Genomic DNA, 71,829 nt, shown 5'->3' on the forward strand with positions numbered 1-71,829 from the left:
GTGTGATGAAGATGCCCATCCATTTAAGGCTGAACACTTCACAGTCCATTATCCCCCACATGTTGATGGACTTCTGTAAAACAGTATCTACTGCTAATAGGAGCTTCTCAGATTAGAGTTGAGTTACATCAGTATGACTTGGTTTAATACGATGCTAGATAGAGAATAACAATAGGGGATTTTCTCCTAGAGCCTATGACCTGTCTAGCCATAAGTTCTTGGTGCCAGGTATGGGTTTCATATTTTGGAACAGGACTTAAAATACCATCATAAAGTGGTTGGTTATTCACATGATATTTGTGTCAACATTGTACCAGTGTGGGCGTGTCTTGCCAGACCAGTCAATATTGCAGCTTGCAAGGTAAGCTTGATGTTTATTTTTCTCCTCCGGTAGCGTGCACAGCATTTCTAGCACCATGAAATCCAGTAGTAGGGATGAAGGATTCATTCGACAACCAGTTTGGGTCCTCTGTGTTCTATGACTCAAGCATGTGGTGTCTTCAGCAAGAAGGTCTGACCATCAAGTTCTGGAGGGTAACCAAGAGCAATCACAGTAGCCTGTGATGTTTGTAGGTCTACGGTTTCTCACTGGACAACAACTTCAAAAGAAGTTAAGTTATTCCTGTCACTGGACTTATCTGTTAGCCTCTGGGCCTACTGGGGGTATTGTTAACCTATACTATACCATACTATAATGTGGTTCTCAACCTGTGTGTCACAACCTCTTTTGGGGTTAAATGAACCTTTCACAAGGGGTCACCTAAGGCCATTGGAAGACACAGATATTTGTATTATGATTCATGATAGTAGTAAAATTACAGTTATGAAGTAGGAATGAAAATAATTTTATGGTTGGGGGTCACCATCACATGAGGAACTGTATATTAAAGCGTCAACAGCATTAGAAAGATTGAGAACTACTCCACTATAGGGAAATTCTTCCATAGCCTGTATTTTAAATCATATTGTATATAAATTTATTTCAGGAAACTTCTACTGTAGTTGGTTTCCAAATGCCTTTTTTAAAAAGGCCTTTAGTGTTATTTGTCTCTCTCCACACAACCCCTGTACCCTACCCTCCACCCCTCCACTCGAATTTAACCCTTGTTGTTCCACCACTCTCTTTTAAACCTTTATAAAAGTATGCTATATCTCCCCTATCTTGAAAGTCCATCCAAATAGTCCCCGAGTCATTCCCTGATACCTGTGAATGTTCCAAATGAAACACAAATATCTGAATATTCAAAGCTAATATTTGCGGATGAGTGAAAATACGTGATGCTTGTCTTCTGGGTCTGGGTTTTCTCATTGGAATGATTGTTTCCAGCTCCATCCGTGTGCCTGAAAATTTCATAATTTTATTTTTCTTAACAGCTGAATGACATTCCGTTGTGTAAATACACCATGTTTTCATTGTCTATTCATCAGTTGGTGGACATCTACGTTGGTTGTCCATTTCTTGTCTCTAGTGAGTAGAAAGCAACAAACACAGATGAGTGGGTATCTCTAGAGGACATATGCCCAAGAGCGGTGTACATGGATCGTGCAGTAGATCTATTTTTAGCCGTTAGAAGAAACGCCACAGAGATTTCCATAGTTGCCACACCAGTTTGCACTTCCACAAACACTGAAAAAGTGTTCCTCTTTCCTCACACCCAGGCCAGCATTTTTCATATTTTTTTTTTAAACTTTAGTCATTCTGACTAGGGTGAAATAAAAATCTCAAATAAGTTTTAATTTGCATTTCCCTGTGGCTAGAAATGTTGACAATTTAAAAATTACTTTTTTCAGCTGTGTTTCATTTTTTGAGAACTCTGTTTAGATCCCTGTTCCATTTTTAACTGAGTTGTTTGTTTTCTTGTTGTTTAACTGTTTGAGTTCTAGCCACTAATCTCTGATGTATAGCTGATAACCTTTTTTTTCCCCATTCTGTGGGCTGTCTCAGCATTTGAATGATGGTGTCCTTCACTGTACAGAATTTTTTAGTTCCCCAAGGTCCTGTTTATTAGTCATTGGTTTAAATTTTTCTACTATCAGGCTTCGTTCAAAGAGTCCTTTTCTGGGTTAATAAGTTCAAGTGCAATCCCACTGTCTCCTCTATCAGAGCCACATATCAGATCTTATATGAGGTCCTTAATGAAGTTGGAGTTGAGTTTTGTGCAGGGTGGGAGATGAGGACTGGGATTCATGTAAAGCCACCAGCCTGACCAACACCAGAGGTTGAAGATGCTGTCTTCTCTCCAGTGTATATTGTTGACTCCCTTGTTAAAAATCAGGACTTATATATACATCCACAATCCTGTTCCAGTGATCAATTAATTCTGGGTGACACCTTTATATCCTGCACTTGCTGAGTATATTTGCCAGCTGCAGGGGTCTTTTGGGTCTTTTGCATATAGAATCATCACCTGAAAATAATGACACTTTAATTTCTCTCATTCCCATGTCTATCCATTTGCTTGTCTGCATTTGTCATATTCCTTGAGCTAAGATTTGAAGTTCTACATTGAACAGGAGGCAGGAGAGAGGGCATTCTTGTTGTCTTCTTGCTGATTTCAGTGGGAATGCTTTCAGTTGCTTTATTGTGTCCTGTATATTGCCTTTATTATTTTGAGATGTGTCGTATATTCTTACTCTACTTGGACTTTTATTATGAAGGGATGTTGGATTTTGTCAGAGGCATTTTCTGACTCTATTGAGATGATCATGTGGTTTTTGTTCTTTAGTGTATGTGACTGATTGTGTTTATTAATTTATGTATGTTGAGCAATCCCCACATTCCTCCTACAAAGCCAACTTGCTCATTGTGAATGATCTTTTTGATGTGATCTTGAATTCTGTTTGCAAGTATATTTTTAAGATTTTTCCAGGATTATAATTCTTTTGTTGTTGTTGGTCTTTATCTGGCTTTGGTATCAGGGCAAAATATAGCTTCATAAGAAGGTGTTTTGAAATATTGCTTCCTTTCATGTCACACAGAATAATTTGGGGAGTATGGGTGTTAGAGACTTTTGATGTAAGGTAAAATTCTTCACCAATCCACCCCACCATGAACTTTTTTATTTAGAAGATCTTAAATTACAGATTCTATTTCACTGGCCATTATAGGTTTTTTGCTAATCTTTGTTTAATTTTGGAAGGATATATATATATATATATATATATATATATATATATATATATGTGTGTGTGTGTGTGTGTGTGTGTATAAATTTTATATTAGATTTTTTGGTTTGATAAAAATAGATTTTTAAAGATTTAGTTTTTATTTTTAATTTATTTATTTTAATTTTTAAAGAATAAATATTATTATTATTTGAATTTCTTCAGTGTCTGTTGAAATGTCTCCCCTTTAATCTCTAATTTTATTAATTTGAATCATCTCTTTCTTTGAGAGACATCACCTTAGGTAAAAGGAGGGAAAAAGGTATTCCAAGCAGATAAACCTAAGAAGCAATATGGTGTAGCCATCTTAATATCTGATAAAAAAAAAAAATACCTAAAACCAAAACTAATCACGAGGCAGGGAAGGATGCTACTTATTCAAAGAAAAAAATCTACCTAGATATCACTGCAATTCTTAACATCTATGCAAGAAATATATGGGCATGAAAGTTCATGAAAGAAGCACTACTACAGCCTAAATTGCATATTAACGCTCACACAATGATAGGTGCAATCCAATACCCTACTCTTGCCAAGAGACAGGTCATCTATAAAAAACTAGAGTGAAATTCTGGAGCTAACTGATGAGATGAACTAAAAGGACCTAATAGATATGTACAGAACATTTCATCCAAACACAAAGAACATGCATGATTCCCTGTATCTAGAGAATGTTCTCCAAAACTGACCACATACTTGGACACAAAGCAAGTCTCAATAGATAAGAGAAAATTAAAATAATGCCTTGAATTCTATTTGACTACCACATATTCAAGCTGGAAATCACCAACAACAATATAATACAAAGAATCAATGAAACAAAGAGTTGGTACTTTGAGAAAATCAATAAAATTGACAAACTTTTATCCAAATTAACTAATAGGCAGAGAGGGAAGATCCAAATTAACAAAATTAGAGGGGGGGGAGGCAAGCAATAAACACTGAGGAAGTCCAGAGCCTCATAAGGACTTTAAAAACCTGTACTTCACCAAATTGGAAAAATCTAAAAGAAATGGATAACTTTCTTGATACATATCGCATATAAATCAAGAGCAGATACGCAATTTAAAGAGATCTACAACCCCTAGTGAAGTAGAAGTAGTAATTAAAATTCTTTCAACCTTGACTGGGCAGCACAGTAGAGCTGGCTCTGATGTCCTGCTTGCAAGTAAGCCAGCCCTGAAGGCATGAGAGCATGGGAGAGCTGACCCTGCCCCTTGCCACCTGCAGCATTGAGTGAGCTAGCCTGGGCAGTGCTGGAGAGCTCACCCTGGGGATGCATGAGATGGAGAGCTGGTAGGCTGACCAACTCAGCTACCACCCAGGCCCAGGCCCAGGGCTTTTGAGTTGTCTCATCTCAACATCTACCTCACCTACGAATTGATAGATTTTCTGAAAGGGCTGGTCCTGCAGATTCAATGCTGCTGGATCTCAATGACACAGGGCAACAATAGGATATTCTAGAAGAGTCCCAATGAGGATACAGTATTGATAGTGTAGCAGACATTACAGTGAATATTTGGAAGTAAGGCTGTGTGAGCAAAAGGGTGTACTGCAGGACACACTGTAACACACTGCAGCTTCCTAGATGAGATGTTATTTAATGTTTTGTTTTGTTTATTTGTTTTTTATTTTTATTTGGCAGAGAGGTCAAAAGGGCAGAGAGCAGATATGAAGGGATGGGGAGATGAGTGGAATTGAGGCCAATCATGTGAAAAGAACCAATAAAAAGATTTATTGCAGTAGTCTCAGCACACGGAAAAACTCGGAAACATATTCTCCCTAGGAATTGACAGGGGTCAGTAGGATTAAAAACAGGAGATATCCTATAAACAGAAAGAGAAGACTCAGGAAGAGCAGCTTCAGAAGCACCAGTGATGTGGGGAGGAAAAAAAAAAAAGAACAAAAAAATGAAGGAGACACAGTAGACTAACAGGACAGAGGGAGACAGGGTAGGCACGTGACCACTGACTAGAGCTCCACTGGGCCAAGGAAGGCACAACGCCATGAAATATATTATTCGGTGGCTCCCTAACAGGTTCAGAGCCGCTGATGTGGCATCTCCTTATCTGATTTCAAACTTCCAGTGAATAAAAGAGCTGGCCAAAAGGACAGCCTCCTCCCTCAGGCCTTGTGCAGAGGGAATGCTGCAGACACATAGAAGGTGCATGGGCCCAGGGGAAAACAGCTTGTCCTTCTTGGTCACACAAGTCAAAGTAATCCATCCTCTCTTTGGTGAGGAAGACTGGGGTTGGTCAGTGTTCCATTCCCATGGCAGGTAAAAAATGCCCAGGACAGAACTGTGTGCGTGTGTGACTTCTCTGTCATAACAATGTCCTCCATGGAGGGCAGCTCAGTACAATGATGGCCAGCCATGGTGGGGATGCTTCCCAAATGCAGCAGGACCTCCCTGGATAGAACCTCTTTCCTCTTTCCTCTTTCCTCGTGGCCTTGTGCTGAGCCAGTTAGTCAGAAATTGTCAGGTGAGTGGCCTTTCCTCATGGAAATCTGTGTCCATCACAAGGCCTAGAGTAGATCAGAGATGTCCAGGGGAGCAGCCTTGGGGTACAGAGGACTAGCTGGCACTAGGAAGTGGCTGGCCTCCCCTCTTGCTGCTTCTCTGAGGAATCATAGGCACTACTCTCTTTGCTGTCACTTTTGAATCCCATTGAAAAGAGGAACATGAATAGAGGTTAATCAAGATCAAATTTCCTAAGTGTTTGTTACCTAATGCAATGCAGAAATGAAAAACTGACCATGCTAGCAAAAAGCAGGTCAAATCCTAGCCAGCAAACTGTCCCCAGAGGATTATGGCATCATGCTCATGACTGTATGGCTGGTATGTGGCTGAGGGGAAATGGGTTGAGGTCTCTGGTCAGCAGGACCCAGCCAGCCAGTAGGTGCTGCCTAGGCAGCCAGGCTAGCAGGCTTCCTCCTATGGACACCTCTCTTGGGCTGCCATCTCCCATCTGCCTCAGTCATGGACCTCTCACTGTGTGTCCCTGCAGAAAAAGGAGACTGCTGTGGCTTTGGTGTGACCCCAGGGGAGGCCACAGCCTCCATGTCCTGTGTATTTCTCAGCTGTTATGGTCCCCCAGACCAATGTGAACACTTTTCTTCTTGGGTTTAAAGTCTTTGGGCCTCTTTCCTGTGTGTGATTAGAATTGTGTGTGTGTCTGTCAGTGTGTTTGGGTTCTTTTGTTTTTTGTTTTGTTGTTGTTGTTTGTTTGTTTCTTCAAAAAGAAACTCATATTTAATAATTAAAAATTAACTGGAGCTGGAAATAATCATTCTGAGTTAGGAAATACAGAGCTTGAAAGACAAAAGCTGCCTGTCTCACATGTGGGCGCTACCTCTCACTCGTTTTTTTTTCTTTTTGTAATAACATGAGGTTTAATGATAATAATAATAATCCAGTACACTGAGGTTCTCTCACATGCAGGCAAGAAGAACCCCGAGTTGAGGTTAAGAGCAGTTTTTATACAGCTTAAGGGGTGGACTAGGGAAACAGTGACTAGGCACAATATGATTGGCGGAACAGTGTGACTTTTAAACTGATTGGTTTTTGTGGAATAAGGTAGCAAGGACTTCCCTTGTCTATAAGTGTCAAGGGTTGGTCTGTCCTGCAGAATGTGTCTATGTGCTCTGGGTCTTCCCCAACCACAGGTGGGTTCTCTTCCTTGTGGTCTGAGGAATGTTAATCCCTTCTTCCTCTGAATGTTAATCCAGCAGGGTAATCCAGTAGGTGTCCTCTGACTAAGGAATGTGTTCCTCCCAGGATGTGTCCTGGGGCAGTTAATTTTTAAGTTTAATCAAGTTCTTACAGTTCCTCCTTTTCTTTGTGGCTGATTCCAATCTTGGAATCACGAGTTATCATCTTGGTATACAGCGTGATATTGTTGTCTAAGCATAAGCACTTGTATGGTATTGACACATCTTTAACAAATTTAACTAAGCGATTTAGAATGCAGGGGCCAAAGGTGAGCAATAGAAGCAAGATTATAAGGGGTCCCATTATGGCTGAAACCAAGGTATTAAACCAGGGAGACTTATTGAGCCACAACTCAAACCATCCTAGATTCTGTTCTCTGTCTCTTTGTCTCTTAGCTAGCCTTTCTCAGATTTTGGCCATGGAATCTTTGATTACTCTGAATGATCTATATAAAAACAACATTTTTCTTTCAAGGCTGCACACAACATGCCTTGTTGGAGGAAGAGGAGATCTAATCCCCCTCTGCTCTGCATGACTCTTGTAATTTAGAGAGTGAATCTTTTATAGCCTGAATATCTACATCTATAGCCTAAGTCTCCAGTAGTACTCAGGCTGTAGAGCTAGGGCAGTCCCTCCAGTAGCTACCCTGCGGCCACCCCCAAACCCAAGAGGACTGCGAGAGTCATGCTAATGGGTTCTCTTTTGGACCTGTGGCTTTTTCCCTCTCAGGAGTTTAGGAGATCATTTTCAGCATGGTATATTAGCCTAGGCACCAGCTAGACCATGACACAGAAGTCTTGGGCTTGGTTCAGCACCCTGGAATTAGCACAGGGGGTAAGTCCTGTTTTACATGTCCACCAACTATCTTTGTGAGGGGGGAGTAGGTAACTAACACCGTCTTCCTGTGCTACATGGATGGTTGTATTGCACAGGTGAGAATGAGTATGTGGGACCTTTCCCAGGCAGAGCCCTGGTCCAGAGACCGATGTTAGCGTGATCTTAGCACCTCGAGAGGTCCAACGGTAGTTGAGGGTGAGACAGAGGTTGAGTAAGTAAGTACCTATGAGCCTCACAGCCTCATAGTAAGGAGGGGCTACATCATAACAGAGCCAGCAAGCCTGAGTAGCCTCTGGGTTAGTAGAATTTAACACCTGAAAAGCCCACTCTATTATCTGGACCAGCCTGAGCTCTGACCCATCCAAATTTGGCTAAGTCGCATCTAATACGGCTTTCTGGGTCGGAAGTACCATGGGCTGAGGAGACCTGGTAGGCATCAACTTTTGGGGGCCAGGAGGGTTACCCCCAAGGGCTAGTCCAGGCCTTCCTGCCAGAAACGGGATCACGGTCCAGACCACGACTACCTCAGGTGGAATCATATTAGTCAGCTTTAGTCTGCCTTTGGATCCTTATCTTGAGTGGGCTTTGAGTGCACCGGACTATCAAATTGGGCGATGGTCCCTCTGGAGCTGGTTTCACATGAGAGACGTGAATCTAGGCCGATATTCTATCAACCTTCACAGCAGTGGGAGTGGTAAGCAACACCAGAAATGGTCCCTTTCAGTCGGACATAGACCGTGTCTCCAACTTGGAAACTATGGGATGTTTCTGAGGTCCCCGGTTCATAGGCATGGGCCAATAGGGTCCACACTTCTTTTTGCACCACCTGAAGTCCTTTTAACCTGCTCGAGCGAAAAGACTTCTGATCCCTGGAGCCGTGGGGTCTGAGAGAGTGAATCTCGGTGGAACCTCCAAAATGTTGGGCTCTAAAATCCAAAAACCAGAGGACGCACTCCCCCAGAAATTCACACAGATGGGATTTGCTGCAATAACATGAGGTTTAATGATAATAATAATAATCCAGTGCACTGGGATTTTTTCGCATGCAGGCAAGAAGAACCTCTGACTCTTTAAATATGTGTTTAAATTGGAGTGCCCATAAAAATCAGGAAACTATGGAATTTGAAGGGAGGGGGATAGAATTCAGGAGATATGAGGACAGAAAGGTGAATAATGAAACAGAAAGGACTATATGGTATGGAGGCCAGGAAGCAGAGTTGAGGAGGAAATATAGTAATTGCTTATTAACACTGAAAAACTTTTAAAATGCCATATGGAAATCTAGACGTTTCCTAAAATATATACACATACAACAGGAATTTAAATAAAATCAACCTATTTGTTGTTGTTGTTGTTGATGGTGATGATGATATCCTCAGAGATGGGTGTGGGTTACCTCTTTGTAAGTTGTTGGTCAGTGTGTTCCCCAGACAGCCCTTCTGAAACATTATAGACTATTACTGTTGGTCTTGGTTACTTTCCAGAGCTTAATGAGAAGACCTTGTTGCTGAAGATACTATATGAGTTATAGAACACAGAAATCAAGCTTTATTCCTACCAGGTAGGTGCCATAGTGCTGGAAGTTTCTATGCACGTTACTGGGGGAGAAAAGCCATCAACAGCCTTACCCAGCAGTGAACTAAGCAAGCGATAACAGCGAGCCTTGAATGATGTGCTAGCCAGTACAGCACTGGCATGACCCGCATGGGCATAGCCAAGCACTTCTGACTGGATTCAAGTCCTGCTCTACAAGACAGAGCTCATGCCTGGTGCCTTTAATTAGGCCAATATAATCCATGGATATGTAGCTCATAGGTCCTGGGAGAGAACTTAATAGTATTATTCTGGTAAGTGGGCTTCTATTGCTGTGATAAAACACTACAACCAAAAGCAACCAGGGGAGAAAAGTATTTATTTTCACTTAAAGTTCTGTATTACAGTCTATCACTGAGGAAAGTCAGGTCAGGAACTCAAACATGCAGGAACCTAGAGCCAGGAGCTGATGTAGAGGCCATGGGAGGGTGCTGCTTACTGGCTTGCTCTTTATCTTTCTCAGGCCGCTCTCTTATGCCACCCAGGACCTGGTACCACCCACTGTGTAACAGGTCCATTCATCTCAACCATCAGTCAAGAAAATGCACCGCAGGCTTGCCTGCAGGCCAATCTGGTAGGGCTAGTTTCATAGTTACAGTTGCCTCTTCTAAAACAACTCTAGCCTGTGTCAAGTTACATAAAAGTCAGCCAGCACTGTGGAAGTAGTAAAACCTGCCTCCTAAATTCTTATCTCTGTACTTATTGATCAGTGAATCTCTAACCCCACCCCCCTCAGAGCTTCGTTTTGCAGTAGATGCCAATTAATACAGAGAGCCACAACTGACAACATACAGATGATAAAAGACTGTGTAGCGTTCTGCTCTAAATGTGGCATTTATGGTATATCCCATATCCCCGTCCCTCAGAGATCGTTATGGCATAGGAATTAAGAAAGATTTGAACTTGCATCCTTTGGAAGAGCAGCCAGTTCTCATAACTGCTGAGCCATCTTTCCAGCCCACCCAATGGCTGAGCAGCACATATTGCTCTTCCACAAGACCTGAGTTCGATCCCAGCACCACATCAGGTGACTCACAACCACCTGGAACTAGCTCCAGAGAGATCGCTGGCAAAATACACTCATGTGCACATGCCCACACCCCCATTAATTAAAAAAAAAACTTAAATTAAAAAAGCAAGGCTCATTAACAGTACAGAATCATAAGAGGTCATTTGAAGGGAAAGGAGGAAAGGAAGGAAGGAAGGAAGGAAGGAAGGAAGGAAGGAAGGAAGGAAGGAAGGAAGGGAAGAAAGAAAAATCGATTATAAGAAAGGTGGTAGAATTCTGCTGTGAAATGATATCTGCTGGACACGACAGGGCCGTTGCATACATAGACTCACAGCATCGGTGGCAGTGTAAACAAGACTTGTACAATATTAAACCAGCCAAAGTTTCACTGTGTCTGGAAGAGGGGCTCATGAAGTCCTAACCTTAGCTGAGGAACAACTGCAATTCAAGGTTCCTGGGGGAGAAAGAGTCAGTTGACTCAGGAATGTGTCCTGCCTACCCAGAGTCTACCCAGGCTCCAATAGGCAGTCCTCATCCATGCACACACAAAGTAAGAGGATTCAGTGGGCTTGGGAACACATCACAGGAATTTTGGAGATGAAATAGTTGGGGGAACAGGAGACGAAAGGAGATTTGATTAAAATACAATATAAGCATGTATGAAGTTCTTTTTTTGTTTGTTTTTTTTTTTTTTTTTTTTTTTTTTTTTTTTTTTTTGGTTTTTTTTTTTTTTTTTGGTTTTTCAAGACAGGGTTTCTCTGTATAGCCCTGGCTGTCCTGGAACTCACTCTGTAGACCAGGCTGGCCTCAAACTCAGAAATCTGCCTGCTTCTGCCTCCCAAGTGCTGGGATTAAAGGTGTGCGCCACCACCACCCAGCCATGTATGAAGTTCTTAAATGATAAAAAAGAAAGTAAATCACAGAGCTTACTAGTAGACCACCTGACTGTGGTATGGACAAGAACAGCCGTAGATAACTCCTCTCATGCAGACACAGACAGCCTAGTTTCTCTTTGGTTGTTTTTTTCTCAGATGTTAAAAAAAATTTCTCCAGCCAAATGTATTAATGCCTATCTGTAATCTCAGCACTCAAAAGGCAGAGGCAGGAGAATTATCATGTGTTTAAGGCCAGTCTTGGTTACACTGTGACCACCAAGCTAGCCTGGCTGCAGAGTGAGACACTGTCTAAAAATAAAAATTAAAAATAAATCAAACTAGAAGATTGAGATACGGCTCAGCAGCTAAGGACAATTGCGTCCCTCTCAGAGGACCCAGACTAAGTTCCCAGCAACCCCAAGGAGGCTCACAATCATCTGTAACTTTAGTTCCAAGAAACTCTAGTACCCTCTTTTGCCTCCTGGGACAACAGGTACACATGTGGTGCACACACACAAACACTGGCTCACACTCTTGCTGTGCTTGTCTGTCTATGTCTGACTTTTTTTGACTGTCTGTCTGTCTGTCTGTCTGTCTGTCTCTGTGTCTGTCTGTCTGTCTGTCTCTCCCTGTATCTCTCTCTCTGAAACAGAGTCTCACTATACATCCTAGACTGGACTTACAGTTGTAATCCTGTTTTAGCCTCTGGAATGCTAGCATTCCAGCCCAGGCCACAGCATTCCATGCTAGTGTTCTCTTAACGGGTCTTCGTGACCCAGTAATGGTCTTCTTCCTTTCTGGTTCTTCCAGGCTGAAACCATGACACAATCTCTGAAATGCTATTGTGGGAATTTTTCCTGGAGAAACAAGAACTAATGTCTATTCACCGCAGTTAGGGCACCAGTCCACAGATCAAAGTAACAATCCTACTTAAATCCCACCCACTGAAGCAACAAGCTTATCTGGCTTGCTTACAGGAGTACAGGTGACCACAACATAGCTCTATCACTGCAGAGTCACGCTCCAGCATGCTAGAAAGAGTGAGGGTTATGTCTGTGCCTGAAGCTGCATGTGCCACTAACTCAGCTCTTGAAGGGCAGGTGTGCTTAATAATGAAGGACAACATTATTAGAAGCCGAGGATCCTGACAGACATGTGGCTCAATTTGTTTTCATTATAATTTAGCCTGGAAGGACATCTGAATTCAGCGAAGGATGTCTTTCCATCACCACAGGGACTTGTGGCCATCCAAATTCCAAAGATGGGTACAACCAGCAAACCCCAGAAGAGCAGTCTACATTTTAGGCCTTCTGCTCATCACTCGGAAAGCTGGTTGAAGGTAGGAAAGTTATCCCCAACAACAGAGGTAGATGCCACAACCGTGGCTTACATTCGGAAGTAAGTCATTGACTTACTTGCCCCACAGACTGGAGACTAAACATGGTCTAGGCTTCTAATGAAAAAGGACCATACTGGGGTACCTACTTTCCCTTAGGAAGGCTGTTTCCTCATAGAGAAGAGACTAAAGCAGAGACAGGTTGAGCTAGGTTTTCGGTATGATGACGTCATGACAGTAACAGCCTCCCTCCACCCACTTTTTTTCAGGATCTAGGCCACCCAGTCACCTCCCTTCCTCTAGACATGCTGAACTCAGCACATCTGGCTCTATCAGTCCCACCCCCTGGGCCCACTGGCTTTTGGTCATTTGATAAAGCTTCTGCTGCACTCAGGACCTGTCTCTCTTCCTTATCGTTGTGTTCAATTGAATATTGCTGCCTGAGGCCTACAGCCTGCCATCTTCAGCTGCCTGGGCCATGGCTCCCTTGTTCAACCTGATGCTGGGTGAGTGTCTCTGCCTCTGTGACTAATCCTGTCACAGAGGAGGCAACTGTCCAGGGCTTTCTGGAGACTTTACCAGGAGGATATTTTTTCCATCCTGATTCAGGCATCTTTCAAAAACAGCTTTTTATATATGGTAACCTGTTCTAAACCTTAGAAAGCCTCCTAAATCCATATTTGAAGTTTGCCTTGACTGACAGATTTTCATCTATTTCCTTATACTTACACAAATTTTACATGCATTTCCTTTGACACGCACAATTAAAAAGACAATGACTGGATGTTGGGTAGAAGTGAGGTAGAGCAAGGAGAGAAAGGTGTCTGTCAGAGGATTTCCTGGGCTAGCTCACACTTACCCCTGGAGAGTATTTTATTCCTCGTAATAGGACTCTGACAACTTCCTTTCCTTATCGTTTTAAAGTCTATATAGAAGACAAGTTGCAAAATAATGTCTCTCATTTATCTATGAATCTAGCTTCATCAGGTTCTCTAATTTTCCCAAGGTCAGTCTAGATATTGGACAATCTGCAGTATTGGATTGCAAAGAAACATGTATTTTAGCCATAGCTCTTAACTGAATTTGTAGACTACCATACTTCAGTGAAATTTTGCTCTCTAAAGGAAAGATGAAATTAAAATCCCAAGAAATTTTAAAAAGAATTTTTTGTGTTGTCTGTGTGTTTGTGTGTGTGTGTAACAGACAAAACACTTGGGTGGCTAGTTAACCTTATTTTGAAACTGTTTCATCGGCCAGAGTTGGCCAGTCAGTCGAGGTTGGTTGGCCAGTGAGGCTTGGGGAGTCTCCTTACTCTGTCTGTCCAGTACTAGGATAACAAGTTCATGCCTTTCTAGAAACCTTTCAATAATGCAATTAATATGTGATGTCTAACTGTGTCTGCTGATCTGCTACCCTGATAAGTCACATCCACTTTTAGTGTCCTGATGACCTAGAGAGTCACCAAGCTCATATTGTTCTTTTAGCTTCAGACAGACATGTCCAATAAAGGGTCTTGACCATATCTTAAACATCTCTGCATTCAAGCAAAAACCAACAACTAGTCTTGCCTTTTGTGGATTACAGTTTCGCCTTCGAGGTCTGACCTAAAGTGTCACCTCCTTCAGAAAGTCCTTCAGATCTGTGCCAACTGCACTCATCCCTCCTGTCAACAACGATGAGAGGCCTCAAGCCATTTACCAACTGTGTCATTTCTGCTCCTGTGTGTCAGCTTGTCACTCTCCCTTTCCTTTTAATGTTTGCCTGTCCTGTGTGGGAGGTTATGCAATGCACATACATCGTATAACTGACTTTTAGAAAGTTGTAATATACAAAGCCTCAGTCTGTGAGTGGCTTCACTGTGAAGATTAAGAATTAGAAGGTCCTGAAAGCTATTTATAGAAAGAAGTCTTTCAGGATTAGTTACTGAGCTATTTGGAACTGTTTGAAAATTTTTAGACTGATCCAAAGATATTTGCTCTATTGGGAAAATCCTATAGCATATATAGTGGGCAAATTACACAATCAAAAATCCTTGGTGTCTGGGGCAACTGAGGGCTACAGGGCTTCACAGTGTGAAGAAGGTGACAGACAGTACAGCTATACACAGAATGTGTAAAGGGGAAAAAGTCCCATGTTCCAATATGCCAGATTGGAATATAGTAGAATTTTGAACTAAATAAATTGTTACTCCTGGCCTGATGATCTGAATTAAGTGTCAATAAACCACAGTTTACAAGCTGAGAACGACTTTTACACTGTATTTAACAGTGGAGGAAAATAAACTGTATTTAAGTGGAGGAAAATCAAAATCAAAATATTAATCCCCAAATGCATAAAAATGACCTGAAATTTAAAATGATGTCGATAAAGAAAGGTTTCTTGGAATCAGGCAATGCTCATTTCTCCACGTGTACACGGCTCCTCTCATATCTCAGGGGCAGGACCGAGCAGCTGTAACTGAGCAAGCAGCCTACAACGTCAAAAGTCTTTACTACTGGCTCTACACAACAGGGTTTGCCTACTCCCATCTAAATGCAGTGACAGTGACCATAGCGGATCATGCCGCTCTGCCTTGCCCACCAGTGACTATTCCCTGGCCTCCAGTGCTCTTTTCTGTGAACTAGAATTCCACTGTAGGCAGCTTCAGTTGACCAGTGTAACTGACAGTGGTAGCTACTACCTGGACCCATGCCTGCGGTGGAGCTGCAGTCACAGGGAATGAACAACTAAGTCAGTTAGTTTGCTAGAATTGGTCTCTGTGGTTCCCGTGGTGCCCTTTGAGGCTAGGACAGGAGAAGGTGGCCACAACAGGGATGCCCTTGAGGCTTTGTGTCTCCCACTTTCCCTTAAGAAGTTTGGCAAGGACCTTCTACACATGGGTAATTTGAACAAGGACTTTATGGCCTTTCTTCTTTTTTCTTTTCTCAGCTGTCTCGACCATTTTCGTTGGATCGTGTTTTTCCGGTAAGGATTTTTATTTATTTATTTTTTTTGGTCTCTGTTTGTTTTGTTTGCCTGTTTGTTGAGTCCTCAAGAGGTGTAGTACTCTAGGCTTAGAACTGAAGAAAGTCTGTAGCTTCCTTGGCTGTGTAAAGGTTCAATCCAAGCAAGCAACCTTCCTTTCTAGAATCTCTGCCAGCCCACCAGTCTTGTGTGGATGGATTTTCACCTCCAGAATCTAGATGTGCTCAGGGTGGTTCTCCTACTAAAGATTCTCTGTGGCCCTAGAAGTCCATCCGACATCCAAACAGGATAGGTCCTTGCATCAGGCTCCTTGTTAAGACTTGCCCACAGAAGAGATTCCTTTTGTCTTTCCAGGTTCCCTGCCCATGTTTGTTTGGTTTTTTGTTTTGTTTTGTTTTTGTTTTTTTCCTGGACCTTTAGGTAGTCTTGAAGCAGAAATGCTTCTTCTGTGCAGCACTGTGGCCTGCATGGCAAAGGGAAGCCTGGGGTTCTGCCCCGGCTGGCTGCCTCCTCACAGAGCCTGTACAGTGGTGAGGGCAAGAGCAGAGAGGGGGAAGAGAGGCAGAGGAGAAGGTGGAGGGGAGGAACCACAGACTATGGTTTCAGTTTCTTTTACTGTCTCTCCATGCTCTCTTTTGCTGGGTGGTAGAGGCTTGACCACAGATAGCACCACACATTATACGGTGAGATCTTCTGCCACGTAAGTGCAACTTGGTGTATCAGGTGCTCAGGCACATGCTGAGCTCACTTCATCTTTTTTTCTTAGTCTCCAAGGTTGTTGCCAATGCAAGCACTACCTGCTCGCTTTGCAGTCACACACACACACACACACACACACACACACGAGCACGAGAGAGAGAGAGAGAAAGAGAGAGAGAGAGAGAGAGAGAGAGAGAGAGAGAGAGAGAGATAGAGAGAGAGAGAGAGAGAGAGAGAGAGAGAGAGAGAGAGAGAGAGAGAGAGAGAGACCCTACTTTCAAGCTTTCCACTAATAAAGCAGAGTAAGGGCACTGCCAGGAAGGCAGCTGCCCTCTGTGTCTCCACCCTTGAGTTTAAATTTCCTCAACTCAGTTATTTCCAGATCAAGTCTTCTCCACTTACCCCCACTGCACTCTTGGGTTACATCATCTTTTCTGGGAACTTCTCTAGTATTCTACCTCATAAAAAAAATAAAAATTCATTAGAACAAGAATTTCACAATCCCAATGAACCTAATAACAGCTTTTTTTCTTGTTCTGCAAAATAATGTCAGCCTAGACTCTAATCTTAGATCCAATGACCTAAAGATTGCCTCCACGTAACTCTCTTGATTTATGTACTCTGATACATAGACTTGACATTCAGGTGCTCAACAATGGGGACTTTCTTAGTTTTTTTTTATTTTTAAATAAAGCATTCTTCATCTATTTTCTGACAATTCAGTATTTATAAACTATGTATCTTAATAATCTCCATTCTCAACATCTCTCTCCTATTCCCCCAGATACCTTCAACATGCCCCACTTCCTCTTTCATGTCCTCTCCTTAAAACAAAAGCAAAGCAAACAGATGAACAAAATTCAAAACATTAACAACTACAAAACGCACTGAGTTCAGTTGCCTATGGGGCTGTCAGCTGATCCTGCTGGCTTGATCTGGTGTAGGTCTACTGACCATAGCTGCAGTGAGTGAACCTGCTCTGTGGTGCTCAGAAGACAGCATTCCGCAGCACTTCTCTAGATCTTAACTTCTTTCTGCACCTTCCACCATGTTGTTCCCTGAGGTACAGATTTAGATATCCAGTGATCACCAGCCTTAACTGGTGCCTACTGCAGAGAGAAGGTTCTCCGGCCAAGGTTGAAGGAAGCACTAATAAATGCATGTAAACACAAGTATTTAAAAGGCAATTTGACAACATGTCCATTTACTAAGACAACAGTAACAAGTTCCTCTCCCTCCCCATGGCCCATCACCTCCCTAGTCATGGACTTTTGATAAGGCTTACAGGACCAGAAGTCCCTCTTGGAGCAGGCCTCAAATTCTATTGGAAAGCAGTTGATTATCCTCATAACCCTCCTGCCACTATTGCACCAATTGGCATATTATGCCTGGCAAGTCAGCTTGTAGCAAACCACAGATGGCTTTTCTCCCTCCTGGAGCCCACATTGTGCCTTTTGGCACCATGAAAGCTAAGAGGAAGGAATTCTTCAAGTCAGTTGCAGCGTAATTTCTCTATATCCTGCCACCAGAGTCTGATGTGACTTCAGCAATACGATCTTCCTTATGGTGAGCAGCCAAGATCAATGACACTAGCCTGTGTTGTTCAGAAGCCTCTGGGAGCCTTCTAACCAGTGACTCACAGGAGGTATCTCAGACTGGACACAGACGCATGTCTTCCAGGGGGAAGCATTATCTACCCATGCAGGGCACCTGTGTTCAAATTCACCCTTCCTTCTAAAAGTTGTATTTTTAATTAGCCTACAAAGTAGTGGATTTCCATAATGGTTCTTCATATATCTTTGGATTTGGTTAACCTACCCCACACCTTCCTCTCTTGTATCTTCAAGTTCTTAACTCTACTTAAACCTTTAACTTCCAGGATTCTTCCTGCATCTACTTTTATTCTATCCTTCTATCCCCTCCTTAAGACATCTTCTTCCCCTCTCATGGGCCTTTTTAGCTTTCTCCATAGACACCCCCAAATTAAATTTACAAACCTAAACATCTTATGCTAGGATAAAAGAGAGAACATGTGGTGTTCATCTTCCTGGGTCTGGGTTACCTCAGTATGATATTTTCTAGATCATCCGTTTTTCAACATTCAAATTTCATTTCATTTCAGCTGGTAAAGATCTATTGTGTATTATATGTACCATTTTTGTTCTCCATTGTTCTATTGATAGATATCTAAGTTAATTCCATTTCCTGTCTTTTCTTAGTTTTTAAATGGTTACATTTTAATTTATATCCTTAATTTCAACTCATGATACTGCTTTCCCCCTAAAAAAATAATAAAGGAAAATTAAAATGAGCCTAAAAGCTAGGCAGGTCAAGCTGGTCTTAGTCAACCATGCTATTCCTGAGTTGGTTCTAAGTTCTGGAGTTTGTGAAAAATTGAAACAGAGTAGACATTGGGAAATCCAATTCTCAGGAGTCAGATTGTGCTCAGGCAGGCAAGCATATTGACCTCTTTTACAGTCTCAGTCTTACAACCAGCCACAGATGATCAGACCAAATGTGGTCTTATCTGATATGTTTGACCTCTCCATTGACTTTCTCATTGAATGAAGATGTTACTAACTCAGTTCTCTGCTGCACGACTCTGAGGCTACAGCAGACTTGGCAAGACTGTTCCAGGATGTTATAAAAGCTCTCAGAGTGAATAAATCCCATCTTGTTTCACATTGTTTTCTGAGTTCACAAAAAAATACTGGAAGTATAGAGTTGCTCACTGCTCATGTATCATCTGATAGGCTTGATTTTGGTTTCCTCAACTGCCTTCTCTGACCAACTAAGTTCTTGATTCCTGGGAACCTATGGAGAGGAGGCTCTAAGGCACTTCCCTCTTTCCCCTAGTCAATCCATTGGGGTTTAAGCCTTTCAGGCTATAACTGTTCTCCTGCTAGATCTCTTCTGAGCTAGGGTTTTGGAGAAGGGCAGTGTTGTAGGAAACAGCAAGAGAGGGAAAGAGAGGAGGAGGAAGAGGAGGAGGAGGAAGGAAAAGAGGGAGAGTAGGATAATGGGGAGAACAAGGTCTAGGAGGAGGAAGAAGAGGAGGAAGCAGTGGAAGAAGAGAAAAATGAGGAGGAAGTGGAGGAAGAGGAAGTAAAAGGGAAAGGGGGAGATAGCAGGAAAGGGGGAAAGATGAGAAGAGAAGCAAGTGAAGAGAAGAGAGTTACTATGTTAACCTCAAATCATGTATCACTACTGTGGCAGAAATTTTCCCGCCTAATCTATTTGCAGCAGGAGGCCTATGATTGGATAGGGAAAAGTGAGGCAGAGCTAAGGGGAGCAGAGAGAGGAAGGTGGAGAAAAACACGAAGGAGAGGGAGAAAGGCAGTGGAGATGGAAGCTGACTTTAATGGGCGTGGCTTTAACCAGTTTTTGGCAGAGGTGACATGAAAAGGTTAGGGTAGATGGAATAACTTGTCTAATCTGTGTGGGTATCTTGTGATTTGAGTATTTGCTGATATATAAATTTGTTTGGTTAACTTTAGTGATCTAGAGTTTTGATTCACTGGGCTACTGGAAGGTGGGTCCACCAACAACCAGGTTGTTATGGCTGTGGAGAAACTAGTGGCTCCAGGGACAAGAGAACCAGAGCTGGAAGCACAGTGACTGGTCACAATGAGGGTTAGCTAGAGAGAGTAGTCTGGAGGACACCCAGCTGGGACCAGGCAGCCTGCAGGTAGCAGGTAGCTGGCATTAGGGCGGGAACGTGGCGGCTGAGCCTGGAGCCAACTGAACACTGTCTCCTTTCTAATATCTCCAGCAACACACTATGACCTCAGTCTGGAGTTTTCCTTATCTATGAAATTGTGGGTAGATGTGAATTGGTCCTCTCATTCTGACCACTAGAGGGTCTAAAATTCCTGTCAAGTCATCAATCAGCTTCTTTGTCTTGAAACGGCAATTCTTGATAGCTTGCAATTAAGAGCATAAGCAAATCCAAAAGTTTCTTTAGGTCTCTTATTCTGATTCCAGCTTCCCATGCTGTTCGTCAAAGGTATAAGGGCCCCAGACTGACTGCATATACCCCCTTTGCTTTTCTGGAGCCTCCAGCTAATATCTCATCCCTTTGCAGAGTCTCCATCCAAAGTGCGGCTAGTGGGAGGTGCCCACCGCTGTGAAGGGAGAGTGGAGGTGGAACACAATGGCCAGTGGGGCACTGTGTGTGATGACGGCTGGGACCTGAATGATGTGACTGTGGTGTGCCGGGAGCTGAATTGTGGAGCAGCCAACCAAACCTCTCTTGGTGCATCATATCAGCCACCGGCACCAAAAGATCAAAGAGTTCTTATTCAAGTGGCTGAATGCAGTGGGATGGAAGACACATTCGCTCAATGTAAGCTAGATGACGATGTTTTTGATTGCTCACATGCAGAAGATGCTGGGGCACAGTGTGAGAGTAAGTATGGGAGGCTCAAGGACAATCTTCTAGAATCTTATGCCCCAGGGGGGCATTTTGCTAGTCTTTGGTTCCTTCGTCGACTTTCACATGGTGCTACGATGAATGACGGCAACACCATCCTTTACAGATTACATGTTCTTGATTGTGAGACATGGATATAATAATAGCTGAGATTATTATCCATATTGCTTCTTCCTTACTTTCCAGGTATACATGAGATCCAATTTCCCTTATTGATGAACATGCAAACAAATCTGCACAGATTCGTCAGCCACTGAACGTTTGTTCAATGTGTCTGTGTGGAGCTGAGAAGGAGTTATGAGAGAGCTCGGGAGGTTTAATAAGTGCTCTTGTGAACATTTAATTCTCAAGTTGTCTATGAGCTTAATTGGAGAGGGGGAAGGTGCTTGTGGGAAGTCAAAGTGATCTCACAGATCAACACAGGTATATAAGTGTGCATGCAATCCATGCAGCTGCACAAATAGACGGACACACAGACACAGTGTTCCTTCACTGGTCTACATAATTAGCTTCCTATGAATTGTTATGTGTGTGCTTTCTCTAAAGGCTTTTGATTTAATTGCCTCTGTCCCCTTCTTTTTGTGTCCCTGCAGGATTTATCATTAGAGAAAAGATGAGCCCTCCTAATGTTAAAGTATCCTATTTTTTTTTTTTTTTTTTTTTTAAGAAAAGTCAAGGTTTGGGAACATTAGTAAGGGATTCTTGACTTATGCCAACATAGAGCCAAATAATATTTTGACATTTCAGTTAATATGTTTCTTTATTACCATTTGGTGCTTTTCAACATTAAGCTATATATTACATAATATATAATTACATATATAATATACATAGATTAATATAATCTACATCATATAGATCACATAAAATGTGTATTTTATTTTAATTTGTAGTGCTTTTAACTGTCTCTTGTGAGGAGAAATTAGAAGTTGAATATGGAAATAATTTGAAAAACTAAAATGCCCTGAGCAGCGGTGGCACACACGGTTAGTCCCAGTACTTGGGAAGCAGAGGCAGGCAGATCTCAGTGAGTTCAAGGCCAGGTTGGTTTACAGAATGAGTTTCAGGACAGCCAGGGCACAGAAGAACCCTGTCTTAAACAAACAAACAAACAAAAAAAACAAAACAAAAAGAAAAGAAAATGAAAAGAAAAACTAAACTGCTATAGAAGTGAGTTTGATTCTTGTGGGGACTGGGAAGCCATCACGTCACTCTCTGAACCACCGTGTGCTTTGCGGTGCTTACAACTCTAACAGCCTTGTAATGAATGCCAAGAACTGAGCCATGTATGATCAGACTCCCTTTTCCAAAAAGACAGTGTTCTGACACGGAACAGACATTGCCTCTCCCTTTCCTTCCAGACCCAGAGAGTGACTTCCTCTTCATCCCAGAGAACGTGCGGCTAGTAAATGGCCTGGGGCGCTGCCAGGGTCGAGTGGAGGTGCTCCACCAGGCCCAGTGGAGCACTGTGTGTAAAGCAGGCTGGAACTTGCAGGCTTCAAAGGTGGTGTGTAGGCAGTTGGGATGCGGGCGGGCACTACTGACCCACGGATGCTGCAACAAGAGTACTCAGGGCACAGGATCCATCTGGATGAGCAAGATGTCATGTTCTGGACAAGAAGCAAACCTTCAGGACTGCCCCTTTAGTCGTTTGGAGAACAACTGTACTCATGGCGAGGACACATGGATGGAATGCGAAGGTAATGGACGATAATGACCCTGCATCCCGAAATTGGGTTTATTCATAAGTGCAGCTAAATGGAAACCCAGGTAAATAGCACTTACAAAGAACTACTCACGCGCTGAAAGGCCATTGCAAATTTATGTATTTGTATTTATTGCCAATTCACTTAAGACTAACTCCCTTTGCAGAGGGAAACACTTAAAAATTGTGTATTGTGCAATCACAGACTAGAATATAGAATGCTGTAAATAGGGTATAACTTCTGAGTTCTTCAGCCTTTAAACCACTAGAAGTTCATTATATATCTATAAATAATATATATCTATAAATAATATATTTAGATATAATATTTAAAAATAAAATATAATAAATATAATAAATAATAAATAAAATGAAAGTATTCTAATTAGAAAAACAGACCCAGCCACAGAGGTTGGAAATGGATGAAGTCTTAGGGAATGAGCAGCTGTCACCAAAACACATGGAGAATTTCAAATGTGCTGGTGGAATTTTGGTGATCACGTACATAATCTTTTTTTTCTTTTTTCCTTTCTTCTCTTATGTTACCGCCTTTCTCCTGCAACCTGCAGATCCCTTTGAGCTGAGGCTGGTGGGAGGAGACACCCCCTGCTCTGGGAGGCTGGAGGTGCTGCACAAGGGTTCCTGGGGCTCCGTCTGTGATGACAGCTGGGGAGAAAAGGAGGACCAAGTGGTCTGCAAGCAACTGGGCTGTGGGAAGCCCCTCTTTTCATCCTCAAAATCCCGCAAAAGCTACGGGCCTGGGGCAGGCCGCATCTGGCTGGATGACGTCAATTGCTCAGGGAGGGAAAAGTCTCTGGAGTTCTGCCGGCACAGGCTGTGGGGGTACCACGACTGTACCCACAAGGAAGATGTGGGGGTGATCTGCTCAGGTTTGTCCTACTGACCTAAGGTTGCACTTCCAAGGAACAAAGTAGGAAGAAAAGCAGCGGCACTCTGCTGGTAGTAATTCCTTCTGGGCTACAGAGCAGGTGTGGTGTTTACCTGTTTGGTACAAGCCTCAAGGATTAGGACCCAGGGTCCTAGATGTAGTTTTGCGTTTCTTTGGGCAGAGGAGAGGTTGGTAATGGGAAGGATATGTGTTTTATAATACAGTTGTTGAACATGACAACAGGAAAATCAATGTTCTCACAGTACACATGAGGAAAATCAGTTAATGTAGTTTTCCAAACTATGAAGTCAACTTTTAAATCATACAGCAGAACTAAATTGATTGGTCTTTGCTTTCTGTCCCAGATTAATTCTCTGATATGACTCTGACCTTCAAGTCCTAAATTTAAGCTAACTGTAGAAGACGGCTTGACCGAGTTCTGTTGCTGCTTACTGAACCTCATGTAGGGGAGCCCTGGGGCTGGCAGGGGGCTCTTTTGAGAATGCCTGAGAGCATCTTGCCAACAAGTACAGGATGCCAGCCCTGAACTATCAGCCTCCTCCCAGGAGCAAAGGAGGAAGACCAGCTTGAGAGGAAGTTCAAGTGTTACCCCTGAGTCTAGCCTAGGGCTGCAGGCCAGCTGTGGGATTAGGAGAGGGAGGGAACTGTGCAGGGCTCTCTGCTTTAAACAACTAACTCTAAAATAAGCCAAGAACTGATTTTAACAAAATTGGGGGGGGGGGGGAGGGGAGCAGTTAATGCCCAGAAAACAATAGATCTGGCCACATTGAGCTGTGTACTCTCCAAAGATCTCTGAAATTCAAAAAGATTTTTGTCCCATTTACCTTGAAGGTTTTTGCGAGTGTATAAGGATAAGACATGAACAGGGTCAACCATCTTTCCCCCTGCATTCTGCATCTATGGATTCAGGAGTATCTGAAAAGCAAAGCCACACCTGTACTGAACACACAGAATTTCCTTACTGCTATTCCCTTAATGCAGTGTGACAGCTATTTATACAGTAGTCACATTGCATCCAGTGTTATAAGCAGTCTAGAGATGATTTAAAGCACATATGAGGATTGCGTTGGCTTTATACAACTGTATGGAAGGCTTTTGCTGCACCTATGGATTTTGGCATCCTTGGGATGCTGGCACCAGTTGTCTGTCAATGCAGAATGTAGTCTGTACTGTTTGCGACTCACAGGGGACACAGCTATTGTACCTTTGGAGTATATCTCCAGCTTTTGACCTGTCTCATATCATTGTGGAAAGAGTTACACATGTGGCTTAGCTCTTTCCTAGTCTGGCCCTTGACCTGCCCCCTTTGCCAGTTTAGCTTGAGGGGAACTAACCTTTCACGAGGTTCTAACTTTGCCCTCACTGCATTTTTCTCTTCTCTTTACAGAATAGTATCCCAGGCTTTGATGTGTGAGCTGGATCCCTGCTTGGTCAGTTGAGCCCTGATTCTCCCAGTGGTTACATCCAGCCATGGGCTTTAGCCACCTCTCTGTCAGCCTCTCAGGAGTCTGAACATTGTGCTCATGTCTTCATCTCAGGCTTACAGGTCCCCATAATCACCTCAGGATACGAGCTGCTGAGTTCCCTTGCTGATGACATTTCTACTTGTCCTATGCTCACTGTTCACTCTTTGGTGATGGTCCCCAACTTTACTGCCTCTCCCTAGCCTGCCTGCAACTCTTGGGCCCGCCAGAGTGACCAGCTGTACAGGCCATGACTAGGGCACAACTCGTTTGTGAGCAACACTGAGGATGTGACATGAGGTACACTTGAGAGGCAATGTAGATACACAGTATTTTGGAGGTGAGAGAGAAAATACAATTATTTAAATGCTTTTTAAACTTTGTAACAAATGAAGTGATCGCAACAGTAACAGTTCACTACTCTGCTTTCTCTCAGAGAAAGTAGCAGGGTGGTTTCCTGAAGCCCTCAAATGTTGCATGTTGAGTTCTAGATGTCTACCAAAACCTCTGAGTTTAAAGTTTGGTGTCTAATGCAACAGTAGTCTGAGGTTAGGGATCTAACTGCATCTCATGGTTTGATCCCTCAGCCTTTATGAGTAGGTTAATCACTGTTGAGTCCACCGGGAGATGGTAGAAACTTCAGGAGTTGGGACCTAGTTAGAGGAAGAAGTCCATTGGAGTGTGCCTTTGGAAGGGGAGATTTGGTCCACAGCTTGACCACCTCCCTGTGTAGATGGGTTGCTTGCATATCTTAGCTACTGTTGTGAATTATGCTACAATAAACATGAGTGTTCAGGTATTTCTTAGTACGTTGACTTTATTTTCTTACTTTGATGCCTAAAAGTCAGTAACATTTTTACACCCACATCTCATGCCCATGGAAAGATCTTTCCCAACTCTGAGCAGTTCAGTCCTGCCCTTCCAGGCTCTGTGGATAGCTCCAGTTATCACTGAGAGTTAATTAACACTTTCTAAGGACTAGAGATTGTGACACAAAGTAGATTGGTTTCTCCAGGTAAGTGGATTTCTACAAGTTATTCTGGATCTGGGGAAAGACATTTCTCACATGTGACAGAGACCAGAAGATCAGAAGAAACCCTTCCATGGAAACACTCATGCACAGACATGTATGAAGCACACCAAGGTACCGAACTCGGAATCTAATGGCATTCCTGACTTCATGTAACAAACTGCAGTGTAATCATAGTAATTTTAAAAACTTACTTGTCTGGTATTGGTTTCAGTACTTCTAACCAAAAGAACCCCAACTCATTTATTCATTTCAGATTAATAAAGTGATAGTTCACCCACATTTTCTGAGTCTGGTTAGATGTTAGCAATGCAGAAATTGTCATTGCATTTATACAGCCAAACTCAGCAGACAAAGTAGCATGTGGACCAGCTATAACAGGATACCACTCCAAGGAGTTGACCATGAGTGCCCTGCTTTGCCTATTGAATGCTTAAAAGCTAACCTTCACATACAATATTTGCTTTGAGGGGACTGGGTTACCTCACCTAGGATGATTTTTCTAGCGTCATCCTTTTTTTTTTTTTTTTTTTTGCTAATTTTATAATTTCTTTCTTAACAGCTGAATAATATTTCATTGTGTATTTGTACCACAGTTTCCTTATTCATCAGTTGATGGACATTTACACTGTTAACAATTTCTGGCTATTTTGAATAAAGCAGCAATGAATGTGGTGATTGAACATCTCTGTAGCAGGATGCAGTCCTTTGGGTGTTTACCCAAGGGTAGTATAGCTGGATCTTGAGATAAATCTATCCCCAACTTCCTGAGGAACCACCACACAGATTTCCATAGTGGCTGTACAAGTTTGCACTCCCGTCAGCAATAGATAAGTGTTCCCTTTTCCCCATGTCCTCATCAGCATGAGCTGTCATTCCTTTTATTGATCTTGGCCATTCTGACTGTAGTCAGGTGAAATCTCAAAGCAGTTCTGATTTGCATTTACCTGATGACTGAGGGTGTTGACCATTTCTTTACGCGCTTGTCAGCCATTTGTGTTTCATCCTTAGAGAACTCTCTGCTTAGTTCTGTTCCCCATTTTTAACTGGGTTGTTTGATTTCTTTATGTCCAGTACTTTTTACTTCTGTATACATTTCAAATACTAACCTTCTTTTGGATGTCTAATTGGTGAAGACCTTCTCCCATCCTGTAGCCTGCAGCTTTGACTGAATGACAGTGTCTTTTGCCATATAAAAGTTCTTCAGTTTCATAAGATCTCATTTACGAATTGTTGACCTGAGTGCCTGTGTTACAGGTGTCCTGCTCAGGAACTCTTTCCCTGTGCCAATGACCTCAGGCCTGCTCTACACTTTTCTATCCATCAGACTCAGGTATCTGGTTTTACATTGAGGTCCTTGGTCCATTGGAGTTAGAATTTATGTGATTTGCATTATTTTACTGGCACCCATTCAGTTTTCTCAGCACCATTTGTTGAAATGCTGTCTTTTCTCCAGTATGTACTCTTGGTTTCTTAGGCAAAAATCAAATACCCTTAGGTGTGTGAACTTAAGTTTTCATCTCAGATTCGATTCGATTCCATTGAACATCATGTCCATTTTAATGCAACTACCATGCTGTTTTTATTACCACTTTGCAGTGATACTTTCATATCTGGGATGGTGACGCCTCTAGCATTTGTTTAGCATCATCATCATTATTTATTATTATTATTATTATTCAAGGTTGTTCTAGCTATTCTAGTTTTCTGTTTGTCCATATGAGGCTGAGAATTATTCTGTTCTGTTTATAATTTTTGTGAAGAATCATATTTATGGCAATTGCATTGAATCTGTAAATTGCTTTTGGTAGGATGGCCATTTTCACTATGTTAACCTTACTGATCCATGAGTATGGGAGAGCTTTCCATCTTCTGGTGTCTTCTTCAATTTCTTTCTTAAATGTCTTCATTATAAAAAGTTTTTATTATACAAGTCTTTTTACTTGCTTGGTAAGAGTTATCTCAAAATATGTTTTTTTGAGATATTATGGAACGTACTGTTTCTCTGGTTTCTTTCTCAGTCAAGTGGTCATTTGTCTATAGGAGGGTTACTTATTTTTCTGTGTTAATTTCATATCTGACTACTTTATTAAAAGTGTTTATTAGCTTTATAAATTTCTTAATTTTTTTCTTTTATGTATAAAATACCATCTTTAAGTAAAGATACTTGGACTTTTTCCTTTGTGTCCCCCTTCATTTCCTTATACTTTAGCTAGGACTTCAAGCCTATATTGAATAGATATGGAGAGAGGAGAGAAGGCCAAGTGGGAAAGCAGGAGTCCACCCTGAGTAAGAGTATAGGAGAAAAAAAATCACAGATCCCTTACAGCAAAAGTTATTTTGAGAAACAATAAGTAAGATTTACTGAACAGAATTCATTTTACTTGCTTCCTCTTCCCTAATGTGCCAGGAGCACAGGTGTGTCACCAGGAGCCCAGGCACAGTCACCAGGAGCACAGGCGCGTCACCTACGAAGGCTGTCTGTGACTTGTTTTTTAACTGTAAGGTAAACTTCTGATTTGAGTAGGGTTGGTCAGGAAGCCTTCAACAAGAAGATGCAGGCTGCTCATCCATAACTTGTCTTTTTCTCATTAATATTGTTTTAAAGTGGACCATCCTAATTTTTCTCTACATGCTGAAAGTCTTAGCTAGTATAACAAAGCAGGAAAAGGAAAAACAAGTATACAAACTGGAAAAAGATTAGAATGTTTTTTATTCACAGCTATGACCAAATGTAAAAATCGAGATGGACTCTACCAAAAAAAAGAACTTCAACTAGCAAGATTTCCATATACAAAATTAATTGTATTCATATATAAAGCAACAATTAAAATTGAATATTTATAATATAATCAAATATGAAAGACCTAAGATATATTAACAAAAATGTAAACCACCTACACACTGAGGATTGCATCTTAAGGAGAAATGTTAAAGAACGTCAAAGGTCATAAACCTATGTTGTTAATTATCTACAAACTTTTCTTGCCTGAAGGAGAGGATTTCATAGACACAGCGAAAATGACATAAATAATAAAATAGAATGCATAAACTTGACCTCACTAAAATCAGAAAATTGTCTTTGAAATGCATTAATAAGAAATAAAAATTAAATTCATAAATTAGTGTAAACTGCCAACCATCTATAGTTCTCTGACTATATCTCAACTTAGTAAGAGGAAAAATAGCTCTGGCTATAAACAAGAAAATGATATGAAGAGACACTGTAAGACAGAAAACACATGAAAGTCTTACAATCACAGGACACTCAGCTTTCTCTGACATCATATGATGAATTCATTCTAGTTTATGCTAATTGTATTCCAATGGACAGAATTTTAATAGAACCATTAAATCTATGGAGCAGTGTGGAAAGATATTTTAATCTGAAGAAATAAAATAGCTCTGTAGCAGGACACACAGCAAAAAAGATGTGAAACTGTCTCAACAGCTGCTTCCTCCTGAGTCCTGGACTTCTGGCCTCTGCATTTCAACGGGCGGCAGCTTTTGTGTTGGTCCTGAAAGTTTAAATTTGGCAGACATCTTCCATGGCTTTCCCAAGCCATATAGTCACACTTGCTGGTTTAACTGTCTGGTGTCCAGACATTTCTCTGGATTGTCAGTGCTGGTCTCTTTTTCCTAAAGTTGAGTGTGTCTACCACCACTCACTTCTTTTCCCAATTCTTCTCTTTGGACTTAATACTCAAATGAAGATGGACTTTTCAATCTTCCATAACAATTCAGCCTTCATGGATTGCCTGACTATTCTTTAATTTTTCATAATTTATTTTTTAATTTACATTACATCCCAATCACGGGCCCCCTCCATCTTCTCCAAATCCTGCCCTTAAAAAATCCCTCCACCCATTAACCCCTCCCCCTTCTCTTGGGTACCATCCCACCCTGGGACATCTAGTCTCAGCAGCACTAAGCACTTAGTCCCACTGAGATCCAACCAGGCAGTCCAACTAGGGAAAGGGGATCCAATAGCAGGCAACAGAGTCAGAGACAGTCCCTGTTCCAGTTGTTAGGAGACCCACATGAAGACCAAGCTGCACATCTGCTACAAATGTGTGGAAAGACTAGGTCCAGCCCCTACCTGCTCTTTGGTTCATGGTTCAGTCTCTGTGAGCCCCTACGGCCCAGGTTAGTTGACTCTGTATCTCTTCAGCCCCTTTGTCCTGCCTGGTTATTCTTAATCTTGGATGATAAAAGATTCAAGAAACATGAAAAATAAAATAGTTTATTCCCCTTTAATCCATAATGAGAATCACATATAAGCTTCGGGTGACAGAGAAAGGGGGACACAGATGCTAAAGAAAGCAATGGCAGGAATTGCCTATCTCTGATGGGGGTAAGGGGAGAAAGGGTGTCACACAAATACCAAAGTTCGTGATGATAGTGAGCCTTTTCCAGTACACAGAGGATAATTGGTGCATACTCAGGTCCTCCATTTTATTACAAACCTCTCCCAGTTTATGACTTCCTATGACTTTTAAAAAAGTGACTCATGTTCATTTATTGGGGCACTGAAATTTTAAACATGGGAAAATATCTATATGAATAGCTGGACCCTATATAAATCAGAATATGCAACAACAGCAGACACGGAACATAACCTGTGAATACTCCCTTCCATCTCTGAGTCAGACACAGAGAGACTGCAATAGAAGCTTGTGAGAAAAAAGGTATATTTGATCAGACATCCTTACCAAAGACGGTGATGTGTGGTGTGAAGTTCAGTGGGACTCAGGCTCAGCGAGATTCATCAATGCCCAAATCATCCACTGAAAAACCCCGAGATACATGAATATTAATATTTTAATACATAAGGTATCAATCAAAGTTATAAAAAGAAAGCCTGCATCTCCTGATGCACAAGTCATGAAATTGAGTGAAACATACAAAGGGGCATCTTTCTTCTATGGGGACGTCACGGAGGAAGAAATGAACGCTGGATAATGCTCCTTTGTACTTCTATTTCTGTAAACTCGTGCCGAAGGTTAACCTTTGACCCCCAACTTCCTCAAACCTCAGAGAAGCTGAGAGCAGTCATCTGTGACACCTCTGTGAGTAGTCTGGTTTTGCTTTTTTTTTTATTTTTGGTGAGAGGCACCCTCAAGTTACCATCCCCAGCCTGGTCCTCATGCTACCTTGGCTCCTGCTGTTGACTTGTGGTGAGTTGTCAGCTTGGAGTGGGGTCTGGGATCGGGGATCTTAAAAAGGATAGAGAATTCTATAACTAAGTTTCTGCCTGGCGATGCTTGGGGATTTGGAGGGGATGCTCTTGTCATCTCTGTCTCTCTGTCTCTTTCTATCTCTCTCTCTGTATCTCTGTGTCTCTCTGTCTCTTTCTGTGTCTCTGTGTCTCTGTCTCTATGTCTCTGTCTCTGTCTCTGTCTCTCTCTCTCTCTCTCTCTCTCTCTCTTTCTCTCTCTCTCTCCCTCACACACACACAGTGTAGGCATCAATTTGGTCCCTCAGTTCCTTTTTTGTCTATCAAAACCACTTCCTTTTATTCACATGGTAGAACATTGGTGTTTATCACCAGCCCTCCTCATTCCACCATAGCTACACTCTGGTTTCTCTGGTGTCATGCATCAGAATGACAGAATTATTCTTCCATCCTTAATCGTTACACTTGGAATGCTTACTCGTCAGATGACACACTTTAACTGTGTCCAAACAGTGGTATTTTAAACAAAGGCTCACCTGGCATATTATCATCACTTGACACGGGAAACCAAATCACAGATGTTCTTCGTGTACAGCCCTGTTTTCCCACTCGTTCTTGAAGCCATTGTTTCAGGTCTTCTCATTTCTCTTCAAACTTAATCCTTTTTGGCCCCATTTTATAACTTTAATTAATACTTTATTTTAGAAGTAAAAAATGGCAAAAAGAAAATTCTCCCTTTTTCTATGCCCATGTCAACCAACTACTTGCCTGCCTTCTTCTTGCTCTGTAAATACACCTCGTCTCAAAGATAGGAGTCTCCATTTGCTCATTCAAGACCCTCCTCCTCCACTCGAATGTGTCTGTGTCTCGGTTCCAGCTGGTTCCTGTCCGTACACAGGCGTGCTTGGAGAGTTTCCCCGCTCATTCCCGCACCGTCTCTCTTTCTCCCTTCACTCTGCCCTTGTTCCATTCACTCTGCGCTGGGTTCACGATGCGCTTGACAACTTTACTCTGTCTCACTTCCCCGATTTTTCTTTTTAAAAAAACTTCAGTTTTAATTACTCTGAGACCTGCCTTTCTTAAGCTCTTGAGACTTCCCTGCCCCCAGATGTCAATCAAAGCCAGAAACATTTCTATCATTTCAAAGATTCTTTCAAGCGCCCAATCTTGTCCTGTGAGTTCCTCTCTCATTCTAAACCCGGCAAGTGTTCAATTGTTTCCTTGTTTGGTGAACTCACTTTAATAGACCTTTAGTCCCCACTGCTCCTTTGCAATCGCTCTCTCCATCTCTCACCACTTCACATCGCCTCACCCAGAAGTCATTTCTGTTTCCTACTTCGTAGCCTCTGGGGGCAGACAGGGTGTTTTTAACTTGGTTTCCAGAATGCCATGTTCCTCCGCTTTCTTTCTGTTTCCTATCTGCTGCTCTTCTGCCCCTTTGTTGAGTTGAATCCCTAACATGTTGGCAGCTTGGAGTGGATACCTAGGCTTCACCTGTAGTTTCTCCTCCATCCTTACACACCTTTGTCATTTAGTGTGACACGTTAAGTCCAAACTTGAGTTTATCTCACCAGCTTTGACTTATTCCTTAAAAACTTAACAGCCAGTCGATGCCAGTGGCTACTAGGTGGCTACCAAGAATCCTAAACAGCTTTGTTGATCTCTGTCATTTCACCACTACAACAAACGTACCTGATTCTTCCCACAAACTATCTCTAGAAATGTTGTTACCATTTTTCTGGTTGCTCTGGCCAAAAATGTAGAAATACTCTCTGTCTCTGTCTCTGTCTCTCTCAATCTCTCTCTCTGTCTCTATCTCTTTCTTTTTCTTTCATGCTCTCTCCTCTCTCTTCCCCTCCTTTCCTCTCTCCCCATCCCTCCCCCTCCCTTCATCTCTATCCCTCTTCTGCTTCTCTCTCCTTTCTGTCCAGCCCCTCCCTCCCCCTCCCTCTCCCTCCCCTCCCTTCCCTCCCCCCACCTCCTTCCCCCTCTCCCTCCTTCTCTCTCCCTTCCTCTCCCTGTTTCTCTATCCCTAACCCTCTCTTCTGCTTCTTTCTCCTCTCTGTCATCCCCCTTCCTCCCCCTCCCTCCCCTCCCTCCCCCTCCCTTCCCCTTCCTCTCCTTCCCTCCACGTTAATGCCCACTCTCTTCATGGTTGCTGTTCTATGCCAGGGGTGCTCTGAGTGTCCAGACAGTCTGAAGCTTCAATACAACTTATTTCTCTGCTTTATTTTTCATCCGAGCTCTATTCTCTCAAACAATGTTCTATTTTTATCAAAAAGTTTTCAATTAAAATATAATTATATCACCTCCCCCTTCCTTGTCCTCCCTCTAGCTCCGCTCATATCCCCACTCCCTCTCACATTAGTAACTTTTTTTGATTACTATTATTCCACATATGTACATAAATATATAATCGCAACCTGTGGGGTCAATTTTTGTGTATACAATTTCATGGCTGATGAACAACCTATTAAGGAACTCATCCCTGGGAAAGGGTACCCTCCACACACTCACCAGTCACTATTTGCCTATAATTCTTTGTCTAGGGATGGGCCACGTGAGATTTCTTCTTGTACACTAGTATGTGTGTTGATATTATCATTGTTTGAGTCTTCTTTAAGAAGCCATATTGTTGAGGTGCCATGGGTTCCTGTTACTTCTTGGATACACAACTTCACAGCAAACCTTTTGGTCCTCTGCCCTTGCAGTCTTCTTGCCTTCTTTCTTGTAATGTTCTCTAAGCCTTAGGTGCAGAGTTTTCACCCACTATAGTGTACATTCTGTGACAGTCAAATATTGCAAAGTATTTATGAAAAACATATAAATATGATTTGTCTGCTAGCTTTCTCTGATCCCTTCCTATTACCTGAGGAAGTAATTATTCAAATAAGCATTTAACCAAGTAGGCATTTCAAGCTAAGCATAATAAAAGCAATTAATAATTAGGAGAAAATCTTGATTGGATCTTAAAGAAATCTGAGGTGCTAGTCTCAACACTCTATGGACACACACTTGTCTCTACAAATGCAATAAGGCAGGTTCTGTCACTATCCTAATCTCATTGAAAAAATCACTGAAATAGAGGAAGGACATGCTTCCCAGGGCCTCATGACTTGTCAGAGGATGGATGAATATCAGTATCTCTCCTATCTAGTGACAAAGCCTGCATTTTCCCGAAAATTTCTCATATTTGATCAATAAAATGGCCAAATTCTTGGGTTAGGAGAGAGTATTTGAAGAAGTTTAATTCTACTCTGGACCCAAGCCTCCTCTGATAGGAAGTTGGCAGCCAGTGGGGCTCCAGGCCTTGAGAACGAGACCTTTATTCCTCTTATGTGACTGTTGTTATATCTGGTAGCAAGTCCAGAGATGACACTTAAGGTTTTTGAGAGGAGGAAGGACTAGGAAGAAGGGCAGAGAAACACATTGTCAGGCAGTTAAGAACAGGTCTTCCTATATCCAGAACCATCCAGGTTTGAACAGCTGCCGATATAATGACACTGTCTGTTGTTTCAGTTTGGAAGTTTTATGGTTATCTGGTTACCTTCTAATATATTTAGGGGCTTTCAGAGTTTTGTTTGTTTATTGGAGCCTCTATGTTATATATTGCCTATTATATTCCTTATCTATTTTGCTATTGAGATTGTTGTTTTCCTTGTTAATCAAGAAATATTCTTTTTGAATAGTCACTTTGGTTTTTTGGTTTGTTTTTGTTGTTTTGATTTGGTTTGGTTTTTTTGTATTTTTGGTATTTTATTTGTTTGTTTGATTGGTTTGGTTTTTCAAGAAGGGTTTCTCTGGAGTGAGTCCTAGAACTCACTCTGTAGACCAGGCTGGCCTCAAACTCAGAGATCCACCTGCTTCTGTATCCCAAACACTAGGATAAAAGCCATGTGCCACCACCGCCCAGCTGAATAGTATCCTTTTCAGACTTTAATAACAAGAACACATAGGTTCTCCCACTCTGATGGCTCTTAATATTGTCTACTACAATATCCTTCCTTAATCGAAACTATTACTGTTAATTTAATGTAACTAGATTCATCAATATTTACCTCCACAGTGTTCTTTCGAAATTGTGTTTACTAATCCTCCCTCATCCCTAGGTGCTGTACAGTTTTCTGTTAACAATATAGTTTTCTCTTTACAAGTAGATGGAATGCTGTATAAGGTAGTAACTCAACTTATTTTTCTTTAGTTGATAAACAACATCTCCCAACATCTTCTGAATAAACCACCTTTCTCCTTGGGGAGGGGGGTAGGGGTGAGGGAAGAACAGTGCTCTTCATCACGGAGACAAAGGTCAGTAAAATTACTTTATCAGCATAAAAATGACCATGTGTCTTTTCTGGGTGATATAGAATGTGGGAAAAAGAAATAAGAAAGGAATTCAGGGAAGGGAAGATGCAGCAGAAGGGGGAAGAAGGAGGAGTGGGGGAGGCACAAGGGAAGAAACGGGTACTTTTGGGAAAACACTCTAGAGAAGTTTAACTGTATGTCTGTGGCACTCACTGCTCTGGTCTAACCTGTACTGGTTTCTTTTCCAGCTCTACCCTGTGAGCCTGCTGGTAAGTTATGCCCCCCTCTTCCTCGCAGTCTAGGGGTAGCTTGTCACCTAGATCAGCACACGAGGCAAGTGGATGGCTGAGCAGCCATGCCTGTCCCATCCCAGAAACAAACTTCAGAGACTCTTCTGGGCCCAGGCTGTGGACTGTGTCTGTCCAGCCTGGGTGAGCTGTTCTGGAGCCACCTCAGCACTGGGAGGGAAATATGGTCACACAAAGATGGAAGCGATAGAAGAGAGCATCAGAGATTTATGTTAGAAGGAGTCTGTTCTCCTTCGGAAGCTCTAGGTCTGGCTGTGCTCTTCAACTGGGAAACGCACTGCCAATGGCTGAGTAGAAAGCAGAGCCACAGAGCACAGCAGTGTAGTCAGTCTCCAGCCACATGCAAAACCAACAGGACTGCTGCTGCCTCCTGCTATTCTTAGCTCTACTCTGTAATTGTAGCTGTTCTCTCTCTCTCTCTCTCTCTCTCTCTCTCTCTCTCTTTCTCCTATTCCTCCTCTCCCTCTCTCTCTTGCTCTCACTCTCTTTCTCTCTGCTATATGCAAATTTAATTGATTTTCTTGCCACAAGGAATTTTTCACTGTGAAGCATATGTAAATCTACCATGCATGAACTGATCTCTTACTCACAAACTATTAACCACAAGGTTAAAAAGATTAGGGGTTGGAGAGATGGCTCAGTTTGTAAGAGCTCTCCCAGAGGTCCTAAGTTCAAGTCCCATCAACCACATGGTGGCTCACAACCATATGTAATGGGATCTGATGCCTTCTTCTTGTGTCTGAAGACAGCTACAGTGTGCTCATATACATAAAATAAATAAATAGTTTTTAAAAACTCATTTAAAAAATGATTCTGCACCCAGCAACACAGGAGCAGAGATTCCCATGATCAGAGGGAACAGAAGGATCTGATCTTCTGGGTCCATCATTGATCTCCAAATTTAAGTTATGTCTGTGCGAATGCTATGTGTGCCTTTTATTTTGTTTCTCCTTTACCTCTAAGGCCAGGCACTCAATCATAGCCTAAACAGAACTACAAACCCACAATCCAGGACAGAGAAAGAGCTGCTTTACATGTTTTTATGGAAATCCTTGATGCTTGAGAATTCTCTGAAACAAGCCATGGACTACAAGGCAGAACTCCAGACTCCCATAGTGAGGCATGTGTCTGCCTTCTGGCTCCTTGTTATGCTAACCTAGTGAGAAGAGAGTGTTGCCAGTGCCTACCCCCTTCCTTTGTCTGCTCAGTTTCAAATACTGGGAAGTTATCAGTCCTCTGGGGATCACAGATGTCTGCTGAAAGAAAATGAAGAGTAGTCCACACTCAAGTAGATACTAATTGTAAGTGTAACCAGTGTCTAAAAAGATTCTACAAAAAGTATTCTTGTAGGAAGGGTCTGAGGCTATGCACGTTGAACTAGGACTTCCCAGGGACCCAGAGGACTCGGTATTTTCATCTGGTATATAGAATGATTTTCCTAACAGGGAAACTACTAAAGTCTCCCAAACTGAGAGGTTCTCAGGGTTAAGCAAATGCCCAAAGAGACTGTAGCATTCATGGGCTGATGGGACTGTGTAGACACTGAGGAAAGCACCTTAACTGAAAGAGCTCTTCAGAGGTATAGAAGTTCTGAGTCAAAGGACCTGGACTGCATGGGTGATGGGTTCAGGGCATTTCCAGACAAGTGTGCTCCTGTTTCTCCATCCAGAACTGCGATAGGAGGCTCAGGGAAGAGGCGACAGAGAACCGAGCCCCTCTATATCACTTCCATACCACCTGACTCCCCCAGGTCCCCTGTTGTACCTTTGAAAGTGATGCCGGTGGTATGTCTGAGATGTTAGGGAAAGGGGAACCTTTGTCCTGATCAATATGGTTTATAAAAAAAAAAAAGTGGGCTGAGTTTTAGCTCAGCAGTAGAGCACATACCCAGCATATAAGGCTCCATTGCTTTGATTCCTGGTATTGACAAAATAAAGGAGGAGAAAGAAGAGGAGGAAGAGGAGAAAGAGGAGGAGGGAGAAGGGGAGGAGGAGGAGAAAGAAGAGGAGGAAAGGATGGAAGGAGAGAGGGAGGGAGAAGGAGAAAGGAGAGAGACAGAGACAGTTTACAAAAACATCAAGCTCCACCATACCTTGTGACAGTCTTTAATATACCTACAGTGGCATAACTTTAAAAATTATGCCAGAAATTTTAAAAATTAAGATAATGAGATCTAAGCCACAGATGAAGATTGCCTTCTGGAAGCTGATCCCAACACATAGGGTTAGGATGTATGAGAAGGAACAGGGCAAGTTCACAGCAAAGGGAAACTCGTGCTTATCAGGGAGGTTGTGGGAGATGCTATAGGTCCTACAGGCCGAAAACACAAACGATGTCTAATGATGAATACTGCCTGGAGTTTGTGTTTATGTCCTATCTCTAGATCCGAGTCTTAGCCTTCTGCTGAGTAGAAGTTATGTCATCGTAGGGTGGGAGATGATATCACATACTCTACAGTCGTGGTATAATGCTTTTCTTACCCTGAGACTATCAACCAAACCTAAGATGATTTCAATTCAACAGAACACCAGCCCCTACTTACGCTATAAGAATCACTGACTTTGCCAGCAGCCTTGGCTCTCAGAACCACCACACCCACTCCTCTCTGAAACACTTGCTACTCAGAGTCCTCCTCATTGTCTGGTGTTTCCACAGGAACCCAAGTCTCTGATGTGAGCTTGAAGACACGGCCCCCGGGAGGATGGGTGATGGAGGGAAAGAAGCTGGTCCTCATCTGCTCAGTTGATAGTGCCATTGGAAATATAACTTACCTCTGGTACAGAGGGGCCCTGGGTTTAAAACTGGAAACAAAGACACAGCTTTCACGATCAGCAGAGTTTGAGATCAGTGAAGTGAAGCAAAGTGATGCTGATCAATATTACTGTGCGGCTGACAACGGCAAGGGCCCCTTTCCCAGTGAGCTGGTGAAGGTCAGTGTCAGAGGTAAGTAACACAAACACCACAACTCAGACAACAAGTCTCACCTAAGCTCCACACTCCCCTGAGCTGCCTTTAGGACCCTCAGTGGGGTTGAACCTCCAGAGGACAGGCAGAAAACATGGGTCTGTCACACTATCAAGTGTCCACTCTAATTGTCCACTGTTGATTAGTTCCAGTATCTCGCCCTGTCCTTACGTTTGGGGACTCTGGAACCCAGGCTGTGCTGGGGGACCTGGTGGAGCTTCACTGTAAGGCCCTGAGAGGCTCACCCCCAATCTTCTACCAGTTTTATCATGAGAACATCATTCTGGGGAATGGTTCGGACCCCTCTGGAGGAGGAGCATCCTTTAACTTCTCCCTGACTGCAGAACATTATGGAAACTTCTCCTGTGATGCCAACAATGGCCAGGGTGCCCAACGAAGTGAGATGGTAGCTCTCAACTTAACAGGTATCTCTCAGGCTTGGGACTCTCAAGGTCAGTGTCTCTTCCTCAGCATCCGAGGAGAGCTTTGGGGTTTCCAGGGGGGGGGGGGTGTACCAGGGGCGGGGTTTCTGTACATGATGATGTCTGGGGTGATGTACATGAGAGGTGTGGAGAATGGAGCCTAGATGTCTGTCCTTTTTCGTAAGTGTAAGAAGCAGACGTTCTCTAGATAAATAAGGATATCACACACACACACACACCACACCACACATGAGGAGCAACCCTTGAGCGTAATCTACACCTGAGATGTCTGTTCTCCAAACCCAATCCCTTCCTTACAGTAGCTTGTGCACAGGTCTCTCCTTAGTGCCCACTGAGAACGGACTCGGTCATCTCTCTTCAAGACTCCCTGTGTGGCTGCTTGGCTGTCTTGGCCCTATCGCCATAGCCCTAATATTTTGCTACTGGCTCAAGAGAAAAATAGGTTAGTAACTGACTGTATCCATATTTTGCTACTATAACCTTTTTCCCCTGACACAGGCTGTAGCACACAGCCTGTGGAGTGAAGTGCACACCCTAGCTACCTCGCCTCTGGGTCTTCTCACAAACTTTCACAGCCCGTGAACGCACCAATTTTAGGAAAGTTATTCATGTCTTCATTTTTCACCAGCTGATATCTTTTTCCTCCGTGATTTAACTTTTACATAAAATGTAACTGTTTTTTAAAATCCATTCAGAAACTAGGGGAGAGGAACACTTGGCCGCCCACCCCAGCCCAGCCCCCGTCCTGATGCCAGTGCAGCAGTCTTACAGTGCAGCAGTCTTACCCAGGGCGCTCTCATAGGCTTTTCCTTCTCCTTGAAATACAATTCACATTCCTACAGGCTCTGGCCATTCCTGGATCTTTCCCACTTTTTGGGTGAAATATTATTTTTCCCCTCCTGGAGGTGTCACTTGGTAATATAGCCAATGATTGTTCTCCATTTTCAATTTTAATTTATCCATAATTTAATATGGAGTTATGTTTAACCTATTCTCCCTTGAGCAAGCTGAAGATGTGTCAGTAGGGGGCTATGTGCAGCTATCATTGGAACATCTGTGGACACCTTGCCTCATCCCTTCTGTAACTTTCTGGTGCTTACGGGCTTTGGGAAGTTGACTTAACTCCTCTGGACCTGAATTACTTTAATTGTGACATGAAGACCCCATAGGTGCCCCCTGGGGACATAATGCCATCCAAACTGAGCACCATCAAGACAGGAGGGCAGTGAAAGACCCCCACTGATACAGTACTCTCACTTTTCTGCCTTGCAGGAAGACAGTCAGAAGATCCACTCAGGTAAGGGCTCTGCTTTCTCCTATGTGCTGATGATGCCAAAAATCTACCTTTTAAAAATTATTTGAGCATATACTATATCAATTCCTTTCCTCCCTCCAAATATTTCCATATTCCCTTCCCTGTTCTTTTTCAAATTCTTGGTCTCCTTTTTCTATTGCTGTTGCATGTGTGCACACACACACACACACACACACACACACACACACACACACATTTCTAAACCTAAATACCACCTACTCAGTTTATATATTACCTGTGTGCTTGTTTCCAGGGCTGACCATTTGGTATTGGATAACCTACTGGTGTCTCTTCCTGAGGAATATGTCTCCCTCACTCTCTCAGTACTCCTTAGTTGCCTGGAGCTCCTTGTGCACAGACTTTCCCCTGCCCTCTTTAATATGTCTATTTGTGTCATCATTATTTAGAAAGTCATGTTGGTGAGACTTTTAGGTGGTAGCTTCCGACATGACTGGGAAACACAGTCTCACAGCAAACTTCAGATCTTTTAGCTTTCACAGTCTTTCCTCCCCCTCTTCCGCAATGTACCCTGAGCCTTTGGTGTGGAGGCATTTTGTAGATGTATGCACTGGGAATAGACTTCACAACTGTGCATTTTAATTGATTGTGACTTCTGTAGTGGTCTCTGTTGCAGAAAAGCTTCCTTGAGGAGGGGTGAGAACTACACTTATCTGTGGGTGTAAGAACAAATATTTGAGATGTAGTTAGAAATCATGCTGGTTTAGTAAACTGGTGGTTGTGCAGTCTCCTCTGAGACTGATGACATCACTAGCCCTGAGTACAAGGAGCCACTACTGCACCCTTGGGGGTCATGCCACACTGGTGGTGGCTGTGATTCATAGGTGTCATAGCTGAACAGGTCTTTGGTTGCTTCCCTTCTCAGGAGCTTGCATAGTACCTTCCGGTACCTTGAAAACTTACTTTTAAAACCTTGATGTCCTCTCTCGTGAGCTACTCTCCTGTTTTTACCACAACTAAAACTCACGCCTGAGTTTCCCCCATTGGCCACTTTGAGCATTATTTTGCCATTTCTCATTTACTAATCACTTTAAACCATTCTGCCATGCTCTCTATGGCTTTCTTGCTTTCGATGCCTCTGCGGTTTTCTTCCTTGGATTTCTTTTGGTCTAGTCATTGGTTTGTTCATGCAGACAGCCTGCTTACAGCAGAGCTTTGAGTCAGTGGAAAGACCCTGAGATTCTAGAAGGATTGTAGGACAGGTAAGCTGTATGTGCTGTGTGTCTCTGAAATGTAGGACATCAGTAATAAACACCCTGCAAACATTGTTGGGGCTTAGAGGAGGAAAAAATTTCTAAAATACTTTCAGTCTCCAAATTTAGTTTGAGAATCTTAACAGCAACAATAAGCACTTGTTCCATATCCCGGTGGTGTAGCATGTGTGTGACCATTTTCTTTTGCTCCTTCCTCAAGTTGCTTTCTCTAGTCAACTATCCATTTTTAACTGAGATGACTCGGTATTTCTTTACTTAGTACCCTGCACTGTTCTAAGGGACGAGGAGTTAGACTCCCTGATAGAAGACAGATAAGGAGAGGGATCATGACTAGGTAACGAAGAAGGTGAACTTCCAAGATGCCAGCTTCTTCACTACCCTCCTGGCCTGAGGCAAAAGCCTGGAAGCTTAAAACAAAGGCCTTGTGGGATTTTTTTTTCTCCTTTCAGTAGTGCCCTGATGATAGACTGGCTCAGCAAGTTCAAGATCTTCCTTTTTGGAAAAAATATTTATTTGTATGTGTATAGATGCTTTGCCTGTTTTGACTATGTATCATGTGTGTGCATTGCCCATGGAGGAGGGTATGGGATCCCCTAGGACTGGAGTTACATATGGTTGTGAGCTAAGCTACCACATAGGTGCTAGGAATTGAACCCAGGTTATTTTGACAAATAGTCAGTGCTCTTAACTGCTGAACCGTCTCTCCAGCTTCCAAGTTCAAGATCTTACCAGAACACATTTACACGGCAGTTGTGGGCCAATCAGCCAATTTTTTTTTCACTTGATCAGCCCTAAATTAGAGGAGGAAGATTCTTCAATGACTTAGAAACAACAATAAAAACAAACAAACAAACAAACAAACAAAAACAGCCCTCAAAAAGAAGTTGGACTTCAGCTTTTCAAGACCGGCCATCCCCTTGCTTTGCTGGGGGTTTTTCTCTGGGTGCCTGCTGTATGTGTGTGTTTCCTCACCCCTAGTAAAACGCTTTTCTTCCACTGCTGGTACTGTCTCACCGTCTTCGGCCATCTGCTGTAGTCACAATTTCTCCGCTGTTACCTGTTGCACGCAGTATTCTTCCTGCCTTTAAATTCTTTTACTGGCAGAGAAAATGAATATGACCCAGATCCCTACATGGTAACAGCTAGATGCGCAGGTGATATCAGAGAATAAGTTAGCAAAACAGCCTGTTCCTAGGGGACATGTGCGGCACCACAGAGCCCCAGTCCACCCATGAGTGAGGGTTCTGCTTACACCGCAGAGCTGTGCCTTCCAGCTGACCCTTTGCTTCACACTTTAAAATCTCAAACGATCACACGTGGGACATCTGGGACGCTGTGTGTTTTGTGTTTGCAGGAGCCCTCCTCAGCCTGTGCTTCAAGAATCCACCTACCACAACTCTCCCAATCCAAGGCAGCCAGAGCCCGTGTATGAGAACGGTGAGGTTTCCCAATGATCCGAGCCAACACCGCACAAGCTGGAGGGGGAGGATCTACAGGGTGTTGCCTGCTTGCTGAAGTTCATTCTGCTGCGACCTCATAGGAAGTGGATGGGGAGTCAGTGGAAGAACAGGAGGAAAGGACTGTGCCAATATGTCTCCTTTCTTGTTTCAGTGAACGTTGTAAGGGGCGATGAAGTTTACTCTCTGGTGTACCACACCCAGCAGGAGCTGGAACCAGCAGCTGGTAAGACGTGGAATAGGATGAATTTTTCTCTGACTCTTGTCTGTCCTAGAACCAAGAGGACAATCGGTAGCTCTGCTCTACAGCATTTGTCCTTAGGGCTGACTGTAGTTACTTGAAAACTGACCTTTGTTCTGGAAGCTGTGTCAAGTAGAGCCCGGTGTTGTTGTTAGGATAGCCGAGTGCATGGTTCACATGGCCTGTTTTTAATGGTAACTCAAAGATGGTGCTGGCCCTCTTAGCAGCCCCACACTCTCCTTCCAGTGCTTCACCATAGCTGCAGCTCTTGTCCCACCCTTCACATGGCAGGACTTGAGAAGGAGAGAGGTATTGAAGTGTCTCCAGTGGCAAAAGGGCCGACTTGCCCACCGACCCCAGGCTGCCCATTCTTCTGTGGACGCTAAGACAGTTGTTGATGTGGTAGAAAGGAGGATAGGAAACACTGCTGGAGAGCAAGCTGTAGAAAACAGGCAGGAGAAGAAACAACCTTAATTAACGGAGGACTGTAAAAGGCTAAACATGGGTGGACTCTCACCACTTACTTGTCCCTCCACAGCTCAGCACGTGAGGACACACTGGGCAAGTGAGGTAAGCAGTTGTCACTGTCCTCCTGGCTCTCTCTGTTTCCTCTGGAGATCATCCTAATAACCCTCACAGTATAGCTGCTTAGGAAAGGAAACATGTCAATATCCTTTATCTGTCAGCACTGTAGAGATAGAAAACATTTAGTTTTAACAACAAAGACTCACTGAATGAGGGGATTTTAGATGACTATGGGTACATTTCCCAGAGCAATGTGTAGTCCAATCGTGATTTATACTAATTTTTAACGTTCTATTTATTTGAAAATCTTTATCCTAAAATACTGTTGAACTGTACAGACATCAGCTAGTGCTGTATGGTTAGCAATAAGAAAGGAACTAAATTAATACTGAATAGAACTGTAATGACTTTTGTTATGAAAAAGTCCTAATTCATAACTACCTGGATAATTCAAGATATCCATGGAGAGATATCAACAGTTAAGAGCCTTACTGCTCTTATAGAAGACCAGAATTCAGTTCTCAGCACCTACATTGGGCTGCTCACAACCAGCCATATCTCCAGCTTCAGGGGATCCAATGGCTTCTTCTCCTCCCCATGGGCACCAGCACTCATGTGCACATACTCACATATAAATACACATATATGCACAATTTTAAAACATTTTAAAGGACACCCATGATGCTACAAAGGTACTGGGTATTCTGGCTTTGCTCGATCACATATCACTCAGTGCTTTGCAATTGGTCTCGGACCAGAACTCAAGTTCTCAGTGGACTCTGGGAGCACACTCAGTTTAATTCACTCTGACATCTTTGAACAATGACTGCCCATAGAATTGCTCAGCAGGAGCACCTATGGAATCTTCTAGAGTCACAGGCACTTTTGACAATGTTGTCAGAGGCCACAGGCTTCCAAAAGGCTCCTTTTAAGGTGTTGTGTGTGCACAAGACAAAATGCAGTCAGCCTGACTAAAAGAGTCCTAGCGGAAGACTTGTCCTTCTGTCTTCTCTTCTTTGGTCCTTCCAGGTCTCTTCTGGAATCTATTCTAAGCCAAGGATAAACATTGCGTACATGGACTATGAAGATGCTATGTAGAATTATGCGAACAGCAACTGTGGGGTGCTACAAGAAAGCCCAAGGCCTGATGTGGCCTCTGAGGACATGGGGGAACGGGATAGCTTGCCAGCACACCTTCCCCACACGCTGTGCTGCCCTTCATTAGACGGGTCTTTCACCTACCCCGTGTGAAGTTGGAGTAAGTCCTGCAGAAACCACCCAGGAAAACCAACTTAGACGGAGAAGCCAGAAGCATTTGCTGGTGGCATCTGGTTGTTGCCCATTCATGTTGGGGCATGATGAATTGTACTAGAACTTTTAATTACAAGAGGAAAATGGTGTGGTGAAAGTAACTGAGGTCTTGCAGCAGAGGGACAGTGAGACTCAGAGAGCACAAAGCCATGATCAGTGACTTTGCAGGTCTGCTGTGGAGAGAGCTGCGCTTCCTCTGTGTGATATCCTAAAATACCCAACAGTGGACTTTTGAGTCACTGTCATCGATTTGGAATTAAAACACAGTTGCACTAAATTTAATTGGTTACACTTAATTTCAGCGGCGTGTTCTGTGTATAGGCGTCTAAATCCTCTCTGGTTTATAATAGAAAGATTCACCAAGCTCTAAGTTTTGAACTTGATGCAACATTTAGACTAAGCTTTCGGGTTCCTTCTGGTCTGGGCCAGAGCACTGAGCAGATCTTGGGTGGCAGCTCTGCCCCCAACATCCAAGAACCCAGAGGAAGCAGGGATCCCAGGCACTCGAACTCAGGCAGTGTCCTAGGTAAGCAGACAGCAGGGCCCGCCCTAAACAGGGAGTAACTGGGAACCAATAGGACCCAGGAAGTTACTCCTGGCCGGGAACACTGGTTCCTTCCAGTCTGGGCCAGAGCACTAAGCAGATCTTGTGTGGCAGCTCTGTCCCCAACCTCCAAGAACCCAGAGGAAGCAGGGATCCCAGGCGCTCTAACTTGGACAGTGTCTTAGAAACTAGTTCTCAGATCTGAGGCCTAGATCAGACCTCTGCCAGGTCTGCTGTTGTGTGGACCCCGGATTCCACCTGAGACATACTGGAAGGTCCACTCAATCCAGAGCCACAGAGGAACAAATGAACTCAGAGCTTCAGACAACATATCCTGAGATATTCTAGAGGAGACACTGCACCCAGAACAGCAGACACCTAGCTGGACTACTACCTTGGAGGCACCATATCCTGAGGCATCCTAGAGGTACCACTGTAATCAGTGCAGCTGGAAAAGATCACAGAGACATCTGGACCCCTAGGAGATCAGACACAAGCTAGATAACTAGAAAGACAGGCTTCAGTCAGAGACAGCAAGTACAGGCAGCACTAGAGTTAACCAGATGGCAAAAGGCAAGAGCAAGAACATAAGCAACAGAAACCAAAGTTACATGGCATCATCAGAACCCAGCTCCCCCATCAGAGCAAGCCCTGAACACCCCATCACACCAGAAAAGCAGGAATCAGAATTAAAATCACTTCTCATGATGATGATAGAGGGCTTTAAGAAAGACATAAATAACACTCTCAAAGAACTTAAGGAGAGCACTGGTAGACAGATAGAAACCCTTAAAGAGGAAACACAAAAATCCCTTAAGGAATTGCAAGAAAATGCAACCAAACGGGAAAAGGAATTAAACAGAACCATGCAGGATCTAGACTAAGCTTTCTGAATATCTGGAGACAGTGTTTCCTCTGGAATTGTCAAACTTTTGAAAACATGCTCATTTTGCTTGAAGAACATTTTCAATGAAAGTCAATCACAATCTCACATTTATATATTAAAACAATTTAGAGATAAAAGTTAAAAGTAAAGTCTTTGCTATCAGATACCACAAATGGCAGCCACTGTAAAAACTTAGGCTGTATTTCTCTAGGTGGTTTCCACAGCTCATATATCTGAATGCTTAGTCTCCAGAGAGTGGAAGTCTTTGATAGGAATAGAAGGATTAGATATGGCCAGGCCCAGTTCTCTATCTTTCAGCCTGTGAATCAGGATGTAGCTCTCAGCTTCTGCTTTGATGCCATGCACCTACCAGGATGATAACAGACTACATCTCTGAAACTGTAAGCAAGCCCCCATTTAAATGTTCTGTTTTATAAGGGGTTGCTTTGGTCATGTTGTCTCTTTACAGCTAGAACAGCAATAAAGACACTATAGGGTTAATTTTGGGTTCTACCAAGGGCAAACAACAATACTGTATCTCCTGGGTAGGAGAGAAAGGAATCTCTTGTGGGCTTAGATGGATGCTGGAGAGAGAGAGAGAGAGAGAGAGAGAGAGAGAGAGAGAGAGAGAGAGAGAGAGAGAGAGAGAGAGATCTTTATAGAGAATTGAAGGATCTGTAGGGACAGTGTCCCTGAAGGAGACCTGCTCAGGAGAGCAGACAGTTTCTTATAAAAGAGTATGACCCCACCCAAAGCAAAGTAATCCCTCTGTAAATTTCTGCACATAATGGCTTATAAAAGCCGTGATGGCTAGCCTCCCACAGTAGGGAACTTTCCTTATATGCCCTGGCTCTAGCAGGATATGACTCATGGTGTGACTATTTGGCTTAGGAGGTCCAACATGTGAGGCTAGAGGGGGTTGGGCCCCAGTGACCCTCAAAGAGTAAATTAAGATTACTGCTTAGCACAGATGTTGCTTCCACTGAGAAGCTTGGAAGCCTTCTTACTGTAAGAGGGTGTTGATGAGGGAACATGATAGGTCAATCATCTCAGAAAGGTCTCAAGGATTTGGTCCCTATCTCCCTGCCAGGCTTTAAGCCAGTATCTATTCAGGGAACAAAAGAAGCAAGGGGATTTAAGAGGGTATAAACAAGCAAAACAGGTTATTATTCATAACCATATATCTCTAAAGAAAACTGTCCAGCCTGATGAAGAAGCATGGGCTCTCCCATTCATCTTCCCAAGAAAAGGGCCTGACAGAGAAGCACCCAGATACATATAAAAGCAAGCATATCAGAACGATAGCAGGAAAAAAATGACTACATATTTTCAATAGTATCTTTAAAGTGAGGCTTATTTGGAATGATATATTTCAAGTTCTGATAGGACACAGTTGCCAACCCAGACTATTTTACTCAGCAAAATTATCTATCATAATTGGGGGAGAAGAAACTAACTTTTTAACCATGAAAAGAGCAGGCTAAGATAATTGAAGATCACTAAACTAGCTCCATAGAGTAAGAGTAATTCTTGAAACTAAAGAGAAAAAGAATACATCCAAGAGAGGAGAAAAAGGAATGGAATATGTTGGAGCAATAGTTAAGTGAACGAGGATTGGGAAAACAAACACCAGACACTACAAACTCAGTGAAACAATAGGAAGGAACAGGTTTCTCAATAATAACTGTGAATATGAGTAATCTCTGTTCTCAAGATAAAAGACATAGACTACTACACATTATGCCTAGAAACAGGATCCATTCAATTGTTACCATCTAAAAGAGATACCACCTTAGGGTAAAAGGATGGAAAAAATTATTTCAGGGCAATGGAACAAGCAGGATCTACAATACTACAATTAGATAGATTCCAAACCAAAGCTGGTCAGACAAGATTAAAAACAAGAACAAGACACTTTATATTGACTAAAGGAACAACCCATCAATGAGACATTAAAATTCTTTTGGTTTTATGTTTGTTTAGTTGGTTGGTTGGGTGTTTTTGTTGTTGTTGTTGTTTTGTTTGTTTGTTTGGTTGGTTTGAGACAGTGTTTCTCTGTATAGCCATGGTTGTTCTGGAACTCTCTTTGCAAACCAGGCTAGCCTCAAACTCACAGAGTTCTGCCTGCCTCCGCCTCCACCTCCACCTCGAGTGCTGTGATTAAAGCACCACACCCAGCAGAGACATTGACATTTTAAACACACACTGCCACAGCACATGGAAGCCTTGCCATCCCTCTAAGCCTGACCCTGAGGAGAAGGCTTTGCCATTTTTCCACGAGGCTGGATCATTGATATAGCCATTGCATATCAACAACAAACATTCATTCAGGATTCCACACACTTGGGGCTTCTTATGGTCCTCTCAATGCACACCAACTTTAGGAACATCCAGTTTCATCGAATTACTATTTATAAACTTCTAGATTAATCCCAACACAGTGGTAGTGGATGATTTCAATATACTCTCACCACTAGACCGATCATTCCAACAGGAATAGAGAAAAACATCCTACTCAATGGCACCCTGGGTTGAATGGAACCCAGACGCCAACATAGGGAGCATTCCGTCAAGACACTGAAGAATGCACATTTTTCTCAGTATTCCATGAAGCTTTCTATAAAACAGATCATATAGTAGAATGCAAAGTAAGTCTCAGAAACTTATAACATTTGAAATAGCTTCTTCTCTTCTATCTGGCCACCATGGAATAAAACTAGAAATCAATAATAAGAGAAACTACAGAAATCACAAAACTTCATGGAGATTAAACAACCAACTGTTAGAGGAAAAACAGGTCACTGAAGAAATCAAGAAGGAAAATTTAAAACTCCAAGAGTGTGATAAACATTCATTGAATGATATACCAAAACTTACGGAATGCAATGAAAGCAGTTCTAAGGGAGAAGTTAGGGACTCGGAAAATTGAGAGTAAGCCAGACTCCCAAAGTAGTGTATGAAAAGAAACACTTAAGGTGAGAAAGGAAATTAATGAAACTGAATTACAGATGAAATGAGGAAGATTATCACAATTCCAAGGAAATTAAAAAAATCATAAGAATATATCTTGGAAACTTATAAATCTCATAACTTGAAAATTTGAAAATAAATGAACATATTTCTAAACACTTAAGGCCTACGAAAGTTAAGCTAAGATGACACGTAGCATTTTATAGAAACCTACCTCAATTTATGAGACAGAAGCAGTAATAACACCACACCAACCAAAATCTGTCCAAGTCCAGATGGCATACTGAGGGCTGTACCAAAACTTTAAAGACTAAACAGCAATCTTTCTCAAATTATTCCATAAAACACAAAAGAAAAAAATGTTTCTAAACTCCACTTACAAAGCCCATATTACTCTGATAACAAAACCAGATAAACACACACACACACACTACACACCAATCTGCCTATGAACAATGGCATTTTAAAAAATTACAGTAAAACATTTTTTTAAATTTAAGAACACATAAGCAGTGAAATTCACCATGATTAAATTGGTTTCATTCCAAGAACTCAGGTGATTTAACATTCACAAAGCAATAAATGTAATAAATCACACAAATTAGCTAAAGGACAGAAATCTCTTTCCAATGTTCCTTTATGATAGAAACTCTGAGTAGATTAGGTATGCAAGAAACTTACCTCAGCGTAGTAAGTGTATAGGAAGAGTCTGTTCCCAACACCAGGAAAGATGGAGAAACACTCAAAGAATTGTCACTAAGATCAGGAACAAGATAAGGATGGCCACTTTCCACTCTATTCAACACAGTACTCAGTCTTAGCTAGAGCAATAAGACGAATGAGGAAAATAAAATATAAACAGGAAAGAAGTTAAAATATACTTATTTGAAGGTAATATAATTCTATACATACAGAATAGAGCCTAAAGCATCAGAAAACTCTTAGAAAATCAGTGGCCTTCCTACACTAACGACAAACATTGAGGAAGAAGGCAGTGAAGCAGTACCATTCACAACAACTTCGAAACTGCCTTGCAGCAAATCTAACTGAGGAAGCAAAAGACCTCTATAAGGACAGCTTTAACACACTGAAGAAAAAGATGAGCAAAACACTCAGATATAGGAAAGCTCTTCCATGCTCATGAACTGGAAAAATTAAGATTATGAAAATGACCATTCTTCAAAAGTAACATACAGACTCAATACAATCCCAATCAAAATTCTAATTTCATTCCTAACAAAACTAGAAAAAACAAATTTAAAATTAATAAAGATGCTCAAAAGATCCAGGATGTGTCTGTGCACGTGTGCATGTGTGTGCTCGTGCATGCTTCTTTGTGCATGTGCGTGTGTGGATGTGTGTGCGTTCAATAATGATACCTATAGTGATGCAGTGATCACCTTAAACAATTTCAAGTTATAGCACAGGGTCATCTCAACAAAACCAGTGTGGTGCTGGCACAAAACCAGACATGTGTATTAATGAAATAGAGTGAACCCAGTTATAAACCCGCACAGCTATAGCCATCCAATTCTCGACAAAGGTGTCAAAAATACACGGCAAAGAAAACATAACCTCTTTGAGAAATAGTGCTGGAAAAAAGGGATATCTACAGGTAGGAAAACAAAATCTGTTCCCGTATCTCGATAACTCTAAATGGATCAAAGACCTTGATGTAAGAGCAGAAACACTGAAACTTGATGTGGAAGGAAGATAAAGGTGTAGGCGTGGCTTTCTCATAACTCCAGTTATGAGAAGCAAGAACAAAATTTGACAAGTGGGGTTGGGGGACTCATGAAACTTAAAAGGTTCTCTGCAGTGACTCGGACAACTAACAATACATGTCCTGAGAAAGAAGCCACTATAGAGTATACACTACTTGTGTTCATCAACCGTTCCTCCATTCACTCAGTGTCACTCCACTGAAGAAAGCGGATTCTTCCCTCTTCCAGCAGCCAGTATTTGTGAATAACTACTTGGCTATTCGTGCTCATGTGCCATACTCCCTGCCAGGACTTTGTCTGGCTTGAGAGTGTACACTTCTTATGCATACTATCACAGTCTCTGTGAGTTCATGGCATCTGCTCTGAGGTATCTTGGAAATGCAGTTTCCTTAAATGACCACCTCTGGCTCTTATAGTCTTCCTTCTTCTCTTCTTCACAGATCCATATGAAGTCTTATGGGAGGGGGCAGAGAAGATCCATTTAGGGCTGAAGTGCTCCAAAGGTTCTCACTTCCTTAGTTATAGGTGTCTAGGTTAATCGTCATTTCCAGCAAGAAGCTTCTCTGATAAGGATTCACCAATGCACTAACGAAGGGTATAGCAATGTGCCATTTGGGGTCATTTTATAGCTGTATTTATTTAGCAGAATGATAGTATCAGGTTCTTGGCCTCATTAACAGTATCAGGTCTGGCTTCCATCCCAAGGAGTGGACCTTAAACCCAATCAAAAAGTGCTTGGTTACTCCCCTAATATTTGAGTCTCATAATAATAGTCATTTTATAGTATTAATATATGCTACTATTATCCCGAAGACTGGATATCCCTTTAAAAAAAAAATTCTGAACATAAACTAAGACCCTAATCAGAATAACCTAAACCTCTAGTTCCTTATTCTTGATAAATCTCAGATCTGAAGTGTTCAGGGTGTGGCTGGAGCTGAAGCTGTCTGAGCAATCAGTCTCCACACACCACCAAAGACATAGACTCACCCTCGAAGGAAATGCAGCTAAATTCTCTGTCTAGTGGCTGCAGGGCCCAGTTGGTATCAGTTGACTCGAACCCTTTTCAAGTCAATTGTGGAACACTTTACAGCACAAGGTTAGTGTTGGTGATGGGCGTTCATTGACATGGAGGCCAGTGAAAACCACTGACTCTGTGACTTTCTTCTTCACCGAATTTATTCAAAGCTTCTTTGATTTCACTTCTTCTTTAAAGGAAGTGCTTTCCATATCTGGTGACAGGGCTCTCACTTGATAGTGAACAGATAGTGAACAGCATTGTAGCCTTCTACTCGGGTTTGCTTTGGCCCTCACTGGCTAGTCTCTTAGGGAGCATTTTCACTATGACCATGCATTAGTTCCAGTTAGGAAATCTATCCCATCACTGAAATGAAATTGGGGTGCATGTTTCTAAAATCTGTGCCCGAAGAGGCTAGTGAGAGTCAATTCTTCCCAAGGTGTTCCTCCACAATTACCTGATGCTTGTGCCCTTTGGACATCCATAGATTCATTAGGCACAGTTCCTATAGGACACAGACAGGACCTGTTTGGCCATCTGAAGTAACTCTAGTCTTCAATGTCTCTCAATAATTCCTTAGATATTTTTCAGGTGTCATCCCTCTGATTTGCTCCCTGGACATGAATACAGGGTGGGATCTGGGTGGCTGGTGCAAGCAGACATCTGAAACATCAATAGTTTGGGACTAGATCCTATTTGATACTTTGTGGCACACAACAAATTTTATTGCCCCCAAATATTATCCCAATCACCAGTTCCTACACAAGTGAAGAGAATTTGTGTGGAGGATGCTATGTGCTTCAACTGTTTCAACCATGATTGCCTGGAAATAGTGGCTCCAGGTTCTCCTGGGCCTTTGTTGAGTGTCTCCACACCCTCGGAGATGATTCCAGCCATTCCTGAGCAATGGCTCAGGGGTGAGCTTCACTCTGTTTCTCCACATTTATCATGACCTCCATGGACATTTAGCGACCTTTATAATATTCCTGTGTCTTACTAATTTCTATCAATGAGTGTGATTCTGCTTGTGTAGAGACAGCTACCATCTTTTGAGCAAAATCATCACAACTTTATATCATCCTCTAAAATCACAAACCATATCTCTTAAGACTGCAAGCCCTTGGTGTAAACTCAGAAGTTAAGTTTAAAAAGTTTTAAAAGCCCAAGAACATCTGCTCATTCTAGAAAATGTCACGGTGTGTGACTAAAACCCAAGGCTGAGAGCCAGAGGGTCTGGTCATATCAATAGCCTTTCCTTGTAAACATCCATATATTCACATGTGTATTCGCTCATTTATTTGTATTTATTGTGCATGTGAACCTATGTGACAAGGTTTGTTTCTCTAAGAATTTGCTAATTCTAGACTCCTTCCAGTTCCCAGGAAGTATAGCCTGAAGATCGCAGCTTGCATCAAGAGGTAAGAGCTAAGCTGAGCCTGCTTCATTTTCTTTCTCTCTCCAGTTTTAAAAATCAGAAAAGTCACTTTGCTCATCTCAGTATGAAATGAGTTCAAGCAGAAGTGAAAGAGGGCAGGAAAGACAGACAGGGAACAAAGACACATCTGTACTCTTCATTGTGTAAAGAGATTTGCTCAGCGTGCACTGTTAACAGTCTCTTTAGTCTGAGTTAACCCTGCCTCAAGCCCCCACCCCAGAGTCCAGATGGGACTTGAAGAATGTAAGCTTCAACATCTTTGATAGGCATCCAAACTCAGCTACGCAGAGAGACAATAACAGGGAGGCTGTGAGAGAAGGGCACCAACATCACGGCTCTCAGGTGCATGGCGCTTGAGAGGGGCGAGACTGAGCTGGGAAAGGTTGACTGCCTTTACTTCCCTTCTGCAGGCCACAGATGAAATCCATTTTTCATGTATTTCACAGATGAAGTATTTTAGGGCGTTAGTCCTCACCTTCTTATATCACCAGCTCTCTGAGCAAAACACAACCTAAAGGTTTGGTTCCTTCTCTGCCCATGGAAGCATATGATGATGGGCAGTATACAGTCTGGTGTTTCAGCTGCAGAAGAAAATCCAGTCTGGAGCACTAGTGACCATTTAACACGTGTCCTTCACTAGTTCGTTTATGCAAATTAAAACTAATGGTTTGGTAAGGATTATCAGATTTAACAAACAAAAAATTCATCACTTCTGTTTGCATTTGAATTTCAGTAACTGATGGTCTTTTTTTTTAACTTGAGTATATTCCCAATATTACATGGCATGTTGTTGCAATATAAATTATTTGTTATATAAAATTAAAACCTGACTAAACACTCACCATTCTATTTAGAAGCCTAATTTTCAATGTCAGACCCTCTGCTTGGTAATTTTCAATGCCAGACCCTCTGCAATGTAAACAAGACACAGGCTGTTTTTAACCAGAGCAGGAATAGAAGATAGAAGATGCGATGATTTGGCCACAGGTGGACAATAAGGTTCAGAACATTGTTTTCTAAGCATCTCTTTCCAACTGTGCAAACCAACTGCCAGCAATTGTCAGCATGTTCACTGTTGACCATGGAGTGAGCTTGCATTGATTTATATTTGGAAATAGTCTGGCTTTGTCATGCTGCTTGTCAAAGCTATATTCATCTGCACCTTCCTTGTGTTGATGGCCATGCTAGCTACAGAGAAGTCAACCATGAACCATTCTGTTCTATAAAGGTATCCTTGAACAGCCACTACTTTCTGTTCAGCATTCAGATTGCTGAGGAGTATCTATTTTCATGTGTCAATCTTCATTCAATCAAGGGTGATGCCACTCTCAAATGGGCAGAGTTGACTTTTGGGAAGGTAAAATCCCCTTACTCTTTTTTAATGACTAAAAGATGCTTTGAGATGCGTGCAAATATGTGGTATTAAGTTTTCATAGAGAAAGGGGTCAGATTTTTTTTAAAAAAAAAATTGTCTGAGAAGAATGACCATATGGAGCAGCAGACAGTGTCACCATATAGAAGAACTGGGAAGGGAGTAGCAAAGTTCAGAACCCTGATAAAACTCATAACTGAGAATGACAGGAGTTCAAACTAGCTCCCAACCAGATTCCTGTCCTGGAGCATGTGACCACAACAACCCACCAAGAGAACAATGATAGTGGGTCATGTAGTATATAGAACTTAGAGTTCCCCATGCTAAAGAGGTATCTAATTCGCCCAGAATGTTTAGTCAATGAGCTTCCCTTCCTGGGCATCCCTTTCTGCAAAAGGTATTTAATTTCTGGTTCACCCTAAGTAAGTTTTATGCATCTTCATCTGCCATGAATAAAGCAGTTTTGGACAAACAAGGACTGTCTCCTTCATCAAAGAGGATCATGTATGTATGAGGAGAGGGGCTTTATCATACAAAGCCACACCCAAGTTTCCTGCAGAAGGCTCCTTCACACTTCTGGCACTCACACTGAGCTAAGTTGGATCCCCCACTCCCATCCAGGCCCTCAGGACCTGTTCCCAACTCCTCAAAGTCCCCAGCAAGTGTACACAGAAGGATGGGAGTCCCATTCTCAACTCCTTGTGGTTTTCAGCAGCTTCTGGGTGGCCAGGAGTTTGAGACGCACAGCCTCCATTGGATCCTATCTTAGACTTAGTGTTGCTTCCCCTGAGTGGCCTGTTGGCATCCCAGAAGCACAAGCCTGGCGCCCCAGGGCAAGGAAAAAACACAGCCTAATACCCAAGGGTTTCACTCCCCTGGTTGGCACATTGGCATCATTCCAACACCCCAGTGGCGAGACCCACATGACCACTTTAAAAAAAAAAAAAAAAGATTGAGGAGCACTGGTCCAGAGTTTCCCAAGACCCATTAACAGTCCTCAACAAAATATAAAATGTATAAGACAAATACAAGCACCTACATACTACTTGGGAGAAATGAAAATGGCAAGAATATAAACAAATAGTTACAAGTTGTGGCAAACATGCAGAGGAAAGCTCATAGGGACTGGTCCTGAATTACGACTAAACGCAAGTGTAATTTCAGACAGGTTCCTGAAACAAGATGTCTTCATTGCTCTCCAGCCCTTGTTTCTATAGACTTTAAGTTGGTTTTTGTACAAGATGAGAAAGGTCTTCTTGTGCTTCTCAACAGCTCCAAATGAGTTTTTTTTTTTTTTTTTTAGATATTTTATTTACACTTCAGATGCCATCCCCTTTCCCCATTCCCCCCCCTTAGAAAACCCCTATCCCATGCCCCCTTTTCCTTTTTGCATTTATACATTTTTTTAAAATAATGTTAATCATAAGAGTTATAAGTTTGGAATTGTTCAATCAGAGGTATAACCCACTGACCAACCTAGATATAACAACTATCTTTGACTGGTGGAGATACATGAATATCTGCCTCCCTGTCTCCCCCCTCTTTCTCTCTTTCATCACCTAGCTTCTCCTCTCCTCCTTCTCCTCTTCTTACTCCTTTTCTTCCTCTCAGTACTCCTCCTACCTTAACTCCTCCTACACATAACCCTTCCTGTTAAAATGAAACTTTTCTCTCAAAATACAATTAGAGCATAATTATGCCAATTTGTACCAGTGAGGTACAAGATAGTCCTAATACCCCATCCATCCTTTTGTTGACTAACCAGCACCTCTGTCATTTATCCTAACTAAAACATTTAGTTCTGAACCTGGCTTTAGGATGAATGTCAGCTGACGACCATCCACTCAAATCTTTTCTCTTATGGTAAATAGCTGTAAGTTTTCAACCCCATCAGAAATCCAGAATGACTGAGTTAACTATAATTGTGGGAAGCACAAAGCATAGCTTCTAAAACTTAGCCAATTTATAGAGACCTCTGAACACCTGAAAAGCCCCTATACTACCAAACGTTGGAGCATCAAATCTTCAGCCTTCTGGCCCAGAATCATCTGACAGACCTTGGTGATGCAGGATTATTAAGGACTGATTACTCTGTCTAGGCAGAAATAATCAGTCGACTATTCTGCATGTGTGTCCTTTTCTGGACAGTAATTTGTCTGTAGATGGAAAGAGGCAATTCTTGCCTAGTGGCTGTTACCACACAACTGGAGTAACTCCAAGGATGCTCAGTTTCTTCTTAGAATCCATGACAGGAAGCTGTCAGGAGCAGACAGGTCTCTAATCAATATGAACATTAATATATAAATATTTGTAGCGTCAGTTCTATGGACTTCTGATGTTTTGAAAACCAACTATCCATGTAAGGTAACCTGGACTGTTGTCTGTTCACTCCTCTCAGCTATTTCTAAATAAAATATGGGAAACACCCTAACAATAAACTCAAAAATATGAATTTTCTATAGTCCCTTAACTCATAGGTTAAGCGTCCCAAATCAGTTAAAAAGGTTAAAAAAGGGCTGGGTCTAGGCATTGTATTCCTAAATGTGTTATACAGGCACAATGCCCATGAGCGTATAAATATTCATCTCATTTTTATATTAATAAGAGGCTTGTACCAATGAAAACCTTAAATTTGAGATCAAAGTAAATTTTGTACCATTTAAGAAATTATAACTTCATCTTGATAATAATTATACAGATTTCTACCAATAGGTTATGGCTATGCAATAAGTCCTAGCTAATCCCCCCTGTTCCAACAAAACCACTACTTGTCCCTAGAAAGACAGACCATTATTAACCACATTAGTCCCCAAGCTCAGGGAATAGGGGCGCTGACTCTTCTTTAACTTCTTCATGCTGATTAAGGGCGTTGAGATTTTAGAAGAGGGGTTGGGGGGAAGAGTAAGTTGATAAGCCTCTAATGCTGTGTCCTCACTGAATCCAGATGGAATTCCAGGACATCAGAGGTTTGGGCAGGTCTGCTCAGTATGCTTGATGAGTAGATACACCAAGGCTGTGTATTCTGCAATATACAATTCTCAGAACACGTTTTAGTATCAAGAAAAAAAAAATTTCCCACCCCTAGGGGGCTGACATTTTTTTTTTTTTAAAGATGTTGGTTCTGAAGACTTTTTTTCCCCCCGCTTGTTAAAATTGGTTGTAGTATTTACATTTCAGATTTTATCCTCTTAGCCTACTTCCTCCCACCACCCAGAAACCTCCTATCCCACCCCCCTCCTCATGCTTCTATGAGGCAGTGACTGCACCTACCCCCCCTCACTATCCTCTCCCCACCCTCACATCATTATTCCCCCCCCCCACTGTGTGTTCATTTTTTTTTTATGGGACCAAGAAACTCCTCTCCCACCTATGTCCGACAAGGCCATCCTCCCCTACATATACCTCTAGAGTCTTGGGTCCCTCCCTATGTGTCCATGTTTTGTTTCCCTATTTGCTCCCTTGAGCATTTTTGTTTCTCGTTCTAAGTAGAACTGAGGCATCCCCTCTTGGTCTTCCTTCTTCATGAGCTTCATGTGGTCTGTGGGTTGAGTCTTCACTAATCCAAGCTTTTGGGCTAACATCCGTGGAGATATGTTTGTGTAACTATCTTCTTTTGGGGTTTTTGGAAGATTACTTTCTTGCTTTTTCTAGGTTATAGTTTCCCTCCTTGTGTTGGAGTGTTCCACCAATTATTCTTTTGAAGTGCTGGATTTGTGTTGAGATACTGTGTAAATTTGGATTTGTCATGGAATATTTTGGTTTCTCCATCAATAATGATTGACAGTTATGCTGGGTATAGTAGTCTGGGCTGGCATTTGTGTTCTCTTAGGGTCTGTATGATATCGGTCCAGGATCTTCTGGCTTTTATGGTCTCTGGTGAGAAGTCTGTTGTAATTCTTATAGGTCTGCCTTTATACGTTACTTTGCCTTTTTCCCTTACTGCTTTTAGTATTTTTTCTTTGTTTTGTACATTTGATGTTTTGACTATTATATGGCGGGAAGTATTTCTTTTCTGGTCTAAACTATTTGGAGTTCTGTAAGCTTCTTGTATATTTATGGACATCTCTTTCTTTAGGTTAGGGAAGTTTTCCTCTATAATTTTGTTGAGGATATTTACTGGTCCTTTTAGTTGGGAGTCTTCCCCCTCATCTATACCTATTATTCTTAGGTTTGGCCTTCTCATTGTGTCTTGGATTTCTTGTATATTTTGGGTTAGTAGCTTTTTGTATTTTGCATTTTCTTTGACAGTTGTGTCAATGTTTTCCATGGTATCTTCTGCACATGAGATTCTCTCTTCCATCCCTTGTATTCTGTTGGTGATACTTGTGTCTATGACTCCTGATTTTTTTTTTAGGTTTTCTATCTCCAGGGTATTGTCCCTTTGTGATTTCTTTATTGTTTCTACTTCCATTTTTAGATCCTGCATGGTTCTGTTTAATTCCTTTTTCCATTTGGTTGCATTTTCTTGCAATTCCTTAAGGGATTTTTGTGTTTCCTCTTTAAGGGTTTCTATCTGTCTACCAGTGCTCTCCTTAAGTTCTTTGAGAGTGTTATTTATGATATTTATGATATGTCTTTCTTAAAGCCTTCTATCATCATCATGAGAAGTGATTTTAATTCTGATTCCTGCTTTTCTGGTGTGATGGGGTGTTCAGGGCTTGCTCTGATGGGGGAGCTGGGTTCTGATGATGCCATGTAACTTTGGTTTCTGTTGCTTATGTTCTTGCTCTTGCCTTTTGCCATCTGGTTAACTCTAGTGCTGCCTGTACTTGCTGTCTCTGACTGAAGCCTGTCTTTCTAGTTATCTAGCTTGTGTCTGATCTCCTAGGGTCCAGATGTCTCTGTGATCTTTTCCAGCTGTACTGATTATAGTGGTACCTCTAGGATGCCTCAGGATATGGTGCCTCCAAGGTAGTAGTCCAGCTAGGTGTCTGCTGTTCTGGGTGCAGTGTCTCCTCTAGAATATCTCAGGATATGTTGTCTGAAGCTCTGAGTTCATTTGTTCCTCTGTGGCTCTGGATTGAGTGGACCTTCCGGTATGTCTCAGGTGGAATCCGGGGTCCACACAACAGCAGACCTGGCAGAGGTCTGATCCAGGCCTCAGATCTGGGAACTAGTTTCTAAGACACTGTCCAAGTTAGAGCGCCTGGGATCCCTGCTTCCTCTGGGTTCTTGGAGGTTGGGGACAGAGCTGCCACCCAAGATCTGCTCAGTGCTCTGGCCCAGACTGGAAGGAACCAGTGTTCCAGGCCGGGAGTGACTTCCTGGGTCCTTTTGGTTCCCAGTTACTCCCTGTTTAGGGTGGGCCCTGCTGACTGCTTACCTAAGATACTGCCTGAGTTAGAGTGCCTGGGATCCCTGCTTCCTCTGGGTTCTTGGGGGTTGGGGACAGAGCTGCCACCCAAGATCTGCTCAGTGCTCTGGCCCAGACTGGAAGGAACCTCCAAATGAGTTTTTATTCAGAATAAACATCTGCCTGTTTTAATTCTTTTCCCTCTGGGTGTGTGGCAAGGGACCTCTTTTAGGTTAAGATCAAGTTCACAGTACTGAGGAAGCTGAATGGCTATTACAGAGGCAAGCAGGAATGATACATGCTTGCAATCCTATCACTGGGGAGACAATGATACATGCTTGCAATCCTATCACTCCAGAGACACCTTAGGAGAATCACAAGCTCCAGCCTCAGCTACACAGCACAGCCCTCTCTCAAAAAACTAAAATCACGAAAATGTGAAGGACCGAAGAACTCTCTTCTGAGCAAGTCCAACATCTGTTCCACCCCAGGATACAATTCTCCCGGATTTCTGGCTTTAAGAAAAGAAAGAAAAGAAAAATGTGTTGTTGCTTTTTTAAAAATCGGAAAAAAAGCTATAAATTTCCTACAATCACCCAAATCTGAATATATGTTCCTGAGTAGCCTGTGTGAGGCACATAGGTGATTAAAATTCTCACTGCTATCCTGGGGACTCAATTGAGAAGCTGCATCTCAGTCCCATGACGAACCCCAAGGAATCTTCTTGTGCCTGTGTTATCCAATGTGGGTATAAACACGTGCCACAGCACACTTACAGCAGGAAAGGACGGCTCTGTGGAGTCAGTTTTCTCCTTCCACCTTCATGTGAAATCAGGGACTGAACTCAGGTCACAGCAAACAAAGTTAGTCACTATGCCAAGTCACCTGCCCCAGCTGTGCCACCTCATCTGCCCCAGCTATGACATCACTTGCCCCAGTTTTATGATCTTGAAACTTTTAAAGACAATAGGCCACTTACATAGCAAAATCTTCCCATTTTGGATTTATCTGGTGTTTCCTTAAAAGTTGGATTCAGGTTATACAACTTTAACATCAATATCTCTGCAATGAGTTGCATCCTCCCAGATAAAACAGGATTTAAACTTGTTTCTTCAATGATGCTTGTTTTTTGATCATCGATGGGTATTGCTGTAATTTTTTCAAATCCTATTTTTAATGATGGTTCTTAAATGCTTTAACCTTCCTTTTAGCCCACCAAAGGTAGTAGGGATGGGGAAAGGATACAGGGGAAGTGGACCTGTTTAGAAATGGTTGGAGCAACTCCCGTCTGTGTTGTCTGGAAATCAGGAGTTCAGTTCACAGGTCAGCAGCAGCAGCTCAATCCGTTCACAAACACTTCACAGATATATCAGCAGTCCAGTTCGGTAGAGTTGGAATAGCAAACACAAATAGTGGCACTACTTGGCAGAGACAGCCAAGCTTCCACCTCGGCACACGTCATCAGGAGGAAAACCAGGAAAGTTCTCAGTGTGCTGCTCTTAGTGAAGTGAAAACCAGCAAAGATACAAAACCAACAAGCGTTTAGCTATGTAACCAAGCCAAGCTCAGCCTCAGTCACTGTCCACTGAGTCTTTTTTATACTCCCTCCAAACATCACATGTCCTCCACGGGTCTTGCCTCAGCATGTGAGTCTGTCTCAGCTGACATCACTCTGTCAATCATCCTGAGTCTGTGCAAGCAACAAGAAACTGCAGCACACCACCGGAAGTTTTTTGGTGTATTTCTCTCTATGGAGTCCTGACAAATGGAGCTCAATTACACAATGTAAGGCAGACCAATACATGTGCATTGGTTAGCAAAGAATCCTTCATTATGGGACCTTTTACTTGCTTGTTTTAGCAGAACATTCTTTAACCTGTGTCTCTTTCAGCAAAACATTCCTTCATGAGTCAGCCTTAAGCCTTTTAATTATGTCTGCTTCAGCAAAGTGTTCCTTCATGTGTTTGCCCCAGCAAAACACCATCCAACACAATTGACTTTCCAAAGAACCCTTAAGTTTCCATTTGAGATTCAGTAGAATATACATATACATGTACATATATACATGTACATATACATAAACATATGCACATGTATTTGTTTTCCCTCTACCTTCAAGTTTCCTGTTTGGAGAAGGTTGGGCAGACAATCCATCCCAAATTTGGCCAATGAAAGCCCGTTTGGGATGGTTTCTACATCTTTCTCTTCTGTTCTTGTCTCTTGGCTTCCCTGTGATAACTCTGGAATCAGCCATTTCTTTAGTAATGGGGAAGGGGGGGGGCTGTGATCGGGATGTAAAGTGAATAAATAAATAAATAAAGTCTCTTCGAGTAGTACTTACCTTCTTAGATCTGAAGCTAGATTGTTGAGTTTCTTCTCTCTCATCCTCTCAGTTGTCAGAAGTAGAGGATATAAATGATGTGAATATATTTGCATATGTTTGCATCTATAATAAGCTCAGTCTATCTAAATATTTACATATAAAATGGGGCTATTACAACGCTTGCTTTAAAAATGTGAATTTGTGCCTGTATAATGGACAAGAGGGAAAAGTACAACAAAATTTGTGTTTACACATAATAGATTAAAATTTTAAAAACAGTCTGCAAAGCTGTCAAAGAATCATTTTCTAAATCCCAGAATTGTATCTAGTATATAATAATATTTACATTAAACCAGTGATGTATGTATATACAAATATTTATACATTTCTTTTTATAAATAAATACTTAGAAATTAAATTAGAGAGTAGGAAAATGCTCTGAAAAGGCAATTGACTCTTATAAAAAGGGGGTTGTGGAAGAGGAATTTTTTTTTAATTTGTTCTTGGCAAGTGTTGGTGCTGTCTGCATCTTTTGTGACAGTGCTGTATGTGTTCACATAACATACATTAACACAAGTTATAGAAGGTTTTTAAAAATAAAAAGATAGCCAGGTATGGTGGTACATGTGTTTCATCCCAACACTTAAGATGCAGAGGCAGGTGGAGCTCTGTAAGTTTAAGACCAGGCTGGTCTAGAGTGAGTTCCAGGACAGCCAGGTCTTCACAGAGAAACCCTGTCTCAAAACATCAAACACACACACACACACACACACACACACACACACACACACACACACACAGAGAGAGAGAGAGAGACAGAGAGACAGAGAGACAGAGACAGAGACAGAGACAGAGACAGAGACAGAGAGACAAAGAGAGAGACAGAGGCAGGAGGGAAAAAGAGAGGTAGGGAAGGAGTGAGGAAGGGAAGTGAGGGAGGGAAGGAAGGCAAACAGGCAGACAAGCTGAACACAGAAAACTGCCAAACAAGACAGCACACAAAATATAAACATGTATGGGTGCATGTACATATAGTACATTCAGTATACACATACACATACACACTCCTTTAAGATCTACGAACTCTGTCAGTTCGTTTTGTGTCTCAGCTGATGGTCCCCTTTTGGCTTCAAGCCACCCTCTGTGATGGTTAATTGTCACTGTCAACTCAACTGGATCACCTGGAAGACACACCTCTGGGCTTATCTGATATGGTGCTTTCAGAGAAGATTCATTGGTAGAAAACTCACCCAAACCCCTACCTCTGTGCTTTCAGTCTCTCAGAGGACTGTAAGCTTTCAAACCATGAGCCGATGTGAGCCCTTAAGTTGCATTTGTCAGGTGTTTTGTGATATAAATCTCAAAATAACTCCAAAGTTGTGATCCTCCTGATGCTTACATTATAAACACAACTTTAGGTTCTTTGCTAGGTAAAGACACACATTTGTTAATTCTTGAATTTATTGTCCATAATCTGTTCTGCCATGTGTTTTGGGAAATATATAAAAATGAGAGGGACCAGCAGGCTTCCCATGCTACTGCCTATAACTCCCAGTCCTGGCATGGTCCCACCACCTCTGTCTCTAACTCCCACAGTTACTGGTCACAGTATTCCTAGCTCCGGTTAACTTGTCTCTAGAGCTGCTAGTTCCTTCATGGCTACAACACCCCTGAGATCAATGGTCCCACCTTCCAATAACCCATAAAAACAAAACTCTAGAAGCTTATAGTTAACCAGTCAGCTTTATATAACAATAAATTCACAATTCACAAGATGCCCACACAATAATTTCAGAGCCAAATGATAATATTACAAGCTGCCCACCTAGACTAGACAAGCCATCCCAATTATTCTATCCCTATAGTAAAAACATATCTACCTGTGACTATTTAAAGCCACACTGGCTCTGAATCACCCTGCTCACCACCTTCCGTCTTCCTCTCCCCATCTCTCCTGAGACACTCTGTCTCTGCAACTCTTAGCTCAGCCTCCCTTTTCCCTGTCCAATCATAGGCCTCCGGATGCACTAATATTTTAATGTAATTGGACAAGGAAAATCCTGCCACAGCCATGTTCAACAGTTCCCTGTCTCCGATGCATGTGTGTGTCCCTGATGAAATATTTGAGTTTTGTGTTCCAATTTTGCTTTTCAATAAACTCTTGATTGTCTTGAACGACTTTCTATGGCATAACAGCATTTACTGAGACATTTCTGTCACAGAAGAACTAACACTATTCAAAACTCAAGGTCATGCAACTATATCTCAAGTCCATCACCGAAGAACTCATTGTCGTCTTTTCTATAGTGGAGCCCACTTCTTCAATATAAATCCCACTGATCTGACTATAATTGTTTGATTATTAAAGCTGTTTTACATAGCAGGTCTCTCATCACTAATATCGCCCATTCTCTGTGAAGATAAATCCATACCATCCACATTCAGGCTTTCCATATATGAATGCCACTTTCTTTACCCTTTAGCGGGTGTTGGCTCCTACAGCACCAGGCTGATGCCTACCTATATCCTGTCCTGCCCAACTTGTTGGCTATATAAATGAGTGTCTTATTAAAAGAGAAAATGGAAAGGGGCAAGAAGGTAAAGCAATCACATTTTGGGGCAGAAGAATAAAAGATATATTACCTGGGGGTACTTTCTCTTGTATTTACATTATAAAATAAGTTATTGTATATTTGTTCCTTTCGAGGTAGATATGAAAATTTCCATCTTGAACACAGTAACCATGATCACTTACAGGTAACCCTCAGGAAATTACGTCTAGGAGCATCCCCTACTGACGGAGGTGGTATTTCATGAGGTTCACCAGCCTTCAGGAGCTCCTCCCAAAGCCCCTCCCCTCCCTAAAGTTACATAACAGGTAAATAATTGTCGCGGCCTGTACTGCCTGGCTTTGTGGGCCAAAATGTTGCGGCCTGCTCCGCTCCACGCTTGGCGGCCACTGTGTCCTGGCCCAAGCTGCCGCTCCGGTCCGAGAGTCAGGGTCCAGAGAGAGAGAGAGAGAGAGAGAGAGAGAGAGAGAGAGAGAGAAAGAGAGAGAGAGGATAAAGGGAAAGAGACGTGAAGAATGGAGACAAGACAGAGATTCTGATCAAGTCTCGTTTATTGAAGGCAATTCTGAGGTATTTATAGGCTTTTGCCACGTGCCTTGTAGGCGCGTGAATACCACGTGCCTTGCAGGTGTGGATATGACGTAAGCCTTACAGGCATCTATAGCGTGGATAGCACGTGCACCGTGCGCCTTGCAGGCCTGGATACCACGTGCACCTTACAGGCATGTATGGCGTGGATAGCACGTGGACAGCACGTGAACCGCATGCCTTGCAGGCATGACTACCACGTGCGCCTTGCAGCTGGGGGCAGTAAACAGCAACACAAAATATGTGGGATATCAGAGTGTGCTTCAGCTGTTGTAGGCTATTGAAAACCAAATCTCTCATCAGGGTATATGGTTCCAGATGGTTGCAAAGATGACCTAGCCACTCTCTGCTAAAAGTCGGCTCCCAACAAATAATCAGCTGAGTAAAACTCTGCAGCTGTATAGCTCACAGAAGCTAAATGACTCAGGCAGATCTCAAGCATGTTAGCATACCTGACACCCGAGGGATACAGTTTTAGGATGATGCATAGATGGAGCCTGTTAGCATTCTGTCTAAACTCCACCCAACAGTTACCTGGCAACAGCCAGGTATGCTCCTCCCCACAATTACTTGGCAACAGTAGGCCTCGCCCATTATAAAAGGGGATGCTTGCCCCTCCTCTCTCTTTTGTTCTCTTGATCTCTTGTTTTTTTTCTTGCCCTCTTGAGTTCTTCCCTTTTCCCCTCCTTTCCCATTCCCTCCCCTCCACACCCTCACCCTCCCCTCTACTGCTCATGGCCGGCCTCTACTTCTCTACTTTCTCTCTCTACTTTCTCTCTCTCTCTCTCTCTCTCTCTCTCTCTCTCTCTCTCTCTCTCTGCCTTTCTCTGCCTCTACTACCCTCTTAACTCCCCTCCCCATGCCCTGAGTAAACTATATTCTATACTACATGGTTGTGTGACTGGTTCCTTAGGAGGAAGGGATGCCTTGGCATGGTCCTGCTGAGACATCCCCTTCCCCTGTATTTTGCCACTCCTCCATAGAATATATTTTCTCTCTCTCTCTCTCTCTCTCTCTCTCTCTCTCTCTCTCCCTCCTCCCTCTCTCTTTTTATAAACACATCAGAGCCTGTCCGAAAGAATCACTCAAAATACTCTAAGGATATATATATATATATATATGTATATATAATAGAAATTACAAATTTATGTGAAAAGTATTAGAAAAACTATACAAAATTAAAATAATCAAACTGGAAAGAAATTGTCTTTGTAAATTTGTCAATGTGACACAAACCTAGACCTATCTTGAAAAGGGGTATCTTAATTGAGATTAAACTGGTCCAAACTGTATTAAACCAGTCTAAACCAGATTAAACAGGCAGGCCCTTAAACAGGATCAAGTTAGTCCAAACTAGTCCAAGTCCATCTAAACCTGTCCACACTCTATTAAACTGAATTAAGCCCATCTGAGCCATAATAAACTAGTCCAACCAAGTCTAAACCAGGTTGAATTGTTCCCAAAGGCAAGAGCACAGATTAGGATGTGACCAGGACCTTGACAATGGACAAGCTGGAGAAAAGATAGTTGAGTTAGGGCTAAAAGTGAAGGTGTAGGTTTGGGTGAAGAACTGAAGGAGATGGGAGCTGAGGGTGACTCCTCCATTTCTGATACAGCGACTGCACAGAAAACACTTTTCTTTACAACCAGCTTCCGCCCCCAGCATGCACAGCAGGTGTTCACCGAGTCTTAGTTTCCTGGTCTCTGGACCTGAATGGCCTCAACCAAAAAGGGGCCCACAGCCAACCCCCTCCCTCCCGCCTCGGCAGTGTCCCAGGTGCACAGCCTGAGGAGGGCTGCATGCAGACAGTCACTGGGCATCCCAAAGACCCAGCAAGTGATGCCAGCAACAGCGGGACTTGGATGGAAAGGGAGAGCTGAGCCTAAGAACCCAGTTTTGTTGTTGTTGTTTTTACATCAACTTATGTACTGGGAAAAGGAGGCATAGCAAAACCCTTGAGGAAATCAGAGGTGAACTTGTAGGATCAGTTGGTTTTTTCTCTTTTCACCTTGTGCGTTTCCTCTGGAAATTGAACAGGTGCCTTTATCTGCTGAGCAATCTCCCCTGTCCCAGGGAAGCCTCTCCTGCTTTTAAAAGTCTAAGTTTATTATTCATATAGGTGTGTGTGTGTGCGTGTGCGCGTGTGTGTGCACTCATGTGTGTGTGTGTGTGTGTGTGTGTGGTGTGTGTACTCCCAGGTATACTCGCCTGACTGTGTAAAGGCAGGGTCTCTCCCTGAACCCAAGGTTGAGTTTTCTAGGCCAGACTGTCAGTCAGCAAGCCTCAGCCATCCTCGGGTCTCTGTCCCTGACAAAGCAGTTTGTTACTAGAGCACGGGGATCTGAATTCTAGTCCCATGATCGCATAACCATCATCTCACCCTCTGAGCTGTCTTGTCAGTCCAGGATACACTTGAAGAAGGGTGCAGTGTCAGAGCTTCCCAACTTTCGATTGCTTTTTCCCCTTTTTAATTATCCCCCCCCATCCCCTGCGCCCGGCCCCCCGTCTGTCTACAGTGCTGACTCAGCTCCTGAGCCCAGAGAAAGGGGGTTGGGTGTCTTGCTTTGCCACTCTCTGTCTTATTCCCTTCAGACGAGGGTCTGCCACTAAACCTGGAGCTGGGCTACTAAGTCGCAGCAATCCTGTCTCCACCCTACTCCATGGCTAAAGTTTTAGGCACCAGGACCATGTATGGCTTTTTATGGGGTTCTAGGGGATTGCATTCAGATCCTAATGCTTGCACGGCTAATTCACCACCGAACCCTCTTCCTCGCTCTCATTTACTTACTTATTCTTTTATTTTGCGAGTGCATGTGTGTATATGTGTGGGTACCTGTACACAGAGGTCAATGGACAGGAGATAGCATTTCAACTTGAGGGGAGCGGGGTTGGTTGAGGGGGGTGTTGGGTTATGGGGGGGGGGGCTTGTATCAGAGGGGAGGCCACTAGACTGGGCGATTTCTCCTCACACAGGCTCTGAGAGCTGCAGGAGAGAGTTGGAGGAAGAAAGGCAGGAAGTGGGAGAGAGAGACCCACAATGTAGAAAAGAAACCGTGCTGGCTATGGGGTACTAGGGTCCCCTCTTAAGTTTCATAGCCCCGCGCATAGCCCAGTCCAGGCAAGTGTTCCTCACTGCCGCCAGGGGGCACCCAACCCAGCGCCTGGGAGGGCAGGGACCAGGACCAGGGCTGCAGGAGGTGCTGAGAGGCGGCTCCAGGGCTGCAATCTGCGGCCCGGACCAAGGCTAACTGAACAGGGCTCTTGTCAGAATACCGCCCTGTCGATTCCCGTACTCCGAGCTGGGGCGAAGGACCCCGAGGAGCAGGCAAGTTGGATGGGGCGGGCGCACTGCGGAGCCTCTGCTGCTGGAAGTTAAGTTACCCAGAGCGGGTACCCGAGTGCCCAGACTCTGCGAGCAGCTGCGCAGGCTCCTCTGCGGGGGCAGCAGGAAGGGAAAAGTGGAGCCAGGGTGTGACCACCTGCCTCTTCTTCTTTCTCCCTCCCCTCCCTTGCTCTCCCCCACCCCATTCCTCTTTTTTTCCTCCCTCCCTCTCCTTTCATCTCTTCTTCATTCATCCTTCATATTCCTCTCCTCCCTCCCCTCTCATAAAGGTGCTCAGGTCTGCCCCAGACCTTTACCAGGCCAGAGAGCAGGTCTAGCCTACACCCATCAGTCGCCAGGTACAGGGGTGGGGCGTCTTGCCAGCGAGGTGGCTGGGGAGAAGATGGGGAATTCCAAGCCTGAGAGAGGGCACCAAGGAGTGAGGGGCGGCCAAGTCACCCAGTGAGACCAGAGCCTGAGATCCTCGCACCCTGCTGCCCCGCCCCCGGCCCCGCCCCGCATTGAGCCTTGGGCTCACAGGGTGAGAGTGGGGCGAAAGGGGGCAGACGGTTGTGGTGAACAGGGCTTCCTTAGCCTGCAGCCAAGAACAGGTGGGACCTGGTATGACAGCTCCGAGTGGGACATTACAGGGGTCACTCTGAAGACAGAGAGGTAGGAGAATGAGGAAGAGGGTCACTGTCCTCTCAGGCCTATACCCAAGGCCTGGATGGGCTCCATCGCTGCTCTATAGCCTAGTTCCAGGCAGAGGCCTCTCTCTATGAAGCATGCGTGTCAGATAATCTGAGAAATGGTGGCGAGAAGACTAGGTTGGTGAACTCTTACATGTTCTTCAGAGCCTGGATCTGATTCCTCGGGCACCCAGGACAAGACCAGCTTTGACACAGGTGGCTCTCCTTCCTGGCCCTTTATCACTACTCTCTGAGTTACAGCCTCAAACTCTGTATTGGAAGTGTGTTTGGGCTCAGAGGGATTTGAAGAGAGAACAGGGCAGTCCTCTTGCGTAAACCAAGGGATAAGAGGAAGGCCAGGCCTCTGTCACCTTCCAGAGTCCTCAGCAGCTTCTCTCCCTGACCTTCCGGCCCCTCATCTGCCTCCAGCTCAAGACCATCCAGACCTATGCTCCTTCTCTTCAGTGTCTGTGGGGACAGCAGATGACAGGATAGGCCACAAGAAGATATGTACAGATTAAGGTTGGTCTTCTGACCTTAAGTGAACTGGATTTTAAGTTAGTCTTTTGTATCTCAAATGGTCTAATGAACTACACACACACACACACACACACACACACACACAGACGTGTGCCCAGTGACTTGAGTTTTTAGTTAATCCCAGATATAGTTAAGTTGACAACAAGTATAGCCATCACAGTTGGGTTATCTCTGTGTAATATTTGTTATTCTTCCCCTGGAGAGCCATCTACACCATCTGGGTGGCTTCACAGACATTGACTAGCGCCCCCCCCCCCACCTGTTTGTACAGTTTACACGATCGCAATTCCATTACAGATAAAAGAATCCACCTCAAATGGTTTTCTGAGAAACCTTTTTTTAAAGATTTGTGTTTTTATTATTCTTAATTATGTGACATTGGGGTGCTCACTTGTGAGTGACCACAGAAAAAGCAACAGCTCCCCCTGAAACTAAAGTTACAGGTGGTTGTGAGCCTCCCAATAGGGTTGCTTGGAACCAAATGTGGGTCCTTTGCAAGAGCAATACATGCTCTTAACTGCCAAGCCATCTCTCCTGCCCAAGAACGAAATCTTTTAAAAATATTTAGCACTTCCCCGAATTGCCAGTTAGAGATGCAGGCTGTGGCCTGAGCTCCCTAAAGCAAAATGTAAATATAATAAATATCGTTTGAGAAAAAAAATCTTTTAATAATGAAGAGAGGAGATTAAAACAAAATTAAAAGTAATTCTTCAAATCTAACTTTGCATTTTAAAAAATCAATATAAACTCATGGTAAGTAGTTTTAAACCTTTAAAAAATCGACATTTTCTGAATCTTTCTCAGAAGGAGAAATAAAATAGTTATCAGTCATGGGTGGAGGGAGGGAGCTGGGTGGGAGAGGGGATGATGAGGGGAGCAGGGGAGGGGGAGGGGAGCAGGGGAGGGGTGAGGATCAGGAGCAGGGGAGAGGGAAGGGAAATTGGCAGGGGGACAAATCTCTAGGATGTGACAGAGACCTAGGATGGGGGAGGCACCAGGGGCTTATGGGAGTGACCCCAGCTGAGACTGCTGAAGTGGCCACTTCCTGTAGGCAGGCAGAACTGCGAGTGGAGGGATAAAGACTGCAGCCCACCCACAAAATCTTTGACTAAAATGTGCCCTGCCTAAAAGATGTGCAGGGACAAAAACAGAACAGAGACAGAGGGAATGGGCAACCAATGACTGCCCCAGATTGAGACCCACCCCATGGGTAAGGACCAGTCCCCAGCAGTATTCATGATACTCTGTGATGCTTGCCAACAGGAGCCTAGCATAACTATCTTCTGAGAGGCTCCACCCAGCAGCCAATGGAAAGAGATGCAGAGACCCATAGCCAAAACGTTAGATGGACCTCAGGGAGTCTCATGGAAGAGTTGAGGAAAAGATTGAAGGACCCAAAGAGGACAGGGACTCCACAGGAAGACCAACAGAATCAACTAACCTGGACCCTGGAGGGATCCCAGAGACTGAATCACCAACCAAAGGGTGAGCATGAGCTGGACCTAGGCCCCTGCCCATATGTAGCAGATGAGCAGCCTGATCTTCATGTG

The 71,829-nt window shown here is 42.9% G+C and overlaps 2 protein-coding genes across 3 annotated transcripts; both read left to right on the top strand.

Moving 5' to 3' along the window:
- Window positions 1-12,877: 12,877 nt before the first annotated feature.
- Window positions 12,878-25,499, top strand: Cd5l (CD5 molecule like). The gene is made up of 6 exons (XM_076932623.1): window positions 12,878-13,033; window positions 15,456-15,491; window positions 20,275-20,598; window positions 21,984-22,322; window positions 22,897-23,217; window positions 24,625-25,499. Exons 1-6 carry the CDS (start codon window positions 13,006-13,008, stop codon window positions 24,627-24,629), a joined length of 1,053 nt encoding a protein of 350 aa, XP_076788738.1. The 5' UTR covers window positions 12,878-13,005; the 3' UTR covers window positions 24,630-25,499.
- Window positions 25,500-30,379: 4,880 nt separating this feature from the next.
- On the top strand, window positions 30,380-45,281 carry LOC117707595 (Fc receptor-like protein 1). 2 transcript variants are annotated; one of them, XM_076932624.1, is made up of 10 exons: window positions 30,380-30,907; window positions 35,457-35,477; window positions 38,172-38,459; window positions 38,627-38,905; window positions 39,237-39,365; window positions 40,196-40,220; window positions 42,825-42,907; window positions 43,082-43,153; window positions 43,707-43,738; window positions 44,723-45,281. In XM_076932624.1, the coding sequence occupies exons 1-10, from the start codon at window positions 30,877-30,879 to the stop codon at window positions 44,789-44,791; spliced, it is 1,029 nt and encodes a 342-aa protein (XP_076788739.1). In that variant the 5' UTR covers window positions 30,380-30,876; the 3' UTR covers window positions 44,792-45,281. The 2 variants fall into 2 exon arrangements, with proteins under 2 accessions (XP_076788739.1, XP_076788740.1); XM_076932625.1 differs by lacking the exon at window positions 43,707-43,738.
- The last annotated feature ends 26,548 nt before the right edge of the window (window positions 45,282-71,829 follow it).

Source organism: Arvicanthis niloticus, chromosome 4, assembly GCF_011762505.2.
Source record: "Arvicanthis niloticus isolate mArvNil1 chromosome 4, mArvNil1.pat.X, whole genome shotgun sequence".
NCBI lineage: Eukaryota > Metazoa > Chordata > Mammalia > Rodentia > Muridae > Arvicanthis > Arvicanthis niloticus.

Coding starts and splice junctions, on each gene's coding strand:
- Cd5l (XM_076932623.1), top strand. CDS start 13,006: ATGGCTCCCTTGTTCAACCTGATGCTGG. Junction 20,599..21,983: donor TGCTGGGGCACAGTGTGAGA/GTAAGTATGGGA, acceptor CTTTCCTTCCAG/ACCCAGAGAGTGACTTCCTC. Junction 22,323..22,896: donor CACATGGATGGAATGCGAAG/GTAATGGACGAT, acceptor TGCAACCTGCAG/ATCCCTTTGAGCTGAGGCTG.
- LOC117707595 (XM_076932624.1), top strand. CDS start 30,877: ATGCTACCTTGGCTCCTGCTGTTGACTTGTG. Junction 39,366..40,195: donor CTGGCTCAAGAGAAAAATAG/GTTAGTAACTGA, acceptor TCTGCCTTGCAG/GAAGACAGTCAGAAGATCCA. Junction 42,908..43,081: donor AGAGCCCGTGTATGAGAACG/GTGAGGTTTCCC, acceptor TTCTTGTTTCAG/TGAACGTTGTAAGGGGCGAT.